We start from the raw sequence: 72,089 nt of genomic DNA, 5'->3' as shown, positions 1-72,089 counted from the left end.
CTACTGCGATTGTGCCCCAGTTCGGCCGGGTGAGCACCTCAATAGAGAAAGCCGAAAACTGACTGTCATGATATAGCGAGAGACTGGTCAACCACTCGATGACTTTCAGAATCTTTAGGATTCCCCCGCATTAACGAAGGGCCACTTCCCGGTCAGGCACACTCGCGCCCCGAATTCGGGAGAGCGTGGTGCCCCTAGGGGCTATTCAGTAGTCCCACTGTCAAACTCCTATGGCTAAGTGAAAGTGATAAAGCATTATAGTCCGGTTGCCTAGTTCGCCGCGCCACCACCTCCTTTGTAGGACCAAGACGTTGGATTAAGTGTGAAAAGGCGCCTTTTTGCGAACACCCCCGCATTCTATGCGTGGGGGCTGAAGCCAACGACTGCCATCTTTCAGGTTATATACAAATATATACATTAAACGGCCGCACAGGAGGCATCATGATTCTTGCAAGCACAAGTATAAAAAAGCTTTTTTCATAAAAACACAATTCATCTTACAAATAGTATAAGCTATTCGAACACAACATCCTTCGAGCACTGCGACTCTATTATACGAGCGCCAGGAAGAACTTCCTCAAGATAGTGCTTGGCAGGTACTCGGCTTTCGTCTGAATCCTGGGACGCAACAATACTGGCCTTCATATCTGCCCAGTATGTTTTGACACGGGCAAGAGCCATCTATGCGCCCTCTATGCACGCCGACCTCTTCATTGCATTAGCATGTGGCACCGAACCAAGGAACTGCTGCACCAAGCCAAAATAACTCTTCGGCTCCGGCTTCTCCGGCCACAGACGACTCGCAACATACTTCATGGTGAGTCCGGATAATCTGTTCAGCTCCGCCCAGGCGGCCAAACGGTCGGATACTGACAGTGGGCGTTCTGGATTGTGGTACTGCGACCAAAAAAGCTCCTCCAATTCATGGTCACCTCGGCTGCGGAAGTGTTCGGTCGCGTCCGCCGCACTTGCGGCCAAATCCAGATAAGCGTTTTCCAAACTCCACTGCCGGTCTAATGGAGCATACTTGGGGTCTCCGAACTTCATCCGCAGCATATAAGGCTTTCCAGCCATGATATCTCCGGCCTGACGCAGCTCCTCCTTCATCGCTCTCATGGCAGAGCGAGTATCCTTGGCTTCGGCAGTGATATTTTCAAGATCCTTCTGAGCCGCCCTATCTTCTTGTTCAAGAAATCTAAAGCGGTCGGTAGCATCCTTCAATTTTATGGCCATCTCGGCCAATTCCTTCTTGCTCTGGCAGTGAGCAGCCTGTTCGGCTTTTAGCTCTTCAGGCGCTTTAACGGCAGCCGCATCACTCTTCTTTGCTTGCTCCTTTGCTCGGGCAAGTTCCGCTCGAAGGTTCTCCACGGCAGCAGCACCATCTACATACAACATATATAAGGCCCAAGCATCAAGCTCCTATTAATGGGTGTCTTTTGAACATACCTTGAGCCTCGTCTAGCCGCTTATGTACAAGCGCGATGTCGGCATCTGCTACGTCAAGTTGCCGCTTTAGTTCGGCAGATTCATCAGTCCGGATAGCCACCGAACGCCTCGCCACCTTCATGGAATAGGTGGCACATTATACCTGGGGTTATGATCCTCTGTGCGCCGTCACTCGTGACGACACACAGAGTCTCAGGGGCTACTATTCATACAGGGCACATTTAATATGCAGCTCTACCAAAAGGTACACCTTTTTACATACCTCAAAGCCTGTTAGTAAACTCCTGGCAGCCTCGTACAATCCGCTTTCCGCGGATGAAATCCTTCCAATCACTGTATCCATCAACATACGGTGTTCTTCTGAGATGGACGCCCTACTAAGCAGATCCTTCAGCCCCTCCGCCGGTGCGCAAGAGGGTGTCGGACTAGTCTGACGACCTTTCCCAGGGTCCGGACTTGAAAAAACCCTCCGGGACGATACCTCGGGGTCGCCAGCCTCATGAGACGGTGGAACGAGAGGAGGCGTTTCGCTCTCTATCATCTCTGGACGAAGATCCCTGAAGATGAGCTCTGCTGAGAAGGGTTGAGATCTGAACTGCAAGATAATGTTTCAGTTATTTTCCTCAGGAATAAAACATGAATGTGATTCATTATGGAACCTCTCCCTTCACTTACGCCTCGGGGGAGAGCGGGTCCCCTTTAGGGGGCGATTCAGCTGGGGCGTTCTCCGGTGCCGAACTCTTTGACAAAGATTTCTTTCCCTGTTTTGAGGTTATCACCTCCGGGTCTTCAGAGGCAGTCCTTTTCTTTCTCTGGTCGGGAGAATTTTCGATTCTTCCCTTCCTAATGGCCTCCTTCGTGGAGGCGGTAGCTCTTTGGTTCCCCCCTTCGCCTTCCGCCAATGGCGGGGCCTCCAGCATCCTGGTTAGCATGGGATTCGGTACGGTCTCGGGCAGGGGGGCTGGACACCTGATAAGCTTTGCCTTCGCTATCCACTCCTGTTCAAAGGGCAACTCTGCTAAAGGGTAGATTTGATAAAAATATGAATGGTGTGTTCAAATACGGGGCTACTTACTTTAGCATCCGGGTGGTTGCAGCTTAGACCTGCGTCCTCGGACAAATCCGGACACCTTGCTTGTGATCCGAAGAACAATTTGTACGTCTCCATGGGTGTCATTCCCATGAAATGTTGTAGGACTCGTGGTCCCTCCGGATTGAACTCCCACAGGCGGAGAGGTCGACGTTTGCAGGGCAGTGTGCGGTGAATCACCATGACTTGTGCCACTACAGTCAGATTGATATCTCTTTCTAGAAGATCTCGAATACGACCCTGCAGTAGGGGCACGTCTTTTGGCGGCCCCCAGATAAGTCCTTCATTAACCCATGACGCCAGTCGTGGTGGGGGACCCGAGCGAAAAGTAGGCGGTGCCACCCATGTGGTGCCCCTAGGGGCTGTGATGTAAAACCAGTCCCGTTGCCATAAGCCGAGCTCCTCTTGAAAAGAGCCTTCAGGCCATGGAGCGTCGTCCATCTTGCTTATTATAGCCCCTCCACACTCAGTGTGCTGCCCCTCGATCATTTTCGGTTCCACTTTGAAAGTTTTTAGCCACAATCCAAAGTGAGGGGTGATATGGAGGAAGGTCTCGCACACGACAATGAATGATGAGATCTGGAGGATGGACTCCGGAGCTAGGTCGTGGAACTCCAGCCCGTAGTAAAACATAAGCCCCCTCACAAAGGGTTCGATCGGGAAGCCTAGTCCCCGAAGGAAGTGAGATGCGAACACCATGCTTTCACCAGGCTGGGGAGCGGGAACAGCTTGCCCTTGAGTAGGCAGTCTATGCAAGATTTCACCGGTTAGATACCTGGCATCTCTTAGCTTTCGCACATCTTCTTCCGTAATGGAGGAAGGCATCCACCGGCCTTGAGGGTCGGAGCCGGACATCTTCGAAGGTCCGAAGCGCCTAAAACTAGAGCTTTGGGTGTTGGAACTCGAAGCAAGGGGCGGATTTGATTGGTTTAAGAACAAGGGAGCCGGGCCTTGGTTCCTTTATAAAGGAGGTGAATACCAAGAGCCCTCCCCGTAACCGTTTGAGACTCGCTTTTAATTAGGGAGTCATACCTAAGTCACGGTTGGGTTACCCACACCCGTATTGATGAGAATCCTGGAATAAGGGGACACGATCTCTGCTTTGACAAGACGTGCCAAGAAAACCGCCTCACTAAACGCGCCAAGGTGGAACGGTAAAGTGAATAAAAGCCTGGCCGTGGCATGATGTCACGTTGCGGAATACGTCAGCAGATTCGATTGATGCAAATATTATTCTCTCTACGGTGGAACGAGGAACTTATTTTGCAGAGTCGGACACTACCCTGGTGTTCAACATCTTCTACGGAATATTCGGAGGGGGAACCCGCCTTCCAATGCCGAAGACAACTTGCGCGCCGGACTTGTCGTCATTGAAGCCTGGTTCAGGGGCTACTGAGGGAGTCCTGGATTAGGGGGTGTCCGGATGGCCGGACTAAGACCTTTGGCCGGACTCCCGGACTATGAAGATACAAGATTGAAGACTCCGTCCCGTGTCCGGATGGGACTTTCCTTGGCGTGGAAGGCAAGCTTGGCGATACGATATGAAGATCTCCTTCCATTGTAAACGACTCTGTGTAACCCTAGCCCTCTCCGGTGTCTATATTAACCGGAGAGTTTTAGTCCATAGGATGAACAACAATCATACCATAGGCTAGCTTCTAGGGTTTAGCCACTCCGATCTCGTGGTAGATCTACTCTTGTACTACCCATATCATCAATATTAATGAAGCAGGAGTAGGGTTTTACCTCCATCGAGAGGGCCCGAACCTGGATAAAAACATCGTGTCCCTTGTCTCCTGTTACCATCCGCCTAGACGCACAGTTCGGGACCCCCTACCCGAGATCCGCCGGTTTTGACACCGACAGTGGGTTTCTTCTTCCGGTTCCTTGTTTTGTTTGGTTTTTCTGGTTTTCTTTTCTTTCTTTTTTTAGTTTACGACTGCGCTTTATTTTGTTTTTAACTTTTCTTTTGTTTTCCTTATCTTCATTTTCATTTTTCTCAATTTATTTTATATTCCTTCTTTTTTCCCTTATACTTTTATAAATATATTATGTGTACATTAATGTTTTCCAAAAACATGCTGAACATTTTTTCAAATACGTGGCGAGCATTTTTTTCAGAACACATGATGAACTTTTATTTATTTTTATGTATAAAACATAATTTTGTGTGCATTTCCCCTCAAAACACATGTTAAATTTGTTTGAAAATATATGATGAACATTTTCCCTGCACACGGTGATTTTTTTAAAATGGTGACCATTCTTTTAAACACAGAGTGGTTTTTTAAAACAAGGTGAGGTTTTTTTCAAATACATTATTTAAAGAACATTTCATGCATTTTTTTGTAATTGTTTCATGATTTGTTTTGACTATGGCATTCCGCTCTTTCTAAACTTCCCACGTAACAAGCATCATCAAGGAGGAGATAGCCTTCCTATGTTGGCCCCTCATGGTAGCCATATCAATCCACCAGTCCTTCATCGAGCCAACAGGCGCCAATCCAAAGTCATGATGTGTTGGAGCCCAAGCCAAGTAGTGACTTCTGACCAAATCTGTCAAGTGTATCTGCAATGACAAGTGAGGTGCACCGCGGACTCAAGTACTTGCTTACATAGGGGACACAACACGTAGCTTGGCCATTCCACCGCGAAGCAACCTATCGGTCCTCCATACCATATCCTAGATGACAAGCCCGACGAGGAACTTGCACCTGGGGGGGAGCCTAGACCCTCCACACTGTGGGAACCATGGTCGTGGAGGTCAGACCAATAAATTGTGCCTTGTACAGCGAAGACGTCGAGTACTCCCCATTGGCAGTGAATTTCCATGTAATGGTGTCCTGAATTCATGGTTGAGCTTAATATGAGTAAGATTTTCCCAAAGGGTGACTGAGGGAGTCCTGGATTAAGGGGTCCTCGGATGGCCGGACTATGTAGCGTGGGTCGGACTGTTGGGCCGTGAAGATATAAGACAGAAGACTCTCTCCCGTGTCCGGATGGGACTCTCCTTGGCATGGAAGGCAAGCTTGGCGCCCGGATATGAAGATTCCTTTCTCTGTAACCGACTTTGTACAACCCTAGTCCCCTCCGGTGTCTATATAAACCAGAGGGCTTAGTCCGTAGAGGCAATCATAATCATCGTACAGGCTAGACTTCTAGGGTTTTAGCCATCCCGATCTCGTGGTAGATCAACTCTTGTAATACTCATATTCATCAAGATCAATCAAGCAGGAAGTAGGGTATTACCTCCATAGAGAGGGCCCGAACCTGGGTAAACATCATGTCCCCTGCCTCATGTTACCATCAACCTTAGACGCACAGTTCGGGACCCCCTACCCGAGATCCGCTGGTTTGACACCGACATTGGTGCTTTCATTGAGAGTTCCGCTGTGTCGTCACCAAAAGGTTTGATGGCTCTGTCAATCATCTACAAAAATGCAGTCCAGGGGGAGGTTTTCCTCCCCAGACAGATCTTTGTATTCGGCGGCTTCGCATTGCGGGCCAACTCGCTTGGCCATCTAGAGCAGATCGACAGCTACGCCCCTGGCCATCAGGTCAGGTTTGGAAGCTTGAATTACATTGCCGATATCCGCGGAGACTTGATCTTCGACGGATTCGAGCCCATGGCAGCCGCTCCCTGCCACCACGATGAACATGACCTAAATCTATCATCGGACCGTGCCCAGGAGATAGCGCCCGTAACTGCTCTGGCCTGGATCCGGAGCAGATTGTGTCGTCCGAGGACGGGAAGCTCAACCCCGCCGCGGAAGCCGCAGACTCAGCGGTGTTAGAGCCGCACACAGATCCAACCTCGAGCGGGGCCTGTGTCACCGGAACCTCGGATTCGTCTCCGGCAATAGGTTCCAAACCGCGTGCATCCGCGCCCATCGAACCTGGTCAGGCGTCGATCGTTGAATTCAGCTCCGCGGACATCTTCCGGCACTCACCTTTAAGCGATGTGCTAAACTCATTAAAACCCCTCTCCTTATCAGGGGACTCTCAGCCGAACTATATCCGGTTTGGATTGGAAGCTGATGACGGAGAATTCCACTTCCCACCCACCACCCACTTCATAGACACTCTCAAAGACTTAACCGACATGCTCGGTTATGACTCCGAAGACATCGACGGTATGGCGACGATGCCGGAGAGGAGCAGGCACAAAAACCACCGCTTACAGGGCGCTGGACAGCCACATCCTCGTATGACGTATACATGGTGGATACACCCAAAGAGAACAACGGTGACAATGAAAAGGATCCAGTCGAGGATAAGCCTCCTGAGATACAGCCAAAGCGCCGACGTCAGCAGCGCTGCTCTAAACCATGCCATGGAAAAAACAGCAATACCGGCATAGGAGAAAATAATACTCCGGACGATGCCGAAGACAAAGAAGACCCCATTGAGCCAACTTCCGAACAGGATGAACGGGAGGATGGGCAAGTCAGCCTAATGAACAGGCCGTTAACGAAGACTGGGAGGACAGTAATTATCTTCCACGCTCCGAGGATGAGGCGAGCCTCGGCGACGAAGAATTTATCGTGCTTGAGGAGCCTGTCGATCAGGAGCGCTTTAAGCACCGGCTAATAGCCACTGAAGGAGCCTGAAAAAGAAGCAGCAGCAGCTTCAAGCTGATCAAGATCTACTCAATGACAGATGGACTAATGTCCTGGCAGCCGAGGAATACGGCCTCGAGCGCCCAACCAAAAGTTACCCAAAACGCAAATTGTTACCCCAATTCGATGATGAGGTGCTGGAGCCCGTCCTACCAGCGCATAATGCGGCTGACCGACCACCACGTGGCCGGGACAAAGCGGCAACTCAAGCCGAACACCAGCCCGCACTACCTCACCGTAAAAACAGAGACACAACAGCTCGAGGATACACATATGACCTGCTGCATGACCTGGAAAACAGAGCAGGTCAGACCAGATCGATCTATGGATCGCGGGGGCATGCCTCGATGCGCGAGATGGCCATCCGGCCGAACGTGACAAACATAACCACGCTCGGGCCGAAAACCGCAGATGAACTCCATTCGAGCTACGTCGCGACTTGGCCCGATATAGAGGCACCGCACACCCCCTCTGCTCCACTGATGAAGTAATGGAACATGAATTCCCGGAAGGGTTTAAACCCATGAACATTGAATCATATGATGGGACAACAGACCCTGTGGTATGGATTGAGGATTTTCTCCTCCATATTCATATGGTCCGCGGTGATGATCTTCACGCCATCAAATACATCCCGCTAAAACTCAAGGGACCTGCTCGGCACTGGTTGAACAGTTTGCCCAAAAACTCAATTGGCAGCTGGGAAGACTTGGAAGACGCCTTCCTCAACAACTTCCAGGGTACATATGTCCGACCTCTGGATGCCGACAACTTAAGTCACATAGTTGAACATCCCGGAGAGTCAGCCAGGAAATTCTGGACTAGGTTCTTAACTAAAAAGAATCACATCGTCGATTGTCTGGAAGTCGAAGCCCTAGCGGCCTTTAAACATAGGATCCGTGATGAATGGCTCGCCCGACACCTTGGCCAAGAAAAGCCGAAGTCTATGGCAACCCTCACGACGCTTATGACCCGCTTCTGCGCGGGCGAGGATAGCTGGCTAGCCCGTAGCAATAACAATACAAGCGAACCTGGCACTTCTGAAGCCATAAATAGCAACGGCAAGCCCCGACACAACAAACACAAGCGTCGAAGCAACAGTGACAACACCGAGGACACAACGGTCAACACCAGATTCAGTGGCTCTAAGTCCGGTCAGCAGAAAAAGCCATATAAAAGAAACAATCCGGGCTCGTCCAGCTTGGACCTCATACTCGATCGTCCATGTCAAATCCACGGCACTCCTGATAAACCAGCCAATCATACCAACAAAGACTGTTTGGTTTTTAAATAGGCCGGCAAGTTAAATGCTGAGAACAAGGAGAAGGGGTCGCAAAGCGAGGACGATGACGAGGAGCCCCGGCCACCGAACACAGGGGGACAGAAGAAGTTTCCCCCTCAACTTAAAACGATGAACATGATATATGCTACCCATATCCCCAAGAGGGAGCGCAAGCGCGCGCTCAGGAACGTCTACGTGATGGAGCCAGTCGCCCCAAAGTTCAACCCATGGTCGTCCTGCCCGATCACCTTCGATCGCAGGGACCATCCGACCAGTATCTGTCATGGCGGTTCAGCCGCACTGGTCCTCGACCCAATCATTGATGGATTCCATCTTACGTGAGTCCTAATGGACGGTGGCAGCAGCCTGAACCTGCTCTATCAGGATACAGTGCGCAAAATGGGTATTGATCCCTCAAGAATCAAGCTCACGAAAACCACCTTTAAAGGAGTCATACCATGTGTAGAGGCCCGCTGTACGGGCAATCGCACTAGAGGTGGTCTTCGGATTCCCGGACAACTTCCGAAGCGAAGAGTTGATCTTCGATATCGTCCCCTTCCGCAGTGGCTATCACGCACTGCTCGGATGAACCGCATTCGCTCGATTCAATGTGGTGCCACACTACACTTATCTCAAGCTCAAGATGCCCGGACCACGCGGTGTCATAACAGTCAATGGAAACACAGAACGCTCCCTCCGTACCGAGGAGCACACAGATGCCCTCGCAGCAGAAGCATAGAGCGGCCTTTTCAGGCAGAACCTTAATACGGCAGCCAAGCTCCCGGACACTGTCAAACGAGTCTGAACTACTCTACAGCAGGACAGTCCAGCTTGTCAAGAACTTGACTAGAAATTCGGCCTCCGTCTCAATCCCGACCAAACGGCGGCATTCGTACCGCGCGTACATAACTACGCACTCAAAATACCATGGGCATAGACGGAGGCACAACTAGATCGTGCTCCATAATACGGCTCAACCTTCCCTAGACCCACATGCTTTCACTTTTTCTTTTTCTTTTCAGGTTTCTTTTTTTCCCAGGCCTTTCCTGGTGGCCTGATTGTCGGACCTATCGAAGGACGGATACACCAAGACGGCAAGAAGCATTGACGTATAAGGGAATTTCCAGGTTGTCTCTTTAAACGATCGTTATGCCTGTTTAAAGGACCCGCACGCAGCTCTCCCTTGGTTGTGGCATGTTAAATAGCCATGTTGCTTATCGCACTACTTGTACAAATATGCTTTGACGTATTAATCAAACTATAATGGAAAATAGTTTGCGGCCCAACTTCTGCGGCATTAGCCTATTACTTCATTTTTTTGATATTCTTATCAATTGCACCCGTACACTCTAGTACGCCTTAATTCGCCAGGGGCTTCATTATGCCCCATAATACACCAACAAAGTCCGAACACTTTTTTATAGTATAGTTCGGCACCCCGAACTTTAGCACTATATGCATCGGCTCCGAATCATGTCTTTGGTCAATAGTTGGGTTGCCCGGCTCCTGTGCCTACTACCTTAAGTTCCGCTATATCGGCTAGGGTAGTAAAGGAAGAACTAATGCGATTGTCTCCTTGTTTATCCGGATGAGCACCTCAGTAGAGAAAGTCGAAAACTGATTGCCATGATGCGGCGTGAGCCGGTCAGCTGTTCAAGAGGTTATAAATCTTTTGCGATTTTTCCCGCATTATGCGATGAATCGTTTTTTATCCGATCAGGTGTTTACAACACCCCAAGTTTGGACTTACGAATACTAGGGGCTGGGCCTAAATTTCTATTGTCAAACTCCTATGGCTAAGTGAGGGTGATAAAGTCACATAGTCTAATTGCCTAGCTCGTTGCCCTAAACACCTCCTTTAAGGACCAAACCTTTGGATCAAGAGTGTTTAGATTCCATCCCGAACACCCCCGTACTAACTACGTGGGGGCTGAAGCCGACGACTGGCCAACTCTCAGATTCAATGAAAACAGCCGCACAGGAGGTAAAATTTTAAATAAAAAACAAGCATTATATTACATCGCGACCTTGTTTCATAGTATAGGACAGGATAACATGATTGTATTTATTCAAAGATAATATACTTAGCACATTGCTCCGCCATAATGCGGGATCCCTCCAGGACATCGTCAAAATACCGCTCGAGCGTGCGGTGCTCCTTGCCAGCGAGCGGTCCTTCGGTCACGAGCTTGACGGCATCCATCTTCGCCCACTGAACTTTGACACGGGCGAAGGCCATCCGTGCACCTTCGATGCAGACCGGCCGCTTGAGGACGTCAAGCCGGGGGCAGGCATTGACCAGCCGCTTCACAAGCCTGAAGTAGCTGCTGGGTATGGCTTCGGCAGGCCACAGTCGGACTATCAAATCCTTCATGGCCAGTTCAGCCACCCTATGTAGTTCGACTAGCTGTTTTAGCTGATCGCTAAAGGGCACCGGATGTTCTGGCGCAAGGTATTGTGACCAGAACAGCTCTCCATCGAGCTCCCCTCTTCGGCTCGGAAGAACTCCGCAGCGTCGACAACACTGCGCGGCAGATTCGCAAACTCCCCTGGAGAACTCCAAATCCGGGTTAGTAAGAGATACCTCTTCTTCAAATATTTGCTTTGCGTAATGAAGGCCTTACCTGCTGTAATTTTCTTGACCTCTTGGATTTTCTGGAGGGCGCCCTGGGCTTCCACCCGGGCATCTTGCGCGCTCTGGCGAGCCTTGGCGAGTTCGGTCTCTCGATCCGCAATATCATGCTCAAAGGACTCGCATTTCTTAACAGCATCCTGGAGCTCTTGATGGACCTCATTAACCCTAGCCTCGTGTTTTTCACAGGCGGCTTGCTCCTTTGATGCTTTCTTTTTGGCCTCGACCAGCTCCTTTTTGAGAGCCTCCACCTCGATCGCCGCTCCTACAAATAAAATGGCACTACGGTCATTACAAATCATCTATCCTTTATGATATACATAAGGTCATTTCATACCTTGTTTATCCTCTAACTGCTTTTTCACGCGGTCGAGCTCTTCCCCGGCCCGCTCCAGACTCTGCTTCAGTCCGGAAACCTCAGCAGTATGAGAGGTCGCATCCAGTAACGACGCTTGCTTGTTCACATTAAATCATCTGGTTAGTCTCCTATGAAACTTGTTTGATCCTCTTTCCGACTTTTCTTTTCAAACACCGGACAATGTCTCAGGGGCTACTGTCTATACTGTGTCATTCTTTTTACATAATTGCGTTGCTTACCTCAAAGCTTGTTAGCAGGCTTGTGCAGGCTTCGGTAAGTCCGCTCTTCACGGACTGAATCCTCTCAACCACCGTACCCATAAGGGTACGGTGTTCCTCAACAATGGAAGCACTTCGCAGTGCTTCCATTAGAGTGTCTGATGCCTCTGGCTGGACAGAGGACACCGGCGGAATTGGCACACCTCCTCCTTTTGAAGGAGGCTGCTTGCCAGGTTCTGGAGCCGCATAGGTCTCCGGGACCGTATTCGGCTAGGGGCCGAACTGAATATGGCCCCCATCGCCAGTCTCCATGGGGATTTGCTCCCCCATGTGTCCGGTGGCTGAGGTTTCAACCTCCGGCGCCGCCCTGACGGCCTCCTGAGTCTCTCCCTGGCCTAGGATCCTTCGGGACAACACCTAGGTGTCATCCATGGCCTTGGGAGAGGAGGCCACCGGAAGGGACCCGCTGTCCATCGCCTTCGGGTCCAGTGAATTCCCCGAAGATGAGGATCGCTCGAGGTCGGACCGAGCCGGACTGCAAATGCATGATTCAACATGTTAAGACTATGAAGTAGAGAGGTCGGATATATGAATGAGTCCTGGTTTTTGAGTACTCACGATTCGGCCAGGGGCTTGTCTCGGGGGCGTCGCTCTGGGCTGTTGTTGACGTCCCACGCAAAGTTATCCACGAGGGAACCCTTCCCCCTCTTGGACACCTCTGCCTCCAGATTTGTGGAGGCCGCCCTCTTCTTCCTTCCCCCCTCAGGCAGAGAGTTGCTTTCCTCCTCCTCTTCGTCCCCAGCGGGGGAGGAGTGAGTCTCGGTGTCTTCGGACGTCATGTCCGAAGTACCCTTGCGACGGAGACCGCTTCTGGTCTCCTTGGCCTTCCCCTTGGCCTTCTTCTCCGGCGCCTGGTAGGGTGCCAAAACCAGCATCTTCGTCAGAAGCGGGATGGCCGGTTCCTCGGGCAGCGGAGCCGGACACTTGATCCGCTCTGCTTTCTTTGTCCAGCCCTGCAAAAATAAATAGAAGGCTCATGCATCTTCCCTGAATAAGTAAGTAAAGGATTCACCTTGAAATGCGAAAAACTAATTACCGGACTGGCGGGATGGGTCAGGTTGTACCCACGGTCTTCGGTTCCTTCGGCCACGTCTCATTGGCCTTGAAGAGCACCTTCAAAGTGCCTTCATGCATGACGCCAAAGAAATATTGCAGGGTCTGGTGCTCGGCCGGATCGAACTCCCACAAATTACAGGTCTGGCTTTGGCATGGAAGGATTCGGCGAACTAGCATCACCTGGATCACGTTGACAAGCTTGATGGTCTTGTCCACCATGCTCTGGATGCGCGTCTGCAGTGTTGTCAGCTCGTCCAACGCAGCCCAATTCAGGCCCTTCTCCATCCAGGAGGTGATCCGCATTGGGGCTCCGGACTTGAATTCGGGAGCCGCGGCCCAGGTGGCGTCGCAGGGTTCTGTGATATAGAACCACGATTGCTGCCACCCTTTGATGGACTCCGTGAAGGAGCCTTCGGGCCATGTGATGTTGGGCATCTTGCTCACCATGGCGCCTCCGCACTCTGCGTGTTGGCCACCCACCACCTTCGGCTTCACATTGAAGATCTTTAACCACGATCCGGAGTGGGGTGGGATGCGGAGGAAAGCCTAGCACACGACAATGAATGTTGAGATATTGAGGAAAGAATTTGGGGCTACAGCATGGAAATCTAGCCCGTAGTAGAACATGAGTCCGCGGACGAATGGGTGGAGAGGAAATCCCAGCCCGCGGACGAAGTGGGGGATGAACACCACCCTCTCATGGGGCTCCGGAGTGGGGATGATCTGCCCCCAGGCCGGGAGCCGGTGGGCGATTTCTTTGGCCAGATACCCCGCCTTCCGGAGCTTCGTAATGTCCTTCTCCTTGACGGAGGAGACCATCCACTTGCCCTGCGCTCCGAATCCGGACATGGTTGGAGTGCTTTCTTGGGGCGAAAAAGATGAGAACTTGGGCGCTGGAGCTCGAGAATGGGGGAGGCAGAGAGAGAAGGCGTGGGTGAAAGGGGTGAATCGTTATCTCTTTATAAAGGCAGTGAATATCAAGCGCCTCCCCACTCGCCCTAAAAACCCGCATATTCCCAAGGGCCGTGCAGACGATACGGTGGGATTACCCATGCCCGTATTGATGAGAATCCCGTAATAAGGGGACACAATCTCTGCTTTGACAAGACGTGCCAATGAAACTGCATCTCGAAATATGGAGCGGCAGGCTAAAAAACGGTTCAAAATAATGGCCGGGCGGCAACGTGATGTCACGCTACAAAAAGTTGTCAGCGGATTGACCTCGTGAAATATTATACTCTCTACAGTTGTGTGTGGAATTTGTTTTGCAGATCCAGACACGATTCTTGTGTTCAAAGACTATTTTGGAGTATTCGGAGAATGAACCCGCCTTGCAATGCCGAAGACAATTCACGCGCCGGACACCTTGTCATTGAAGCCTGGTTCAGGGGCTACTGAGGGAGTCCTAGATTAAGGGGTCCTCGGATGGCCGGACTGTTGGGCCGTGAAGATACAAGACAGAAGACTCTCTCCCGTGTCCGGATGGGACTCTCCTTGGCGTGGAAGGCAAGCTTGGCGCCCGGATATGAAGATTCCTTTCTCTGTAACCGATTTTGTACAACCCTAGTCCCCTCCGGTGTCTATATAAACCGGAGGGCTTAGCCCGTAGAGGCAATCATAATCATCGTACAGGCTAGACTTCTAGGGTTTTAGCCATCACGATCTCGTGGTATATCAACTCTTGTAATACTCATATTCATCAAGATCAATTAAGCAGGAAGTAGGGTATTACCTCCATAGAGAGGGCCCGAACCTGGGTAAACATCGTGTCCCCCGCTTCCTGTTACCATCAACCTTAGACACACAGTTCGGGACCCCCTACCCGAGATCCGCCGGTTTTGACACCGACAGTGACAAACTCCATTGGCAAGCCACGATGGGTGTTGATATGGTGGAGCCACAAGTTATCCAACATAGTCCATGCTAACCGAGCAGTTCTTCTTGCGGGATCTTGGGGGAGAGGTCTCTCGGCCTAATGCCCTGTAGCCAAGGAAAAAACCAAAAATTAGCATGTGTTCCCATCTCCCACAAAAACTTTGGTAGCCGCCATGAAAATGTCACAATCATTGTCATTACAAGGTGATCCAAGACCAAATCCAAGTCTTAGGGGGGTTGGCTCATTCATACTAGAGCCAACTTATAGGAAGCGCAAAGGCAAAGTTCTCTGGATTAAGAATACCCAGGTTGTCGCAAGATTATGGCTTACAAACCAGCTCCCAATTGATTTTGCACTTGCCTCCAGACACCTTTTCACAACCCGCCCAAAGATAGGTGTGTCTCAAAGAATTTACCTTCATTTTAACTTCAACAAGCACATCGAGCGGCTTAAATGATAAATTGCAATGGTTGTCAACACCGCCTTGACAAGGACAATCCGGCCGGGGTGGCCGCATGCTTGCCACACCAAGGTGCAAGCTTACCTGCAGCCTTGTCCTCGAGGTGCTGGAAATGAATGTGCTTCAACCTTTTAATCGACAGAGAGAGACCAAGGTAGCGCATCGAAAAGGAGGAGCGGACTACCGGGAAGGCCTGAAGAATGTCCTCGAGGTCAATGTTTGCGCATCGGATAGGTGCAACAAGGCTTTTGGTGTAGTTTATGACCCAATGACATCACCAAAGTCATCCAAAGTTGAAGCCAAGAACTGAATATCCTCTTTAATTGGTGCAACAAAAATGGCTAGCTACATTGTCCGCATATAGTGACGCCCTAGTAGGAGGGGACCTCCCATTTAGAAGGTGGAGCGGACCCTGGGAAGTATCATTTTCAAGGATGCGGTGTAGTGGCAAGCACAAAGCTTCAAAAGTCTTTTGGCCCTCAGTAATTCTAAATCGCATGACATTTCGTCTATCTGTTCATTGTGCAGCGACACACATGACAACACATCCCGTCTCATCATGGTAATGGCACCTAGCACATGACCCAACTCATGGAAACAAATGAACCAACATGTATTCCCAACCCATAGGGTCTGGTGCTCGCATTTGCCTGGATTTATTCCAGGCCTTTCGGATGTGCATTCAGTGAGAGAGACATTCTCGTTGATTACGAAGGCATATGTGCCAAGGTCATCAGTCTCAAGATGATATGCTGACTCAGTCTCTCAGAGGTGTTCATAGTGGTAGGGTGTGCATGTGTGCATTTATATGGGTAAGAGTACACGTCCATATACACCTTGCTAAATTATACACCTCCCAATTTTTCAGTGGAACGTGTAAATTAGGACATGTATAGTTTGAATGATCGTCCATGATGATGAACAGTGACGGCGACCTGGGGGCGAGCTCCTCCGATCCTTCCTTCGGGCGGGCGCGGGACGAAGCAGCGGTCTCCTTTTCGCGAGCTCACGGCGTGGCTTGCTCGTGTTTAGTTCCATGCCTCGTATCGTCGTGGCTTGGGCGTGGATGTTTACACGCCCTTTTACATGAGTCGCTGGGAGCAGTTTTTCAGCTCACATCGTGTATATATTTGTTATACACGTCCATATAGATGATCCACTAGAGATGCTCTAAGAGCATCTCCAGTCGCGCCCCCAACAGGCCCTCCCCAGGCGTTTTTTCCGCGCCGGCGCCGAAAAAACGGCCCAGTCGCCCCCCAAAAGCCCGTTTTTCGTCGGCTCAGACCGAAATTGGTGCCAGCGGACCCAGGCAGAACCCGGCGCCCTGGGGGGCGCCTGGGGCGTCGGCACAAGCGAAAAGGGGCGTGTGGGTCCACCCTGTCGACGAGTCGAGCGCCTCTTCCCGCCGTTTCTTCCTGCTTTTCTCCCACTTCCCTCCCATTTGCCCCTTTCCTCCCGCCATTCTCCCTCCCGCTCGCCTCCCAGCCGGCCGTCATGCCGCGGAAGAAGTACGCTGTCCCCCGCGCCGCGGCAACCGCTACCGCCTCCTTCGCCCAGCCGAAGCAGAGGAATCCGAGGGCGCCGCCGTCCAAGCCGCCGGGCATGTCAAACACCGATTGAAGGGTGGAAGTACAGCGACAGGAGGCCGTCACCGCCGACCGGCGGAACAGGGCCCTCGCCAAGAAGACCCGTGACAACGCGGCACGTGCGGCTGCGGGCGCCGCTGCCGCTGACCAGGCCGAGGCCGAGACGACTCGCGCGGGGATGATGAATCCCCCCGGCAACCACGTGCAATACGCGCCCTGGGGGTCGCCGGGCTATGCCGACAGGGACACACACGGTGGGTTCAACCCCAACGTCGCCTTCCCCATGGCCACCCGGCCCAGCGCATGCCCTCGCTCGCCTTCGTCGGCGTGTAGTACCCTCCATACAACTACTCACCGCCCGCGTACGCGTCCTCCCCGACGCCCCCTCTTCGCTGTTGCGCGCTGCCATTCTCTCACCTCGGCGGCACCGACGAGACCGAGGTCGACATGGACGAGATCATCGCGGAAGGTTCGGCCACGGCCACCGCGTCCCCCGGGTTCACCGCGGACGAGACGGTGGATCTCAGCGGCGGCATGGAGGGCGAGCTCGGCTGCGTCTACGGCGACGAGGAACAGTAGGAGCAGGACGAGGAGGACGAGGAGGAGGAGGAGGAGCCGGCAAGGGGCCGCAAGAAGAAGAAGGCGCCGGCCAGGCCAGAGCCGCGCATCAAGTGGGCGTCCAAAGAGGAGGAATGCCTCGCCGAAGCATGGAAATTCATCTGCCTCGACCCGACCACCGGCGCGAACCAGAGACTCGAGACGTACTGGGCGCGCATCAAGGCCGAGTTCGACGAGCGCAAGCTCGTCGATCCCTACTTCAAAGGCGTCTACATGCAGCGCGGGGCGAAGGCGATGGCGATGTAACGCCCCGGATTCGATGCGCCAGGTGTCTGCCAGTTATTCGCCATCGTTGCCATGTCATTTGCTTGCGTGTTGCATATTGTCATGTCATCATGTGCATTGCATTGCATACGTGTTCGTCTCATGCATCCGAGCATTTTCCCCGTTGTCCGTTTTGCAATCCGGCACTCCTATGCCCTCCGGTGTTCCCCGTTTCGTCTCCTGTTGTGAGTGGGTGTTGAACTTTCTCGGAATGGCCCGAGGCTTGCCAAACGGCCTTGGTATAGCACCGGTAGACCGTCTGTCAAGTTTCGTGCCATTTGGAGTTCGTTTGATACTCCAACGATTAACCGCGTAGCCCAAAACCCCCCTTTCTCTTTGCAGCTCAACCCCCTTCCAAAGTGGCCCAAAACCCATCTAACTTCCCTCCATGCTCTCGGTCGTTCGATCACGATCGTGTGGGCAAAAACCGCTCCTCATTTGGACTCTCCTAACTCCCAGAAACTATATATATGCCCCTCCCCCGAAATTCGCGGATGTATCCCCCGAAACCCTAGCTTCTTCCTCCTCCCACCGACGGACACGTCCACCCGCCGCCCGGACATGTCCGCCACCGCCCCCGCGCCCAATCCCGACGTGCCACGTGGCAGCCGCCGCCTCCCGCTGCCGCGGGCCCGCCGAGCCCATCTGAGGCCCGCGCAGGCCCTCGCGCCGCCGCCGCCCGGCCCGGTTCCCGCGCCTCCGCCCGCCGCCACCGGAGAAGCCCCGCCCCACCGCCGTTGTCCTCCGCCGTCCGGCCACGCCCGGCACTGCTCCGGCCGCCCCCGCCGGCGCCGCCCCGGCCGCGCCCCGCGCCTCGGGCTCTGCCGCCGCCTCGCTCGGGCGTCCCGCTCCCCGCGGTGCCCCCGCGCCTCCCTGCCGGCGCCTCCGCCTCCGGCCACCTAGCTCCGCCGGCGCCCCGCGTGTCCTTCGCCGACCTCGTCGACTCCGGCCAGATCCGGTTGAGGAGCGACCGGATCCAGCCCCCCCGCGCTCCGGCGACTCCTCCCCATGCCTCCCCGGCCAACTCCGGCCCCGTCTCCGGCGAGCATCTCCGGCCATCCTCGATCTCCGTGCCCGTTGACTTTCCCACGAGGTTGATTTTTCTGCCAAGTCCCGAATATTTTTGCATAATCATGCCTTGTTCATCGCATCGTATCTCTCGATCCGTAGCTCCGTTTCGTGCGTGTAATATGTCAAATTGTTCGCCTCGACGAGTACTTAATTTCATTCCATTGCATCATGTTCATTTGAGTTCATCTTGATGCCTTAATCTTCGTTGCAATAGTGCTTCATGATGTTGACTGCTGTCTGTTAACAGAACATGCTCATTTGTCATTTTTGTCATGATTGATGTGTGCATCCTATGAGGTTGATGTCTACATGTGTTTTGATCTATGTCATGCCATCTTTACATAGGTGCTTACCATGTATTTTTGTGATCAATGTGGTGACTAGCACAATCATGCAAACTAGGCATCGTGATGTTGCTGATTTTAGTCCCTGTTCTGTTGTTATTTTGATGCCATGTAAACATGATGCTACAGAGAGATCCATGCATATTTTGAGATACTTCAGTAAGGGTGTTTTGAACATATGGTTATTTTCTATCCATTCATGCCTCTGGTTGAAATTATGGAGTAGTCTAGCATGTCATTTTCGTGCTCTACTTTTGCTTCAAAATGTTTCCTGGCGGATTGTTTACGTGTTATTCAATTTTGCCAAGGTTGTTGTAGTTGATCCTTGCATGCTATGAACTTGTTCTTGCCTTGCTATGTTTCATAAACATGTCTTCTTGCTGATGCTATGCTTATATTGTCATGCAATGACTTATGGTGAGTGAATCGAGCTTGTTAAGTAGTGTACTTGCTGTTGCTGTTTTGCTAGGCTGAATCTGTTATTTCGTGATGCTATGTAAACATGCTGCTACAAATCATTCTATGCATAATCTGGAGATGATCACTAAATATGTTTTGTTCTACATGTCTTGCTCTATCAATCCATGCCCCTGGTTGCATTTATAGCTTGCTGTAGATTGTTCATATCTTGCTTCAAAGTTGCTTGATAATGTTGCTGTCAGCCTGTTAACATTAAGTTCAGTTGTTGCCATGATTGTTGTTAGTGATCCATGCACCCTATAGACTTGCTCTTGCCACTCTTAGCTTCACAAACATGCCTTCTTACTGTTGGTTGCCTTGCCATGCTATATATTGCTCTGTAGTGAGTGGTACAAGCTCATCTACATGCCTTCATAATTCTGTTTCTGCCATGTTTGAATCTGTATTATAACTTGCTATGTTTACGTGGGTGCCATCATATTTTCTGATCCTTTTTGGCTTATGGTCAGTAAAGGACTTTTGATCTATGCAATTAGTAGGTTCATGCCATGCCTTCGTTTGCCATGATAAGTTCCTGTAACATGTTGTTTGATAGCTCTAAACATTGCAACCTGGTGTTATTTTCTGCAAAGTCTGAAACTGATATTATTTGCAATCTTGCCATGTGTGTTTGAGCATGTTCTAGTGATTTCTGGAGATAGCTCAGTGTTCATGTTTTGGTATGCTTTACCTATACATCATGTCCATGTCTTTTGTTTTCATGTTGAGATGATGTAGCATGTTGTTTTGATGCTTACAATATGCCTAGTTGCTGTTTTGGACAGCTTGTCCTTTAAACTTGTTCCATGTGTGTGTGTTGAACCGTTGCTCCGTTTTGAGTGTGCTCTATATGAAACTTGCTTGATTTTGCATGTAGCTTCATATTATCATGTTGCATCCATGTTTTGAGGTGTTTGCTTGATGTTTGTGTGCATTTAGCATCAATGCCATGTTTAACTTGTTTTGCTCATATCTTCTAGGCCGTAGCTCCGAACTAAATGAACTTTATATGTAACTTGACTAGAATCTCGTGTAGATCATCTTGGTTCATCTTAACTTGCTGTTTAACAACTTGAACATAAGGTTTATTCAGATCTGGACCAATTTCGAAACTTGCATATGAGGACTTACCGGATTTGTTATATGTTGTTCCCAGCCTCATTTAAACTTGCTTTGATGTGTTGCTCTTGTTTGCATCATCTCTTTTCATGAGTAGCTTCATGTAGCTTTGTCATGCATCATACTTGGTTGTGCATCATGTCATGTTTATGTGTGGTGTGTTTACTATGTTGTGTGCTTCTTCTTGTTAGTTCCTGTTTCGTTGCGATCATGAGGATTCGTTCGTCTACGCTTGGTTCGTCTTCGTGGCTTCATCTTCTTCATGGACTCGTTCTTCTTCTTTGCAGGATTTCAGGCAAGATGACCGCTACCCTGGATCTCACTACTATCATTGCTATGCTAGTTGCTTCGTTCTATCGCTTTGCTACGCTACCTATCACCTGTTTATCAAGCCTCTCATATTGCCATGAACCTCTAACCTTTGACACCTTTCCTATGCAAACCGTTGTTTGGCTATGTTACCGCTTTTGCTCAGGCCTCTTATAGCATTGCTAGTTGCAGGTGAAGTTGAAGATTGCTCCATGGTGGACAGGATTTTGGTTGGGATATCACAATATCTCTTATTTAATTAATGCATCTATATACTTGGTAAAGGGTGGAAGACTCGGCCTTATGCCTGGTGTTTTGTTCCACTCTTGCCGCCCTAGTTTCCGTCATACCGATGTTATGTTCCCGGATTTTGCGTTCCTTACGCGGTTGGGTGATTTATGGGACCCCCTTGACAGTTCGCTTTGAATAAAACTCCTCCGGCAAGGCCCAACCTTGGTTTTACCATTTGCCTCACCACTACCTACTTTTCCCTTGGGAGTCGCTCTCTCGAGGGTCATCTTTTTTATAGCCCCCCCCCCCGGGCCAGTGCTTGTCTAAGTGTTGGTCCGAACTAGAGCCCTTTGCAGCGCCCCCTCAGGGAAACTTGAGGTCTGGTTTTAGTTGTACGGATTGCTCATCCGGTGTTGCCCTGAGAACGAGATATGTGCAGCTCCTATCTGGATTGTCGGTGCATCGGGCGGCTTTGCTGGTCTTGTTTTACCATTGTCGAAATGTCTTGTAAACCGGGATTCTGAGTCGATCGGGTCTTCCTGGGAGAAGGTATATCCTTCGTTGATCGCGAGAGCTTATCATGGGCTAAGTTGGGACACCCCTGCAGGGTATAATCTTTCGAAAGTCGTGCCTGCGGTTATAGGCAGATGGCAATTTGTTAATGTCCGGTTGTAGATAACTTGACACCAGATCCGAATTAAAACGCATCAACCGCGTGTGTAGCCGTAATGGTCTCTTTCCGGCGAAGTCCGGGAAGTGAACACGGTTTTGGGTTATGTTTGACGTAAGTAGGAGTTCAGGATCACTTCTTGATCATTGCTAGCTTCACGATCGTTCCGCTTGCTCTCTTCTCGCTCTTATTTGCGTATGTTAGCCACCATATATGCTTAGCCGCTGCTGCAGCCTCACCACTTTACTCCTTCCTTTCCCATTAAGCTTTGCTAGTCTTGATACCCATGGTAATGGGATTGCTGAGTCCTCGTGGCTCACATATTACTACAACAACAGTTGCAGGTACAGGTTATGCGATGATCATGACGCGAGAGCGATATTTGCTTGTTTTGAAGTTCTTCTTCTGCTTCTTCTTCGATCAGGGGATAGGTTCTAGGTCGGCAGCCTGGGCTAGCAGGGTGGATGTCGTTTGAGTTTCTGTTTGTGTTTCATCCGTAGTCGGATGACGCTCTGATGTATTGTGATGTTGTATTCGTGTGGCATGGTTTGCCTCTTGTATGTATCCCCATCTATTATGTAATGTTGATGTAATGATATCCACCTTGCAAAAGCGTTTCAATATGCGGGTCTATCCTTGGTGGGACCTTCGAGTTCCTTTTGGATAGGGTCGCATATTGGGCGTGACAGGCGAACCATTGGGGGCGTATCCAGGGGGCGTGCAACAAATGGCACGGGATCGTCGAGGAGGTCGTCGATCGGCCGGAGAGCGGCGCCAGCATGGAGGATTAGGTATGCCACACCGTTCTCCCGCCTCTTTTCGCCGTTCACAAGCCGACTGTTTGTTCGTCCCCGCGCAGTTGATGCGCATGTTCGGCCTGTACCGGCAGGGCAACAGCGACGTCGAGTTCAAGTACCTCCACGTCTACAAGCGCATCGACAAGTGTGACAAATGGGCGGAAGTCCGGCGCACCATCGAGAAGGCCAAGGAGACCTACAAGCCTGACACGCCGACTCCGGGCGCGTCATATGGGCGGCCGGACGGCAACAAAGGTGCCAAGAAGGGGAAACACGCCGACGCGGCCACAGCTCGCGTGCAGGAGTCCATCCAGCACTGCCTCGCCGACGCACAGGTCCGGGCCGCCCTTCGTGAAGAGAAGACCGAGGCGCGTTGGTCGGCGTTGATGTCGACCAGCGCCGTCAAGCTCGACCTGCTCCGGACCAACGTCCCCGCGAAGAAGAGGAACACCGACCTGGCTTTCCTGCCCGGCGGGGCGGACATGCTCCAGAGCACCGACGAGGCGGAAGGCGTGGTACAGGACGCATGTTGGCCTCATCCTGGATCAGCTTCCCTCGGCGACACCGCCCACGCCCACGACGCCCACACACACGCCGACGCCGCCGCCAAGCCCGGCCGCTGATGATGCCGAGACTGCCCGCAGCACCGAAGCCACGCCGCCAAGCACAAAGGCCCCGTCAAGCCCGCGCACGCCGACTCCGGCGACGCCGGAGGCCGACCTCGCCGCCTGATGCGCGCGTCCGTCCTTTTCCTGATGCCGAGACTGCCCGCTTTTTTGTACGCCGAACATAACTCATCCAGACGCCGATCTAGTCCGCTTGATCGCCGGATTATGGCGTCTATTTTGAGCGCGGAAACGACTATGTTTGAATTTTGCCATGGCTTGGGGAGCGGCTAGGGGCGTGACTAGGAGCTAGGCCGGCCCCAGGGCCGAACTAGCGCCGGCTCGCCCCCAGGGCGCGGTTTTTCTGCGCCCTAGGGGGCCGAACGGCTGGAGATGCTCTAAGTGTATACTTGTATGTGTGAGCATATGTACCGTGTTAAAAGAAACTCATGGAAACGATTAGATCACTAACAACTTCTGGTGATTGGAGAGTAGGCTGCTACGGCGGCGCGACTGGATGGAAACGGAGTATATAGCCTCTGCCTGTCATGCTCACCCCTTCCACTGCCTAGCATGCTCGCTTGGCTCAGTTGATGCGAACGGAAAAGCACAAACGGCCTACCATTTTGTTCGTCGACGGTGGTCGGAGCCCAGTGCCACTGGTCTTACAGCCGGAGTTGCCGCTACTTCTACAAAAGTTCGGATTTTCTATTTCTCAGTCAACGAAGTTTGCACATCAAACTAGAGTTTCATTTCCAAAATATACAACTACTTTGCCAAATACCGACGAACTCCATGATATGTCTGCCGGAAACAGAATCAACAGCAGGCGCGACTGACAAAGGGATGTAGTTATTTCTATTGCATGCTATGAGACGGTCACGTCAAAAAAAAAACTCAGCCGTGCGAACAAAGCCGGAGCAGCGCTGTTACAGATAGATAGCGAGGTGAAGGATATCAATTACGGCATATGGAAAAGTAAAAGGAGACGTGTACAAATCGTAGGAGGCCCAAAACCACCTCACAATAGATTTGTATATATAAGCATTAAAAGAGACATGTTGTTAGCTACACTCAGGTAAACCTCAACAGCGAAATCCAGACGGCTCTGATGAGCATGGGAGCATGCTTGATTTTGAATATCTGGATTAGACCTTCGCTAAATGCCCCAGGGAGACCTCCTGATCAAACCCAAGGTAGCAATCTGACACAACAATCAGCTTTGCCTCCTGAAAAGAGTATCCTCTCGTCAAAACATTTAAAAGTGCATGTAATTATCTAAGCACAACGCCAACACGAAATCATGAGTCTTCATTGGAAAAAAAAACATGTCCTGCATTTGCCTAGATCCCAAGTTTATACAGCAATCTGACAGAATCCACCAAGAACTATGGATGGGCATATTAGGTCTGCATATTGTTCAGATTCAACATTTATACAACAAACTGAAGCCCTGAATAACAACAGATGCATAGCGAATGGCCAAACATGGCAAGGGTAAAAGGTATATGGTAGAGCTAATATATTGGCAACTTGGTGTCGGCTCTAGCATAGTAAGGCTCATCATTTAGATTGCTGCTCAATTATTATTATTTATTAAGTAAAAAAATTAGACAATTCTTCGGCACAATCGTCAAGTCACTCAAGCAGAGCAATATATTCGCACTGAGCTTTGCTTAGCCTGGCAATTCACATGTGGAGGAATTATTACCTGGATATTTAACATCGGTGGCAATTCCATGCGAGTGTTAAGCACACGATCTGCAAAACTAATTCTTTTCAGACCATATAGCTCCGAGCTTGTAGTATTCCCCAGGACCAGCCACCAGGCTTCTTGTTTCGCCTACAGAAAACAGCATGGAAAGTTAAATGCAAAGGCATTTATTGAACTTCAGGAACGAACATTGATAAAAAGTCCAAAAGGCAATAATATTGAAGCTAAAGAGGATTTACGAGTACCACATTGGAGCTAATATAGTAACAGTCAGTTACAAGTATAAAAGGCAATTATTAGCACAAGATATCATGAGTATACAAACAGTTTCTTAGAACACCGGAAAGCTCTGTAAAAACGTCAAACTGGCAGCTACCCAAATAGTCGATTTCTGCTATTTGCTTTGCCGAATCTATCACCCGTTTTCTCATTGCACAGGGTAATAATTCTAGGGAGACTTCATTATTATCGACACATGGCAAGTTTGATATGCCAGTAGCAAATCAGAGTTGTGAGATAATGTATTCTTATTTCATTATTTGCCACCTAGCACATTGGTTTCTGGCTGAGAAATGCGGCTTTCCCTGAGATAGCTTAAATTACTTGTTGGTACACTGAAACTTTCAATTAAACCTATCAAGTTATTGTATAATATTTCAAATATTTAAAAATTACTGAAAAAGTTACATGTGGATTTGTTTATCCAATCTTTTAAATCAAACACCAACTTGGAGGCTATATTTATCATGTTGGATTACTCATTACTACTCCCTCCGTCCCATAATATAAGAACGGAGGGAATAGTATAATACTACCTCCATCCTGGTTTATTGGTCCCCGTTGTATTATGTGCCAAATTTTGACCATAAATTTAACTAACAAAATATTTATGCATGCCACCAAAAATTATATCACTGAAACCTATGTTCAAATACGAATCCAACGATATATTTTTTGTTGACATGCACTAACATTTTTTCAATTAAATCTTTGGTCAAAATTTAGCACAAATTACAAAGGGGACCAATAAACCCGGACGGAGGTAGTACCGCTGAAGCATACATTACAGTTCTCGAAAGTACCACTATGTCAAAGGGTTTTGTAAAATTACTCCATCCACCTGTAAGCATATGTCGCCATGGGATGCATGCAGTAAAATATTGTCGACTATATTAACTCCCTCTGTCCCATAATATAAGATGTTTTTTGACAGTGTAGTGTCAAAAAACGTCTTATGTTATGGGACAGAGGGAGTAGATAATACCATAGATATGACTTGCAGGTCGTGAAACTTTCGCTGGTATATTATTAGAAAGCACTATAACAGAATCTTGCATTTGAGGCCATAAATGGACAAAAGTTTAACTTATGTAATAGCAGCCTGATCCAATGATAAAATGACGTATGTTTGACAATGAGATGCAAGCAGTACTTATAAAACATAGCAATTTTACATAGTCACTAACCTTAGGGAATTTAGAGGAAAATACTCTTGGCGAACGACGTGTATTTTTAATTTGCATTCTAATGTTCAGCATTTGAGGTTTTGACTGCTCCTTATCTTCATTCTGTAGCTTAACTTTAACATCAAGGCGAGGGAAATGTTGCAGATCCTGCATGATACAAACATAATATTCACAATATGATTTTTATTTCCATCTGGCGGTACGAGGAATCGAGGATATTACCAAATGACCTTTATTGCATGGATGACATGAACTATCCAGTGATACAAGTTGTAAAGGTGCCTCTCAGAAAATACAAGCCGTAAAAGAGAACTGGATAAAAGAAAAGTGTGGACTTGCACCACACTACGTGAAAACCCAAGGTTTCAAAAACATTTTTGTTCCAAACAGAATATGCTTATCACTACTATGAGGCTAGAGACTCTTGGGCACAATACAAAAGCATAAGTGGCTGAGCCTAACACAAATAATATTTCTCGGTAATTTTTCAATAGCAGATTTGGTAGCACTTCTGTTCCATGCTAAAGATGGGAATACAGATATGTAACTGCCAATCATATATTTCAGCAGATATCTAAGATCGATAGGGAAACAAATGTTCTTCCATAGGAGTGTTCTTCCAAAGGCAGTGCAATGGAAGTCCAAAGTAGTACCTGATACAAGTCTGCAGCAGAAAACGGTTGAAGCAACTTGTGTAATTCTTCACGAGAATGATCTAGCAAGCTCAGAACTGTTGAAACTCCCCTGCCTTTAAGATGATCTAGAAGGTTATCATTCATGGATGGTAACATCAAGAGTGATGAATCTCTCTCAAACCAGAGACCCTGATAAAACAAAATTGAAGTTCAGTTCATAAAGAAAAACCCTATTTGGAATTCTGACACTGGTACAGTGTTATCCTTCTGTACAGAACCTAGCTGCCAGCCTACCACAGATCATCAAAATGAAAGAAAATCTGAATCAACAGCATTCACCTGTATGATCATTTGTAAGAGATGCATACATGTCAATGCACTTGAAAGCCATCCACTGTTGGCACATACATCAATCATAGCCTGTATAATACGTATGCTCTGATCAAGAATTGACTTCAAGTCAGTGATATAGTCACTAATTGGTAATTCTGCTCTGGAGAAGTGTGCCTGCAAGGCAAACATGGAAAGAAGAAGGTACTTAGCACCTCACTGTACATTGTAAAGTATGTATTAGCCTTAACATCAGTTGAACTCCCCTTACCTGGAAGAGTAAATTAGCCTTAACATGTGGGTCATCAAGGTGGTGCTGGTCAACTGAATAAGGGACCTTTTCACAGAGTGTTCGATTCAAGGTATCCTGAATAGGAGAAAAACATAAGTGCAATCAGAGAGATAACATTGTGACAAAATCAAGTTCAGGGTATTATACTAAGATCATAATGTTTTGATGGACTGGATGTATGGTATTTTTCCACCTCCAAACAAATACTCCCTCCGTTCCTAAATATAAGTCTTTGTAGAGATTTCACTATGAACCACATGCGGATGTATATAGATGCATTTTAGAGTGTAGTTCATTCATTTTACTCCGTATGTGGTCCAAAATGAAATGTCTCCAAAGACTTATATTTAGGAACGGAGGGAGTAGATAATTGCCTTGAATAAAAAGAAAACCAGTTTGCTCTATCCTTCTAATGTGGCAAAATTTGGACAAGACATTTCAGATTCGCCGTTGCTCACACTCTAAATTTGTTGCTTTCCTGAAATGCATTCGCCAGAACGCGCTGCACAAATTACTATGATATTGTTTGTCTTAGGAGGGATCACGTGAAAGTTCTGTTTTCCATTGTGCATGCGTACTTGTGAACATATTACCTATGGACTGACCGACTGATGCATGCTGCAGTACACAGTTGTGCTTTTTATGCCTTGTCTATTCTACAAAAAAGATCTTCTGTGAATTGCTAACAATTTAGGTATATCTAGTGCTACGATGCACAATTTGTGTTCTGTTTTCTGGCCTTTTTACTAGGCTGTGGCAGAATATTTGCATCATAAGAAATTCCTTTTTTGGACAATTGGAAGCAATGGTAAAGTTGATGCAACCGAATCAGTTGGGGCTACTGTAACATGGTGTGATTGCCTGGTACACACAAGGGCAAAAGAGACATTTCAGCCACCTCCACCCTATTGCATATGCTACACCAGCCCCATGGATCCTCTTCAAAATGCAAAGCCAAAGTGTGCACATGGGTGTGATGCATCATTCCATTGAGTATCTACATATATGGTACATAGGTGCAGATACACGCCTCTAGTCACCCAGTCTATCTCTCTTGTTTGTTTGCTTCCCAGAAGCAAAGCCAAAAATTAGGGTGACAAAGAACAAATGCCATGGATTTGAGTGTCCTTAGCAATTTTTCCTTCAAAAGTTTCATGTCAGGACTGACAGGCTTTGTCGAAGGAACTTAATCCATGTTCAATCATTCTGTAGAAAAAATGGAGGAATGCTTGGTTTTTGGAAAAGAAGGGTTCATAGGTAAACTCACCTCATTATGACGTACAGGAAGCTCGTCGAATTCTGCAGCAGCTGACAGTATGTGCACAAAGGCCTGCAGAAAATAGTCTGAGCTATTAATCCTCTAGCTATTCCAAATCAACTGGTGCTACAAGAGTCAAATAAAGAACTGCCGAATAAGTAAGGCATCAATTTTACTTACTTCCAATGATGTATTGGGACCAATATTTGACCCAAACATTGAGACAGTAAGGTAACTAAGGTAATATTGTGAAGCTATTTTCCCCAAAATTAAAGACTGCACAGAATGGTCATCCACTTTTATGCATCCACTGTCTTCAAGATCTTCAAGTGTAGTTTCCACTAACCTATTTATACAAAGCAGGATAGACAGACTGTCATGTGATGTTAAAGCTAGTGGCAGGTCTAAGCTAAATGAGGTCCTTGTTTATCACCTCGAGAGATAAGCATTCAAGGTATATGTTTCAGTATCTTCCAATCCGTAGTAAGATGGATTAACAACCTGCCGAACAGACATTGCAATAGATGCATATAGCCACATCAGAAATTCATAACGATATAATGAAGGACTTCTATCAATAGCTTGAGGGTAACAGGTTTAAACCAACGGGAAAACACAACAGCTGTATATATCCAACGTATGTACGTACGTCAATTGTAAAGTATTTAGTATCCATGTTAATTATGGTTTTGACCACAGAGAAAATTACAGCCTGAAACAGTGAACTTGAAAAATTGTCCAATTAAGTACTCCCTCCGTCCAAAAATACGTGTCATCAAAATGAATAAAAAAATGTATCTGGAACTAAAATACGTCTAGATACATCTCCTTTTATCCATTTTGATGACAAGTATTTCCGGACGGAGGGAGTATAAGTTAAAAGAACATAGTTAGGAAAGAGAACAAGATAAATACCAGTCTGCGATATAGGTAAGTCCAAGTAAGATAGATAATTGCCTCCTCTTTATTACCAATTGTGCTCGAAACAATCTCTGCATTTATGTGATCGTGCAAGTGCTCCCTCAGATTACTTTCAACAGGGAACGGTTCATACAAGAACTGAAACAATTACAATAGTGAGTATTAAACTCAAGATGAATAAGCATCGGACTGTTCATTAGGTAGACAAAGTAACATGCTACCTTCTTATAAAAGCTCTTTTTTGGTTCATGAACAAGAATAACAGCTTTGCCATGTTGGTCATATTGTGGCCGGCCAGCACGACCCATCATTTGCAGAATATCTGTGATAACATAATCAACATATCTTTTTGTTTTCCCGTCATAGTATTCAGTACCCTACAAAAGAATGGAGTGAGTGCTCAGATAAATGTCGTCAAAGATGAAGAAAATGTGAAGCATCATGTCACCTTGATTATGACCAGGTGAGCTGGAAGATTGACACCCCAAGCCAGTGTGCTAGTGCATACTAGTACCTGCCAAAACAATAAATTATGTTTACATTTTGCTCAACTATGTGACCAAGTTCATATAAAATAGACCCTGCCAAATAACCATACTGAAGTGAACAAAGAACCTGTTAGCAAGAAATTCAGTTATCAAACAAGGCACACCTGAATCTTGTTGTTTGAAAAGAGTTCCTCAACCAAGGATCTATCTCTATCATTTAGACCTGCATGATGAAGACCTATTCCAAACTGAAGTGTATGTCTCAAATTGCTATCAGTGACTTGTGAAAGAATCATGTCTAGAGAGTTATCTGCCATGCTGAGGAACTGCGTTGGTTTCTCATCAGATGCTGCAAGCTGCAATATAGAGTACAACACATATAAGATAGTAGCCAGCTATATACTTTCTTAGTGACAGAAAAACAGAGCAGCATTCTACCTGAATGAGATCAAGAGCTGTAAGTCTCGTCTGTCGACGTGATGACACAAAAATGAGAACTGGTTTATCAGGTGAATGAGTACATATGGCTGCATATGCTGGTTTGTTCATGCTATTCATTCTCGGGCAGTAGAACTTCCCAGGATATCCCTGTTTGTGGAAAAAAGGCAATACAAATTTATGATGTAAACTGTGAAGCCTCTTTTAAGCTGTGATATATCAAAACATGTAACGATCAAATAAATAATTGACTATCCACAGATGGGGAACCGGAAATATTTTTCTCTCCTCGAGGTAACACAAAACTAACGATTACCTTGCCTAAATATCTGCTCGCGGGTTAAAAGAAGTTTCATCCAAGAATGCACAAGAACTAATTAATGAATATGTTTCTTAAAATACAACTTTAAAAAACAATGGTTGTGTGTATCTTTTTGCCTAAAGCCAGCATCATGAGGAAAGTGACTCTACTGGAGAATATGGGCAGTTGTTATTGAACCAAACAAGGAACTTACAGAACAACTGAAATCCTCCTTACCTGAATATGCACTTCAAGAGGTACAGGCCTCACGCTGGGCTTGAAATTAAACAGACCATCATCTCTGACGCCCAACCAATCGGCCAAGTCCCTGAAGTAGATGCAAGTGGTCAGCCCACACAGAAAAGTGATCCGGTGATCGTATAAATATACACATTAAGAAAATAAATACAGATACATGACAAAAGCCTATCCTGGGCCCACATGCTCGAAGGTGAAGAAAAGAATATACGTGCATAACATGCTCGAAGGTGGAAAAATAACATAGATGTACATACCATAGAAGTAGGTGTACTAGCAAAATCTATGCAACCATAAGATTTTTTGTGTTTTCTAACTGTATTAGTCATTCATCGTGTACAGCTCGTAAATGGACATGCTTTTGTACGATTTTTTTGCTAATACACTTGTTTTTTGCACGATACATATCAGTAAAAAGATGAGAAACAACACTTTCAAGTTGTTGAGAGCACCAAATCCGTGTCCTACATGATAACACCTATGATTCTCAAATACACTGAGAGTAGTCCTAGCATTCATGTCATAGGATTTATTCTTAAAATATGTGTACACTTAATTGAATCCATTGATCAGGACCCCCCCCCCCCCCCCCCCCAACCAGGGGAGCCACTGGTCAAATACGATTTAACACTGGTGCATGTATGATGGCATGGCATTGTTGCTGCAGTTCATACGTGGGAAGAACTCATAAAGCACATAGATAGCTTTATAAAATTACAGTGTAGATAAGGATATTCTGATGTACTAGCGGATAGAGAGAAATGCAAGCCAAAGTATCCCTTTGAAACATACCGAGCATTGGCTAATGCTGTTGATAAACCAACAAACCGAATTGAACGTTCTGTTTGTGATGATATGTATCGCATTCTTGATACGATGACCTGAAATAAGAAGTTTCACCATTGTAAACAATTGTAAGGACACCTTCAAAGAAGGATAAACACAGCAGAACATATGGTATTGAGGTGAATCAATGTAAAAGACGATAAGTTGTACAATGTTGAGATATAGTAGTACAAAGTAAATGAAGTTACTTGAGAGGCCATATAATATGTTAACGATCAACAAGAGTCTGAGTTCATAGGCAGCCTACAGTGTAATTTAGTAGAAGCATTTATCAAGTTGTGCGTATGGAAGGGTTACCTCAAGAATAGGCCCACGGTCAGCTCCAAGAAGATGTATCTCGTCTAATATCATGAGTCCAACCTATCATCAGCAAGCTAACAAGTCAGTGCAACTTAAAATAAAATTATATACTCCGTATAATTTACAGAAACAGAGCAAAACAGAAAATAGCCAACGCAGAAATAAAAAAATTAGACCTTCATAACATAACTTCTACTGTGCCAACTGCGACTAATCCCATCCCACTTTTCGGGGGTCGAAATTATGATATCAGCTGATAATAGGGCCACCATGTCTGGTGTAAAATCACCAGTCATTTCAACCTGCCAAAAGCATCACTTCAATTACATTAAGCACGATGATGTATTGGTGGCAGAAAAGAAGATGGAATGCTACAAACCATCTTCTTCCCAAGCTGAGTAACAAGCCGATGTCTCCAATCATTCATTCTTTCTCGCACTATAGCCTTTAGAGGAGCAATGTAAACTACCTGAAAAGGTGTCAAACATATCAATGCCAAAAAATATCTCGGCTTTATACAGGAATTCAATCAACAAACCTTCATGTCCGGCTGGGTATTGAAAAGATGAAGCATTGCTAGTTCTGCAGAAATTGTCTTGCCACTCCCAGTTGGTGCTCCCAAGAGCACATTGGTTTCAGTGTGATAAAGAACATGGAAAGCCTGGAAAACAAAATCATCAGGCAGAAAGTATATGCATTAAAGGAAAAGGTACATTAAGCTGGAATCAGCCGGCACAAACAGTGTATGCACCAGGCATCATACAGCAAAAGGAATACTCCCTCCGTTTCTAAATATGAGTCTTTAGAGATTTCAATAGAAACTACATACGGATGTATATAGACATATTTTAGAGTGTAGATTCACTCATTTTGCTCCGTATGTAGTCTATATTGGAATCTCTAAAAAGACTTATATTTAGGAACGGAGGAAGAATTTGATAACTTCCACTAATAGGAAACAGATTGGTAAATTGCTGTAGGAATACTGAACTGAAGTATCGAAAACATTTAACTAGAAAGTTATGTGGTGTAAATACACTAGCATTAGCATGCTGAAACATAGCATGAAACAACCAAGACAAAAGATAAATGGAATCCAAAGTGCACCTGTGTTTGTATGGGATTGAAATGGGTAAATCTATACAAATCTTCGTATGCTTTGTTGCCAAGAGCGCTCAGTGGAAGAGGCTTCAAGTCCAAAAGTTCAGTGTGTGTTATTTGTGTCTGCAGGAAACACATGCAGAATTCAAGATTTGACAGTGGAATGTAAACACTGTGGAACTGACATAAGATATTGCTAAATTCACCTGAGGCAAGGTAAGATTATGAAATGAGACGGTAAAGATTGACTCCGAATGCAGCCAGGAGTCTGATACAGCTCGGATATAGTACTGCGGCGGATGAGGCTCAAAGATCGGTATATTAAAAGACATCTTTGTAGGTGTACCTCTTGCCATCTTCTTTGTCAGTGTGAAGAGCTCCGAATGATAAATAGTATCATTTTCAGAATCCTGAAAACAAATGTGCATGTTTGACCAAGTTTTTAGAAAAGAATACCAATATCTACATTACCAAATTTGTATCAATAGATCCATCACGTAAAGTATTTTCATAATTTATTTATTTTATAAGTAGATGTCGATATTTTACTCTATAATCTTGGTCAAACATACACAAGTTTGACTTGCACGAAAATCGATACACCTTATATTCTGGAACAAAGGGAGTATAAGCTAATTCTTTGGCCCTTATCAGTTGCTGGTACACAATGTCACATATCTATACATGCATCCAATAGTAACTAACTTAACACTGAATGGGACAAATTTAGATTGGCAACCATAAATGGAAGTTACAGAATTTGATCCACTGTACAGTTCTTAATACAACTGCATGCACAATGAGCTCATGTCTTAAGTCCAAAAATGATGACGATGTATATAGATGTATGTCCATCTCTGCAGTTACTAGTCTCTAAGCACAGTCATATCAGTGGCATCTTCAAATAATCACACCAAACTGTAAGCACACTAACCATAGTCCAGTACTATACATTAGATAAGTTTTTTCAACTCTGCTACAATTCTAAAACGATTTAGTGTCAGGTGCAAAAACATAATATGTGTAGATTAACACACCTCCACAATAATCAACCATCGTTGTGACATGCCATGGTGACGATCCTTCCACACAAATTCAGGAGTTATAAGCAGGTCCACCTATAAATTATCATAGTAATCGCGTAAGTGGTAAATAATGAACTAATTTAAGAAAAAACATCAGAATAATTGAGTTGACACCAGCTCTTACTTTCAGAACAGTCCTGGTGATTGGACTAACGGAAGCAGATAAGTTGACATGTGGGAAGTATCCAACATACTGCTTAACCAACTTCAGTAGAAAAAAAAAGTGTTAACTTCATCAGGTATAGTCACTAGCTCAAACTAATAGAATCAACCATATATGCATGACTTGTAAGTCTACACATACCCTTCCCTGATGAGAAAAACGAATGAGGGCTCCAATGTCATTTTCCTCCATTTCATAAAGACGGTCCAGGTCCACATTTCTTTCCTCAAGTTTCCACAATATCTAGTTCAGAGAGCATTAATTATATTTGGGAAACGAGAGAAAGACGATATGGTAAAAAAAAGTGATGACCAATAGCAACCTCAGGAGAAATGTCCCTATCGAACTGCCTAAGTGGATGGAGATGTGGCCATATTTTGCGATCTACGGCCTTGCAATATTCCAATAATAAGGATGTCATCTCAGACCACCCCCTTCGCAGACAAATCTCAAACAACGCCCTCATAATGCGACCCAAGCTTTGACTAATGTATTGGGCATCAGAGTGTAAGGAGGAGCTGTCAACTGAGGCACGGGAAATAAAAACCTGAAAATAGATCAAATTCCTCAACTTAGGAATGTTCCTGGACTCAAACTAAATGAAAAAAGTGACAGTTCTTCAACAGTAACCTGTATGAGAATTGAAATTTTCCCATGCTTGTCAGTCGGCCCACCCTTAACTTCCAATGGGCATGCTTTCCTGGCAAGTGTTTCTAATTCATCTTGTTCTTCTTCTCTAACTACGATATTTTCAAATTCAGAGGAATGGGCCACCATGTTAATCACCTGAGGTAGGTATCAAGAAACGTCAATAAAACTTCACGAGCATCACAAGCTGTAACAAAGAAACCACAAAAGGAGATAAACCAACTGCCTACCTCACTTTCACTCATGTGACGACGAAGCATCTCGTTGTATGTCTCAACACTGGAGTACTGAAGGTAAAAGTGACTTGCAATTCGACCGAGCTCTGTGCAGTAGAAGTTGCCACTCTTTTCATCATAGCGCATCATCTTAGCCTTGTCTAGCGAACGTGCAGCATCAATAATAAATGACCGTTGCTTGGCACCCATGGAAGGATCTCCGATCACCTTAATGGTTAGACAAGTTAAAATGTTGTCACAATCAAAGAAGTGTTGGGTACCAATATGTTCAGTGAAACACCTCAAAGAGTAATAAATTATCTAGTTTCTGACATGATACAAAATGGTTGTTCTTAAGAATACAGGGACCATGACTTATTTCTGAAAGAATTAATGCGTTAAAAAGAACTATGACAGTGTAACAGATGTTAAAAGAATATATGTACAAGGACTGCTTTTCAGTTATTTTACTCAGATGATATCAAAAACCACACTAGAAAATTTGCCATCCACTGAAAAGAGTGATATTGATTTTATACATAAAAAAAAGTGTGAACAGTGGGAGAAATATCACCTCTTCCCAAGTTATCCCATACACCAGAGGATTAGTCTTCATCCTTCTAAATAAGTATGTATAGCCAAGCCAGGCACAGGCCTCCCTGACATTTGTTACAGTTCCCAAGGCAACCTCAGCATTCAAATTATCTTTCAATGATCCAAGGAACTGCAAAATAATTGTGGTCACGAAAAATTAAGCGTGGACTGGAAAGAACTTACAGCAATCAACCAACTTGCCAAGGCTACATTTCAAAAAGAAAAAACTTGCCAAGACTACAAGCAAATAAGAAACTAACTTTGCAAATTAGCAATGTTTAAGGTATTAGTAACTACTCCCTCCGTTCCTAAATATTTGTCTTTCTAGATATTTCAACAAGTGACTACATACGGAGCAAAATGAGTGAATCTACACTCTAAAATATGTCTACATACATCCGTATGTTGTAGTCCATTTGAAATGACTAGAAAGACAAATATTTAGGAACGGAGGGAGTATTAACTAGTCCTAAGAAACTACCGTGGTAAGGAAATTAATTAGTATTAGATCATCCACAGTGGTCCGTGTACTTATCTAATGCCATGACAAACCAAGATTTTGTTGAGGTGGGGATGAGGAGATGCAACTTGGAAGAGATGCAAGGTAGCACAAAAAACAAGGTATAAAACAAAATGTGCAGTGAAAAGCTCACCATAGACTTAGAGAGATAGAGAGGGAAGAAAAATTCTATGAAAAAGAATAGCAGATGTAGGGGAGGGTCCTCTGTGTATTTTCAAGGGCAAAATCGATCGAATATACAGGACAAATACTAGTCAACAAAGTGTGACACTATTCCAGCAAGTACTCCTCTTCATGTCCCACCTATTTGATTGAGTTTGACCATGATATTTGCAGAGCTCTAGAATATATCCCCCACTACACTGTCATTTTTCAAGAAAATTAGAACTTCTAAGGTTTATTTTTCGGAATTTCCACCAAACCGCACAGTTTCACCGGATACACCGCCTCTACAACTCAATCTTCTAACCTATAACTGGACACAGAAGAATATTTGATTGATATCGTTCACAGCTTGTTCTAATATCCTCCATTGTAAAAGGTCACATGTTTGCTGACCTGGCTTTCTATTGGAAGCTGACTAGTCAATAATCTCAAGTAATAGGCCAATTTGTCATGCGTCGTAATAATAATTCCTTCACCACTTTTATCAAACTGTGGCCTCCCAGCACGTCCAAAGATCTAATAAGGAAATGAAAGAGCATTAGAATATAATATTTGAGTAATAGAAATGAAGGAATGCAAAATCACGACAAGTTCAGGGAGGTACCTGCATCACATCGAGCATCCCCAGATCTCGCCATCCGCCAGCTTTAGCATCATATAATTGTGTGCCCTGTTTGTTGGTAATATATTACTTTATGCAGCAGGCCAGCAGTGCAGTACATTGTGGGAAAAAAGATTGTAGACAACTGGAAACATATGTTGGCATCCTTGGATCAGCCAAAAAATGTATTCAAGATAGCACAATCATAAGAAGGGTATTGATCTGCATCCATCTAAACCAACTGAACTAAGTTTTTTTACTATCACCTTTTGCAGAGATAATTTAAGTATGACCTTTCCAAGGAACACTGTTATCTACTCCCTCCGTTCCTAAATATAAGTCTTTGTAGAGATTCCACTACAAAACTACATACGGATGTATATGGACACATTTTAGAGTGTAGATTCACCTATTTTGATCCGTATGTAGTTCATAGTGTAATCTCTAGAAAGACTTGTATTTAGGAACGGAGGTAGTATTTAATAGTATCTATATATACTGAGTTTACTACCTCTAAACAAGTCACTAAACTGTTGAGTTTTTTTAGTATGACCTTTCCAAATAACACTTTTATCTATTAACAGTATCTATAATTAGTTACTTTACCACCCCTAAAGAAGTTACTAGACGGAATTAAATAAAATATAACTAGTGATACATATGCTGACAGTAATTTATTTTACCAATATTTAGTTAAGAAATAAGTCATGTAGATTCCAAGGAAAATGTTTCTATGGAATAAAAAAAAAACAAATAGACACTAACCTTTATAACAACTGTATGAGCTGGTAAGTTTACTCCCCAAGCCAATGTTGCTGTACAAACAAGGACCTAATCGAAATAAGTTAGCACATGACTGAAACTAATGAAGGTTGCACAGAAACTTACTTTCAAGAGACCATCAACTTACTTTCAAGAGACCATCAGCAAACAAGCGCTCCATCAAATTTCGGTCAGAACGCATCATTCCAGCATTATGTATGCCAAATCCAGAATCAAAAAATTCTATAACTTCACGACTTTTGGCTTTACTGACATCTCTCTGCAAACACAACACTAGGTAAATAAAAATTACTAGATTTAAGGCTAATAATAAAACCAGAATGGTAAAGTATACCTTGATCAATCCGTATTGGGGATGGTCTGCATTTGAAAATAACTCCACTTCCCCTGCTTTTGCAGCTAGGTCAATCTGCAAGGCATGATATAAGAATGTGCAACTGAAATCAACTAAAAAATGAATACAGATATCAAGAAAAAAGAAACAAGAGGACCTGAAGAGTGTCTTATAAATAGAAAACATAAATAACACTATGGAAGCATAATTTTATTACATTCAAAGAACTTATGGAGTAAGGCTTGCTGGAAGTTAGCATTGCACGGGACGATATATAGCTTGGCATATTGGTAAATCACGAGTACAACAGATAATTTCAGATAAACAAAAGCTTAATGATGCGCAGACATTGAAGATATAGAAGTATGGCAATGCCAGGATACTTGATAAACAGTACTCCCTCCGTAAAGAAATATAAGAGCATTTAGATCACTACTTTAGTGATCTAAACTCTCTTATGTTTGTTTACAGAGGGAGTAACATTTACCACACGCAAAAATCCTCTTATTAGAAAACTATTACTTACTAGGGTTCTAGCGGTTTTCCCTGTATCCTTGCGGGTATGAACAAAAACCAATGCTTGATGACCTTGTTTAATGGACTCCACAACCTAACAAGTTGATATAGTGTTAAAAAGATCTGTATGAATGACAGAATCCAGATGGAACTACGATACAAAAGAAAAGAGACCTTGTCATAGCAAATACTATTGAATAGATCATTTTTCTTGGCGTAATCCCTTTCAGTGATTCCAATGTACTGTTGAGCAAGAGGAACTGGACGGTAACTCGAGTCAAAGTAGAAAAGGCCAGTATCTGCATTAACCCGCAAAAATTCTGCAACCTGAAAATGAGAAACCCCATGGTTTAATTAATTGCATGTACTCAGGTAGAGGACATGATATTGAAGGTAACAAACCTCTTTGTAAGTAGGCAGTGTAGCAGATAGGCCAACAATGCGAATCATTGATTGCATGGACTCAACCTGTCAAATTCAGATCACTCATAAATATGGATCAGACATAACAAGAAACAATATCTAGAGAAGAACAGGCATATGATATGGTCCTATGAGAATGTAGTCAATTTAAGTCTGTCCATTTATTATTTTTTATAGTTTTTACAAAGATTTATAGTTTACTTTTTGAAATCGTTAAATATAAGCACCCCTTTGATCATAACAAGCGAATAGATGGGCTCCTATTTTTCTCTCCAAAACTGACCTGGCGAAGAGTTCGAGCAACTAGTGTCTCAATTACTGACCCTCTATCATCATTTAGCAGGTGCACTTCATCAATGATTATCAGCTTGACCAGCATTGACAGTGCCATATCACTGCTTTTGCGTGTAATGACATCCCACTTCTCAGGAGTAGTCACTATCATCTGGGTAATGCACAAATAAATACAGTTCACAAGGTTAAAAAAAGTACAGCTCGGAAACACAAGTTTAAATAATGAAACAAATAAAGATAATACCTGTGTTTCCTCAATCTCACTTCTGGTCAACTGCATGTCGCCTGTAAGTTCTTTAACAACCAGGTTCAATGGAGATAGTCGACGACCAAATGTTGCCGTTACCTCTGCAGCCAAGGCCTACATAACACAATTTTGATAAATATAGTGATCATAAGAACCATAGTTACCTGATCCACAATTCAAATTTGTGGTTCGCAATTTTCTACCTAATACGAATCGGCTTCGCTTAGAGGGTGCACATCTCCGATTCGCGAATCAAACATGGGGTTCGCTAATCAGTAAAACTTGATAAGCAATGTGTAGGGATCAATGGATTTTGTACACATAGCAACACAGAGGGGGGCCTGGGCAGTTGCCAGCCCAGCCCAACAAAAAAATTGTCTTCTGTACATTCTCAGTGGCTGTTAACCCAAAGCCACCCGCTGCCACTGCTCTGTTATGCCTCTCACCCTGCACTCCAGAAGTCACAGCCCTCCTCCAAACTTGAATTTGCAGCCACTACTCTGCTGTACTTCTACTGATTAATTTCCTCCAGAACTGCAGTTGCAGCCACAACTCTACTTCTCCCGATTCATTCCTCAACCATCTTGTCCATGGCGGCGCGAGGGCAGCTGTAGTCAAAGGTGCATGGTACAGCAAGCACATTGGAAGGGTTGAGCAGCCACCGTAATAGCATGGTCGGCTAGTGGCGGAGGCAGCATGGGTTGAGCAGACACAGTGTGGTTCCATCTTTTCAAAGAATTGGATGGCGAACCATCTTCTATCTGGAGCGGTTCGGACCCTGATCTAGATCAGGGTTCCATGCCTTGTCTAACGAATCCAGTGACTATGATAAGAGCATCCAACAAGAACAGAGTATGTAGGAAGAAGAATACCTTCATTGGTGCAACATACACTATCTTGAACTCGTTTTTATGCAAAATGCCTTCCCTGAAGTGCTGTTTAACCTGTAGATTAATCAATAAGCAGAACCCGTCAACAAGATTCGGGAAAAAATCGCTGATAAGGTTCAGAAAGTCAAGACTTCATAACAACTATGCAGGTTTTACCAAGGTATATACCTCATGAAGAACTGCAATCATTGCAATATTTGTTTTGCCAGCACCCGTCGGAGCACAAACCTGAACATTTATGCAAGTTAGCTATGACAACAGTGGTACACATAAACTTAATGGCACAAGCTCTCTTCTTGAGCATGGAAAGTGCAACTGCACATATAGTGGATTTAATTACGCACTAGAATGTTCTCATTGGTGTTGTATGTGGCTTGAAAAATACGGCTCTGAACACGGTTGAGTGACTTGTATCCCTGGAAAGCAGCTTGGGCGATATCATCCAACTCTCTTATTTCAATCTGGAAAGAACAAAGAAAGTTGTGTTGTAATCAACAAAAAACAGTAACGTGCGCAGTCAGCAATTTATTCAAATCTGCTGATGCTCAAGGCTAATTAACTCGGTGCAGGCTAAGCCATTTCGCTACGGAATTAAATATAGATAAAAAAAGAAGGAAGATTGCATGCATGCATTCAAATATGAGTATTTCAATCAACTGGATTAATGCAGTAAACTACCACAAGGAAAATGTGAGCAAATTGATTCTTGTTGGTACTTGGCATTCACCATTTCATGAGATCATAAAATCACCTCAAACTAAATGTAATGTAGGAGTTACCCTCTTTCACTAAATCTTTTCAAAAAAATATGGAAGGATCCACGAAGCAATACAAAAGTATGTACATGACATAAAGAGGCTATAGGAATACCAGTTTCTCATTGGGTCCCAATGGTGCTGTAGGAGTTGGTGGAATTTTCACTTCTTCATACCCCTTCATATGTTTCCGTGTTGTTCCTTGAGGAAGAGAAGTTACTTGGAAACTACTCTCCCCTTCTCCAGTCCCAATCATGTCATCAAATGGCTGCTTTCTTTCACTTGCTAGAAGAAGGGATGAGAAATCGTCAGCACCAAAATCATTCATTCCATTTTCTGCACCACGTTTGGCACGCCTTCCCTCTTTCCTCTTAATCTTATCAAGCTGACGCTCATACTCTGTTTGTATTGTTACCTGCAGGCATAGTGGATGTGAGAAGTCATTTAACACTGGATTACCCACTTCATCAGAAAACTCATAGAAGTAGTCTTACTTGTGTGCCATATGTTGGCATCTTCGGCTGATTATTTGAAGACAACTTTTCTGATTTCAGTATCGTCAATCCATGCTGAATTGCATCCCCTAGCTCTTTTCTATGCTGCAGACCATGATGACATAACCAATCAGTTCCATTGCATTAGACAGGCAAAACAAGTGAAGTTGCTCGTTAACACAAACAAATGAAAGCCTCCTGTTATTGACCAACGCAACGATAAACTAGGAGCTTTGCTATCATGGCCAGAAATCTTGAACTTCTAACTCGACAAATGAAAGCAGGCAGGCCAACAGGAATATTTGTAGCAACATCTGTCAGTCCACAATCACTACCAGTGTCACATTTTCAAATGGTAAATCTAACATCAGGTGCTGGTTACACAAAATCTGAGATGAATGTATAACTGACATCCAATACCTTAAGGTCCAAATTTTGAGCAGGACAAGTCTACATGTGCATAGCTACTCACTGGGGCTCTCATTCTCACTTTTCACCTCAAGCACCATATGGCAGATGGTCTCTCATAGCCTCATATGCTCATGTACATATATATACTGCTACAACAGTTTATCATCATAACTGCATAGCGTATCAGGGCAACATAGCCTTCGGGGTCTTGCAAAGATCTGTTTAAGGTTCAGATTTTAACAAGTTAATGCAAGGACTGGCAGTAACAGCAGTCATTACGTTGTAAAACTGATTGACCTATCTCATAGTTCAGTTGGGAGACTCAAATTTAAGAACTCTTCTGGGTTAACTATAGCTGCTCGATTCTTGCCACAGTGAAAGCACAAATTACGTGTCAAACTGATTAAAGAGATAAACAAGGGATAGACTGTAGAAATCTTTCTCTTATGAATGAGAGTTATCAAGATGAACAGAACAAGGCCACATAATGCACTGGGTCATAAAAAAGAGTAACCAACAATCATAGTAACTTAATTAATGTCTACTGAACTTCTGGTTTCCTCCACTGGCCAGTTTGCTGCCTGAATTTTAGCCGGATATTAGCCTTTGGACATGTAGCCCAGCCAGGGTTCTGAATGTTATAAAGTGATTTGCTAGTAACTGAATCCTCGGGCATGTTTTGCTTATATCACATTAATAAGTTGCAAGGATGCAAGACTACGAGGTATAATGTCCTGTTGAATATCAGTAGAAGTCGTAGTAGTTGCAGGAATCCAGCTAATTATTATTTTAATTATTTGATCCAGGTATCATGTATGAAGAACCATGCAAAATAAACTGCACGCAGATAATGACAGGGTATTGGTCTCTTACTGAAAGAAGATCCTGAACTATTTCAAAGGCACCATCCCCAACCATGTCCAGCAGTTCACCAGCTATCTGCAATGTTGGAATGTTGTAATATTAAATGATTGAGTCAATAAACAAAGGGAATACCGGAAGCAAATTATAGCAGCACCTCGTCGCCTGCTTTATTGGAACGTAGCACTCTGCACAAAGCCATTGCAAGTTCATCTCCCGAGAGCATCGAGCCACCACTTCTAGTTATCAGATCACACTGATCTTTTAGCCACCTCAAATCCACAGGACCCGCAAAAGCAGTTGAATTACAAGATGTAGTGCTGGCATCATGCTGCTCCTCTTGAAATGAACTCGATACACCACTTCCCAATGGTAGGTCATCATCAAGCGTAACATCAATAATGAAACGAGAAGGTGCTTTGAAGTCAAAGCTTGCCCCAAATTCACTTGTATCATCTCCATCTACGACCTTCGTGTCTTCCTGTACAAATTCCTGAATGCTCCCCCGTTGAAGGGAATGGAGCTTCTGAGCTAACTGAGCTAACTTTTTCAGAACTGAGTCTTGCACGCTGTAGCCCACAAGTCGTTCCAATTCATTCCTACGGAGATAGATAAAATCATGAGTAGAGGATTCCGGCAAAAAAGGATCTACGGCATTTGCAACATGCTATGTCATATGTTCTTCCTAAATTTAACCATGTTTAAAATATGGAAACATGGTGGGCAGCATTCAGAGCAAAGCAGCTAATGTGAGGGCTCTCCACTTAAAAAGCCAATAGCATATACCTTCTCTGGAGGGGCTTCTGGGTGGTGTCGGACTCCGTGCCAAACAACCTATAGACAGCCTGAGCAACCTGCTGGAGTTCCTCAGACACCACCTCCCCGTTCAACAACTCCACCACGGCGCCGATAAACTGCTTGTACGCCTGGCGCACATCGCTGGGAGCTGCAACAATGGGTGGCAACTTCAGAAAGTAAAACGCAGAGAGACACGCACACACCCACGCAAATCCGTCGCGTCGGCTCTAGCAGCCGAGCGCAGGCGGGGAGGGTTTTGGGGTAGTTACCGTCGTCCCAGTTGGGCACGAACCTCCGGGCGAGCGCCCACTCGTCATGCGGCCTGCGAAGACAGCACGAAAGCGTAAGGGATACCACGGATTCGGGCCGGGTGACTGAAATTGGGGTTGGGAAGGGGATAAGCGCGGTGATACCTTGGGAGGGCGCGGGCTTGGAGGGCGGCCTTGCGGAGGAGGTAGGCCTGGTCGGCGTCGAAGTGGGGGCGGAGGGAGCCCGTCAGGCGAGGGAGCGGCGCCAGCATCTCGGAGTCGGATCGCCTCGGCGAGTCGGCGGCGAGGGGTTTCGGGCGGAGGAAGGCGGCGGGAGCAGTGGAGAGGCGATGGATGCGAGTTTGGGAGTGATTGACTTGGGTTGGACTCTGGATCCCGTCCTGGTGGTGACGGAGGGAGACGCCCCGCGCCGAACTTGCGCCGCACGGAAGCGCCTGCGCCGGTGGACGGTGGTGGACTGGTGCTGCTTCGTTTCCGTGCGGCTCGCCCTCCCCTCGCTTCTACTCCTACCTCCCTACCCTCGCCCTCTCTATTGGCTAGACACAAGCCCAGCTTCTTCTTTTTTTTTTCTGAGAATGGCTAGACATAAGCCCAGCTTTTTTTCTTTTGTTTTTGAGCCGAAGACACAAGCCCAGCTGACCACCAAACAGAACAAAGCAGGGCTGAAGCCGGGGATGGAAGCCCAAAATCAGTGCCGGATGGATGACAGGCAGCAAATACCGCGGAGCTATATATCTGGCAGCAACTAATTAACGAGCGCTTCTTCGGGAGCCTCGCAACTATCAGCGCCATTTGGCGCGCTCTCAGCCGTTCGCCACGTGTCGCGCTCTGGGCGCTTCCTCCGAATTTTGTTTTTTTTATTTTTTCGCACGTGATTTCGGCTTTTTAAACGGTTTTTTTCCGGGTTTTTTTGACGTTTTGGTTTTCTACCGGTCTTCCCTAACTTTTTGACCAAAAAATATTTTTTTTGCGCAAAAAACTCATTTTTTTCGCGAGAGTCACGGTTTTGTTTTCGCGAGAGGCAAGGGCGTGCCTCTTTTAGAAAGAGAAAAAAACGCATTTTTTTTTCACAAGAGGCACGGTTTTGCTTCCGCGAGAGGCACGGTTGTGCTTTCGCGAGGGCATGCCTCTTTCGGAAAGGAAAAAAAACGTGTTTTCTGTTTTTTTTCTTTCGCGAGAGGCACGACTTTGCTTCCGCGAGAGGCACGGTTGTGCTTTCGCGAGAGGCACGGGCATGCCTCTTTCAGAAAGGAAAAAGAACGTGTTTTTTGTTTTTTTTTCTTTCGCGAGAGGCACAGTTTTGCTTCCGCGAGAGGCACAATTGTGATTTCGTCAGAGGCACGGGCGTGCCTCTATCGGAAAAGGAAAAAAAACCGTGTTCCTGGTTCGGTTTTTTCATCGATTTTTCCGTCTGTTTTTTCGTGAAAAAAAGTCCATCAAAACCTATCAACATGGGATCTAGTTTTGAAGATCTTGACACGAGGAATCCAATGGCGAAAGCGGTTTGAGATTTGGACGCACGGTTTAAGAGATAAAACATTTTGAATAAATGGATCTACGAAAAAAGAAAAAACTCCCAGGTTGCGACAAGTGGCGCACATGCAGCCACCACTTGTCGCAACCTGGGGAAGTTGGAGTGATCTCCGCAAGAAGTACTCCTTAATTAGTGATTTCGGCTATATCTCGCTTATTATGAGATGTAGCTCCGGCTCGCCTCTAGCGCAGATAGCACCAGCCCAATACTGTAGCTACCTCTGCGTGAGTTTTTTTCCTGTGTTTTTTTGGGTTTTACTGTTTGCACCAGTTTTCTTTGATTTTATTTTTTTTACTATTTTCTTTTGTCTTCGAGTTTTTTTTCCTTCTTTCTTTGGCTTTCTTATTTTATCAACACGTGTCTAGTTTTTTCATATGTGTCGTAAATTTTTAGTATCATCAGAAATATATTTTTATAATTCCTTAACATTTTATAAATACATAATTTGTATTTTCTAAAAATATGTATTGATCTCATTTTTTCATACATTTTATATTATATATATATATATAGAGAGAGAGAGAGAGAGATATTCTATTAGGCACCCAGGGTGAGGAATTACTTATTCCTCACCCTGGCCAATCGACCGAGCCAGCATATTCGGCCCCAATCGCACCCATCCCTCGACCAGCCATCTCCCTGAGGTAACTTTACCAACCGGCCTGCTGTCAAAAAAAAAGGTTACCAATCGGTCTTGTAATATTTTTTTTACAAAGCCACTACTTCCACGATGTAAAATTACCTTGGAATCGAGGTAATCTTGCTAACCGTAAGAGCATGGCTAATAGAAGAGCCCACTGCCGGCTCTATATCAATGCCACATCATCAAGAGCCTTCATGCAAGAATGCTTATATAATAGGCAGGCTGTAGATTAGTGACTACAGCACTCAATGCTTACATATGGAGTGGAGCATAGAAACGTAAATAATTGATAGGTGCGAAGAAGGCACCCGCTTTTAGCTAGCAGGCCGGCTGCATGCTGGCTTTAGTTTCTCGTAGCTTGCGCTATAGCCGGGCGATACGCGAAGCGCCGGCTGCGCTCTCTTTCGCCGGCTGCGCTCTCTCTCTTCGTTTCTCACTCTTCCAACTAAAATATTGCTGACATGGACCATGTTATAGCCAGCTGACTAGGACCTATTATACTTGCTCTAAGAGCTGTACTAGCCAGCCCACGTTCCCGTAATTTTCTAATCTGGTGCCAACGTAACCTGCAAACTGCTCGAGGATCCTCGATGGCAAACAGCAGGAGGTCAAAGGCGGCGTCGTGATTGGGGGATTTGGTCGGCGGCAAGTCACCCACGGTAGCGACACCTCGTGTGCAGCAACATCTGGACTCAACGGTGTGGTGGTTTGCTGGCTAGCATGCCGGTGTGCTGCTCCACGCCGTGGTGATCACAATGTTGTCTCGACGTCTGCTGGTCACCGGGCAGGTGGGGCGGGTTCCCTAGGTATTGGGCGGGTGCTGTGGATGGTGCTCACGGCAGAGCCAGCCATTGTGATTACCGCGCCGCGGTGCTGCAGTGTGTGATTGCCGCCGGGTTGATCTGGCCAACATTCATTATTGTTGGGTAAGTGAGTTCATGGGAGGAGACAGGCAACATCGTTGCTACTGCTTCAGTTTCTTTTTTGGTTTTTTAATTTCTCCCCTCCTTCATGCGCTGAATTTTTGAACAGCCTCCAGTTTGGTCTCAGGTTATCTGTAATTATGATTGAGTGAGTTTACATTCTTGCGTGTGGACTGGAGAATTGATTTTTATTACAAACATTTTGTAATTTTTTGCAATCTGCCAGGTTGTGGTCAATATTCAACACACCTAGCACCCGTTGCTTGCTTGTTCATGCGGTCTACGTCTCCACCCACCACGACTGATCACAACCAGGCCTTTGCCGCTGGGGTTCTTCAGTATGGCCCCCTCTCCGTAAATTTGGAAGAGTATGTGTACATTTATTCTCCAAACATAATTAGATTTAGTAAGGAATTTAAGTTAACTGAATTTCATCTTACAAAACGTTATGAGAGCAAGCCTGTCTATTGACCACACGATATGCCCTCCTGATAACATTAATGTAATTGAGTTATTTACTCAAATTTTTAAGCTTCCCGTCTTCGTATAATCTTCTGAATTTATGTACATGAAATAAGAAGTTTTATGCTTAACTTTGTTCTTGCATAATCTGCTCATTTTGACTATTTACTTAATTCTAATATTTTTTTCCCATATCTGTTTTACTACATCATTAATATTAGAAAGTACAGCGCTAAGTCTTCAGCATATACACCAGAATTGGCATATAACTCTAATATATCATGTAGATACGAACTTATCCTATGCACTATCAAATACGGTACATATGATTTATCATGTTTCTCCTATCTCAAAAATAATATTCCGACCTAGCTTATTAACCATATACCAGCCCCCGCACTTTTTTCTTAACTGCAACGTAAAACCTACGATTATCTTCACTGCATCTAATTTACCTTTCATTTTCTCTCTGCAGAGCGATGCAGTTTACAGACACTACTCCCCGTATGTTCCATGTCCCTACAGAAAATGTTAGAGCGGTAGGTGAGCATCAAGGTCCTTATGTTGCTGCTGACGCAACTACCTCTGTTGTTCATCAAGCTGCCGCTTCTTCCACTCCCCCTCCTCGCGAAAAACATCCAAGGCCATCAAAACCTCCCAGCGTTCGAAACGAGAATCTTGCTACAAAGAGGAAGGTTAGGGCATCTAGTACGAGCGATGATGATTTTGTGTGCCCCCCAGCCACTCGTGTGAGCAAGGCCTCTAAACCTCCTAATGGGAAGTTCAAAAAGGTAAAATGTTGTCAGGTCCCTATTGTTTCAACCATGTTCATTTCTGGGTTATGCCGTTTAAAACTTTTCACGATTTTGTCATGTCCTACTATTTCTAGAACCTTATTTTGTTGTTATTGTCTTCTCTCATCAGGATAATATTAATCGTTCTAAAAAGATATGCCCGAACTATAAGTGTGTTCCCAATCAAGTTTTACTTGCCAGTAAAAGTTTGTATGTACCTGCCAAAGCTAAGCTCAAATAATATGACTTTGGAGTTTTCTTGGACTTGAAACTAAAGAGTATTGAGAACACAAGGTTACTCATGTTCCTCATGGATAGACTGGACCCCGATACGCTCACCTTGCACTTTTCTGATAATAAGCAATTGAAAATCACTACACACTCCATCCAATGTGTTCTTGGGTTGCCAAATAGGGGCACAAACGTAGTTGTACCCGATAAGCAAATCCAAAAAGCAGCATTATGCAAACTGAAGCAGAAGCTTTGCATCGATCAAGGTGTAGATGTCAAGGTGCAAGATTTGATTGCCCAAATTGCCAAAGATAAAGAGGGTGATGATTTCGCAATCAGGTGCTTCCTAATGATTCTCTTGAACAAGATGCTTTTGCCGGGCAATACTGATTACATCACAGGAAAGGAGTCCACAATAACCGAGGACATCACAATTTTGCGCTCCATAAATTGGCCAAAATTAATTTTTGATGACATTTCCCATGCCTCTAAATCGTGGCACTCAAAGAAGACCGGTGCCACTAGCCCCTCTATTCATGGTTGTGTGTTGTTCCTAATTGTGAGTATCAAAGCATTTTTCTTCATACTAAACCATCAATCCAGTTTACTCCATGGATACCCCTTACTATTGGAGTTATGACTGTCTTAATGTATGTTATTTTTTAGGTCTATTATTTGGATGATTTATTGGGAGAGCCTTGTACCGATCCCAATGTTACACCACGTGTAACTCATATTACGAGGAAACAAATTTTGAGTCTAATTGAGCAAGATAAGATAGTGATTGACGGCCTTGAATCATTTGGTGCTTTGCCGGTCAGTAGCTCAACTTTTTTGTGTTCTGCAATGCTTTTCTTTCATCATATCTTCTAACGTATGTTAATCATTTTCTTTTCTTGTTTTACTAGTTGAGGAGTCAGCAGGGCACTTGCTACATGGAGGGTGCATCCCCATCAACTGATGTCCCTCCAGCACATAGTTCAGCTGATATCCATGCTTTCCTACTTCAAACTCGTACCATTCACCCGTTGGTGTCATCTGCAATTTCATCTCACTTCTCCAGAAACGAGTCAAGTTCTCTCCTAGTTTGCATGGAATCACCTATCCATTCACCAAAATGGTATGAACAATGGATGTTTGACTAATACTATAACACTAAAGAGTAAACTTGATGGCTTACCATTCTACACTTGAATCGTCTTGATATTGTGAGCGGAAGTTGAGAGAAACCAAGACCACGAGCACATATTTCTGTAGAGTACTTACATACTTGGAACACTCTCTCCTGCTGAAGGTCAGCCATTGTGAATGATTCAGATATGCTACCATTGAACTATTATATATAGCCAAAACCATCAGACAAAAGTATGACCCCAACGTGAGTTTGGGTACATGCAAAACCACCCAAAACGTCGTTGGCCTTTCAATTTTTGCTACAAGACCTCGCTAGACTGAATCTCTATGAAATATTCATACATCTTGCCACACATACCTAGAATATAGGAACACACTAGTCAGCTATAAGCACCCGGTACTCATTAGGTAAAATTACGGCATCTGATATCTGCACCATGCCTTCACGCACAGTGTAGGTGGCACACATGCACACTAGTCAGCTAAGCACCCGGTACTCATTCCGTAAAATTACGGCATCTGATATCTGCACCATGCCTTGATGCACAGTGTAGGTGGCACACATGCACGAGGTAAATTTCTTGCATGCATGAGGTAATTAATACTTACGGCTCTCTCATTTCCTTCACGGCACAAAGATGTTTTCCCTTTGGCTGTAATATTACTCCACATCTTTTCCTTTCTTACTTCCTACAACCTGGCGTGGGAGATGGGGTGGGGTGACGAATAGCGCGACCCTATATATATATATGACTCCTCTTTTATACTCCTAGGCGTATGTACTCCCACCCTACTAAATGGCCCAGTCAATGGATTAATTAATCTAAATATTAGTAAGTAGCGTTGCATGCGCAAACAACCTTCAAGATTGTAGGTAACCGGTGCATGTTATCCAATGGAAAGTACTTTTTTTTCATGAGGGAAAGTCTGGTTTGAACGCAAGTAGTATGTACCCTTTTAATCTTATTATATACCATTTATATCTCTTCGGATTGGGAATGGAGCGTGTAAAATATAGAACTTTTTCATCTACATCATGCTAGCAGTATATACCTCGTATGTGTTCTAATATATTTCAAATGGGTGGTGGACGATATATACCCAACGACATGGAAGACATATGCTACATTTTTTTTTGTGAAGTGGTATGTACTGCCTTTCTAAGTAGTAGTATATGCTAAACTTTTTGAAGGAGTATATACTACAAAATTCAAGGAGTACGTACTACCATTTTTTTCAAAGAGTATGTACTGCCATTTTTTTAAAAGGAGTATGTACTGCCATTTTTTTGAAGGAGTATATTCCAACAAAATACTCAAGGAGTATATACTGCCATTTGTTTAAGAAGTATATACTGCATTTTTTGGAAGAGTGTGCTGCAGTTTCTTTCTGAAGAAATGTATACTGAAATAAGTATATATACTGTATCAAAAGGAGTATACATATATGTATTCATCAATTGTCAGAACAATTATTATACTCATCTAAAAAAAGTAAGTTCATAAAAAATCAATTCATATGCATCAGGAGTACATATACATCATCATTTTTTTTGCAGAGAACATATACTCCCTCCGTCCGGAAATACTTGTCATTGAAATGGATGTATCTAGATGTACTTTAGTTCTAGATACATCCATTTTCATCCATTTTGATGACAAGTAATTCCGGACGGAGGGAGTACATCATCGTCGATAAGAAACATGACTTGATTATATGGGTGCAAAAGAAGCTGCCAACTGTTTCTCGTGTGTACGTACTAGCAAATTAATGTCACGCACAAACGATGGATCAAACAGGCACCATCGGTAGCTAGGAGATTCACGGTGATTCATGCGTTCTTCAATCTGACATCATATTTCCGCGGCGTGTGCTAGACTTCGAGAGAGCAAACCCCAGGGGGGGCTGCGACACTGCAGCTGCAGGTGAGATCGGGCGAATTGGATCACTCGTCGCGCATGCATGAAACTCCACCATGCATGGCCAGGGTCGGCGTCGGCAGTGTAATGCATCCAGAGACATACACCATCTATGTACAAATTAGATCGGATGGCATTAATTCAATGAAGTGCACGTAAATACAATCGGATGGCATCCCTAATTATTTACCAGAATTTGAAATTAAATTCATACTAACCGTGAACAGAAGAAAATCCCAAATCTGGATTTGGACTATTTGAATGTGGCATATGGGCATAGAAGAAGGCATCCTCATGTTCGATTGACCCTATACAAATTAGACGAGAAGAAGTTGCCAACCTGTACGAGGAGATACAACACTGTAGTGTAGTGCCACATACCAGATCTGTGGTGGTTCCCGGCGTAACCTGAAAGAAGGAAGAAGAAGAAGAAGATCAGCCGGAGTGAATGAAGCTCTACGAGAATTGTTGCCGTCAGGAATTTATGTACGTATATGGTAGTGAGACAAATCGATCAGGTACCTGGCGTGTGATTGGTGGGCTTCAAAAGCATCTACTTGCAGTTGAAGAACTTGGAGCAGGATTCAACATCAACAGAAAAAGAACAAGGCTCCGCTGAAGTGAGTGCACCTTCGATCTTATTTCATCCATGGCCGCCGTGCCGAAAAAAAACCTGGTCAGTCACTTCAGCGCCATTGGCCGTTGGAAGATGGACGTCTCGACCGAGCTGCTCTTGGCCGCCGCCGCCCATCCATGTCAGGCCGCGTCCCCGCCGATCTGTGTGATCCACGGCCGCAGCTGGACGCCAATGAAACATGAGGAGAGATGGATAAGCAGTCAAATGGATAAGGTGGTTCGATGGTGTTAGAAGGGAGAGAGAGGATTGGTGGAATAGTTGTTGTATTGCTTGAGCCTCGTGGGCATATATATAAGAGTACAATGATCTACTTGGAGTACAAGACAAGACAGAACAAATCCTAATCTATCTCGTCTTTCCTAATAAACATTATACTCAACATCCCCTGCAGTCACAACGGTAGCGACGCAGACAGTGAGACTTGAGAAGAATCCGAAGGCAAGCCGACGGACACCCCCCCACAGTCGTAACAGTCGACGCACCGCGGAGTCGTGGCTAGAGTGGCAACCGACGAGGTTGCTCAAGCAAGGCGATAGCCCTTTGTGTCGTTTGTCGATGTAGCCGAGAGCGTGGGTGGTGGATCCGTGGTCGAGGTAGCCGTGCGAAGAATGTCGTGGTCGATGTCGAGTCAGGGTGGTCAGTGTCGAGGAAGTCGCCGTGGAGCCGCGGGCGCAAAGAGGCGTCGAGTTAGTCATGGGCGCAGTGGTGTCGAAGTAGTGGTGCGCCAGGAAGGAGATGATGTTGACGACGCGTCGCGCTGGGGTTGCCAACCCCAGGAACACATCGTAGACGAAGGCACGCGTTGGTGTTGCCAACACCGGGCATGCGTAGACGGACGAAGACGAAGTTGACGAAGCGCCGCACCAGGCTTGCCAGGCCCGGGGACACGTCGTGGACGAAGGCACGCGGCGGTGTTGCCAGCACCGGGCATGCGTAGACTGGGACCTGCACGAGCTGTACGCCATGTCGAAAAAGTTTGAGAGGCCAACAGAGAAGGACTCGATGACAGTTGCGGCGCCAATCGGCTCGGGGCCAATGTCTCCCGCGGTTGTCGGAGTAGATGAAGCGGTCGGGGTAGATGACGACGACGCTGGCGACGGGCTGGTGCTGGACGAAGATGAAGGGGGTGGACGGGCGGCTGCGGCGGCTACAGAGTTAGCGGCGGCGGCGACCAAAGAAGAGCGGCGGTGGCGGCCTGACGGCGGCGGTGCCGGCTAGGTTAAAAGTGCGGCGGCGATGCTCGAAGTAGGCGAAGAACCCTGTCAGTGTGACAAAGACCGGCGCGGACGGCGGCGTTCCCGCACCAAAGAAGGTGGTGCGGCGCGTGCCACAGGAAGTCGATGCGCGGGGACGACGGTGGACCGCAGGCCGCGGCGCTACGACCCGAAGGGGCGACGCAGCGGCGGCGGGCAGGTCAGGGCGACAACGGAAGACCTCAGGACGATCACAGGGACCGCGGGCCGCGGTGCTACAGCCCAAAGGGACGGCGCAGCGGCGGAGCACGGGGTGGTGCAACCGCGTGCCTCGAGACGGCGGCGTGGACCGCGTGCCACGCTCGCTACGGCCCGACAGGGCGACGCAGCGGCGGCGCGAGGGTTGGTGCAGCCACGGGGACGGCCTGGAGCGGACGGCCTTGGGGCAGCGATAGACCGCGGGCCGCGGCACTACGGCTCGAAGGGGCGACGCAGCGGTGACGCGTGTCGGTGCAGCCGGGAGAAGAACCACGGGGCGGCGGCGCTGCGGCCCGACGGGGCGACGCAGCGGCAGCCCGTTGCTCGATCGGCGAAGGGGCGCGCTGAACTCGGAGACGATCTTCACGGGACCTGCGGAGGCGCGCGTAACTGACGGGCCAGGTCGGTCGCGCGGCGTAGATGAGGCGGATCGCGGCGGTGAGCGGGTGATCAAGCCGATCGCGCGCGAGGTCGGGACGCCGCTCGGTCGAGGCATGATGGCGGCGGAGTCCAAGATGAAGCCGGCGGCGGCTGGCGGCAGGGCGGCTATGATTGGACGCCGCATGGCGCGAGGCCGCCGGGTCGGGGTGATGCAGGAGTCCCGGTCGGAGCAGGGCGGTGACGGCCAGCGTAGGTCGACGAGCGGGCCGGCACGCGAACGGCGGCGGTGAAGGGTCGCTGCATGACGCGAGGCCGCCGGGTCGGGGCGACCGGCGGGCAGACGCGCGGACGACGCGCGAGGCCGCCGGGTCGGTGAAGACGCCGGTGGAGTCAACGCCGAAGTCGGAGTAGAGGCGCACGGGGTCGACGGCGACGGTGGGCGACGCAAACCAGATCACAAAGAACGGAAAACCAAAAAGCAGACGCCGATCAAAGCGACCGGCGAGAGAGAGAAAACCCAGATCAAAGGATCGGGAAAAAAGACTCTCTAGGGCAGCCGGCCAACACGGCCGGCGGACGAACTCTAGGTACGGGCGGCGCGGCCCCCAGCGGTGGTCATGGAGGCCGACCGCCCCGGGGGCGGCGCGCAGGTGCGGAAGCGGCGGCGGTTAGGATTTAGGATCGACTTGCGATAGATACCATGTTAGAAGGGAGAGAGAGGATTGGTGGAATAGTTGTTGTATTGCTTGAGCCTCGTGGGCATATATATAGGAGTACAATGATCTACCTAGAGTACAAGACAAGCCAGAACAAATCCTAGTCTATCTCGTCTTTCCTAATAAACATTATACTCAACAGATGGCAATTATAAAAAGAAACAGAAAAATCGGAGTAATGACCACGGTTTCGGTTAGGATTTTGCATGTATTTTTCTCTTCCAAAATAAAGCGAATTAGGTAGCGCGAGGGAATGAGCGAGCGAGCGAAGAAGGAGTATGTACTGCGTACTAACCTATTTTCATATATATATATATATATATATATATATATATATATATATATATATATGGATTGTGATAACTGGCAACTGTGTGACAGATTGCAAAAGTACCATACCACCCCCTCCCTTCGATCCCACCTCCTTTCTCGAAAGGACCCTCCTGGGCATCCCGCCTCTTCTCTCGAAGGAACCCCTCCCTTCGATCCCACCCCTCCCGATTTTCTGCGAACGAACCCCTGCCTTCCACCCTGCACCTCTGGAACGAACCCCCTCCCGATTTTCTGGGCCGCCGGCAGTTAAAAAATAGACAAAAATGGGACATCAGAGGATCAAACCCAGACCCTCCCATACTAAATGGGATGAAATTTCCAGCTGAGCTAGCAAACTTTAGTGAGTAGACACAATGTACATGCTACTTGTATCTTCCTGAGACAAGATTGAACAAAAATAAAAGACTGTGATCATTGAAAATCCAATCTGGTAGCCTTACCAGAAAATTACCGTGGTGTCTGTACTTATGTTATCAGGTATGGATTTCGTATGTTATCAATTATCGGATATGTGGTTTGTATATTACTGTATTATTTTCACATAAGTTGCCGGCGTATGTTTTTGAACAATTTTCCTCTTTTTGGTAAAAAAATTACCGCAATGTTTGGATGTAAGTTATTGGGGATGTTGTTCGTATGTTAGCGTTCTATTTTCACATAAATTATCGAGGTATGTTTTCGACAACTTCTTTTCCTCGTTGGTCAAAATTAACGCAGTGTCTGTATGCAAGTTATCAGGTATGCGATTCGTGTATTACGGTGTTGTTTTCACATAAATTATCAGGGTTATATTTTTCAACAAATTTCCCTTAGTCAAAGTTACCGCGTTGTTTGTACGTAAATAATCGGGTATGTAGTTTGTATATTATCGTGCTATATTCACGTAAGTTTTCGGGGGTGTTTTTCCCTGGTAAAACTTATCATGGTGTTGCACGTAATTTATGAGGCGTGTGGTGCATAAAATATCATATCATACACATAATAGTTACCGGATATGTTTTAGTAAAAAAAATTCTAAGTCCAAAAGGTAATCAGGCATGGACTATGTAAGTTACCATGGTGTTTACACAGATATTATCAAGACATGAAAATCTGAACTTTTTTCAAAGTTATCAACCTTTTGTTGGGGTCGAAAGTTATCGTCCGATACTAACAAAAGTCACCAATATTTTTCATATGTTGTTAGCAACAAAAATGTATAGCTAAAATGCTCTCATTTCATCAGTAGTTACCAAACGAGCAACAATTGTAACATCATATACAGCTAAACAAAACTCTCATTTCTTATGCCTTCAAAAACAAAACCAATCGGTTTCTTTGTAGCAGCGATGCAAAATTCAGCAGAACAAGGCCAACAAAGATCATCCTTTCTATAGAATAGAGGAACATAAGGTACTACTGTACTTTTTTAGTAGAAGAAAAACGATATGCTATTTTCTACGTATATTATTGGGTATGCGGGTCATACATTACCGTGCTATTTTCACATAAGTTATCGGGGTATGTTTTTCAACAACTATTTTCCCCTTGGTCAAAGTTACTGCGCTGCTTTTACGTAAGTTATCGGGTATGCAGTTCATACATTACCGTGCTATTTTCACGTAAGTTGCCGCGGTATAGTTTTCAACAACCTTTTCCCCTCTTTGGTCAAAGTTACTGCACAAGTTATTGGGTATGTGGTTCGTATATTACCGCTATTTTCAAATAAATTTAGGGGGGGGGTATGTTTCAACATTTTTCTACTCGGGTTCAAATTTCCATGATGTTATCACCTAAGTTATCAGGTCTGCGGTGTGTATATTATCATGCTATTTACACTTGATTTACCAGGTGTATCTTTTCGATAATTTTCTTTCCCATGGTCAAAGTTAACATGATGTTCATACGTAGGTTATCACGTCTATGGTGCCTATATTATCATGCTATTTACACAAAAATTATCGGAGTATATTTTCAACAATCCTCTCATGGTCATAGTTACTACGGTGTTTATACGTAAATTATCAGGTATATGGTGCATATATACCATACTACTTACAAAGAATTTACGATGGGTATGTTTTCAGTAACTTTTTCTTCGGGTCTAAAAATATCCCGGTGTTTGCACCTACATTACAGGTCTGCAATGCACATATTACCGTGTTATTTACACAAAAGTTACCCTGGTTATTTTTTCAACAAATAGAAATAGAATATGGATATGGTTAATATGGGCAACATATGTTCATGACACGTCAAGCAGAAATGAAATAAAATGTAATTTTGCTTGTTTAGAATGTCATGCTAAGATGCTAACCCAGGTCAAGTACTCTCACAACAAACATTCTGATGTGAGCATGTTACTTTATAGAAGGCTAATGGAGTTTCTGCATATGTACTAGATGAAAAATCTCACCAGGCAGCATTATATGGTTCCTTGAACTAGCAGCAGGATGGTCTAAGAAGGTCACATCCAGAACAGAGCTTGGACTTTGAGTTTCTTGTTCACAACATAAATATAACCCACCATATAAACTATGAGCTAATCATGTGCGCGTCGAAGACAATCAAAACTGTCGAGTATCGTATGAATGGCTCATGGCTGAACTGAATCATGTCCAGATGTGGAGAAGAAATCATACTCAATCAGACAAAACTATAAAATTTTGGAAAAAGAACAACAACAAATAATCTTGATTATGTTCTGTTCTGTCAAGGCAGATTAGCAATACATCATAATAATGTGGTTATTCCACTGATATATATGCACAGATATATGTGCTACATCTGTGCATATATATCAATCATTTTTGCACGCGGGGATCCAGCACACTCAGGCGGCTTATTCTCTACTAGCTACTCTGCTAGTACATCAGAATTCAGAAAAGCACCCACCTAGAATTAGTTACTCTGCTAGTACAACAAAATTCAGAAAACTCACCTACCTAGAATTCAGATCTTACCTAGAATTTATACCTTACGGTTGATGTAATGGAGGGTTGCAGCCATCACCTGGACCTATCAGTCCACGAAAGAGCTGTCTAGCTTCCGCACCTGCACCTTCAGACGAATGCTGCTATTGTATAGGGCGAGCAGGACAAGGACGAGCTCGGACATGTTTACAAGGAGGAGTTTCCTCGCTCACCTCAAAAGGAACAAGCAAAACAGGGACGAGCATAGATGGGAACCAGAACAACGACGATCTCGGAGGTCAGCTCAGACAGGGAAAGCGGCCAAGCCGGCGGTGTACGAGCGGAGCGGCTGTGAGGTCGAGGATGAGCGGCGGAGTTGAGATCGAAGTCGAACGACTGGGCGTTGATGGAGAAGTCTACGGGGACGACCGACCCGGCCGGCGGTGAGATTGAGGACGAGCTATAGGATCGAGGTGGAGGAATACAGAGTATTGGCGACGGCGGCGAACAGGAGTTCCATCTTATCACGGAATGGTGAGAGAGGAAAGGAACCGCTTGACTTTGGTCGAACGAATCGGTACGCGTTCACTTCGCGGTGGCATGCATGCGTAAATATGTCTCTACTCCATCTTCTCCGTTTCCAGCAACCCAGTGGCGAGATCGCGACCGTACGATCAAAAAACTGATGGCATCCAGCTCGTGCGTCGGATTCGAAATGGACGGCATCCAGGTGGTGTGGCGTTTTTGCAATCCGTCACAGGGTTGCCAAATACATATTTCGTATATATATATATATATATATATTCAAATGAATGATTAACATTTTTAAAATTGCATTAACAAAGAAATCATATTGCGCTAACAATTTTCGAATATGTGGTGAATATTTTTAAAATTTTGATTATTTTATAATATATGTATTTATGATATTTTTCAAAAATATAAACAAAATGAAGAAACAAACAAAAAAGGGATATACGTGTCAGGACCCCGACTCAATGCCACATCGATCTAGCATGTAACACCTCATATCACTTTGCGGCCTCACGCACGGTATTCCCACGGGTGTCGCCTTACCTTTGCCCGGGACCGTTTGCGCCTTTTGGCACACGTATATGACAGTGTCGCTAGCATCCATATGATAAGGAGTCCGGGCTGACATGGCTAGTCGTAAACCCAAAGTGGCACAAACTTACAGGGACAGGCATCCATGACCCAGCATCGAACGTGTCGGTCATCAGCAAGTGGGTCCGGGCTGTAGCACTGGGCTAGCAGGACTCCGGTAAACCGGGCTGTAGCGGGCTAACAGGACTCCGGTACTCAAAGCGTGACATTTCCCCGAAGGGACAGACACAGGAACAAAGAAGGACACATGCCGGCCAGCCTAAGTGTTCCGGAGCAGTAGCAAGCTACCATGGCTCGGTGGAAACACTAGGAGACATTTCCCGGTAAGAGAGGCTACTAAAGATAAACAACTAGATGGTCAGATCCCACGCATACCAAGCATTTCAATAGCATACACACAATATGCTCGATATGTGCAAATACAACATGGCATCACAACAAGACTCTACGACTCAAGTAATTTATTCAATAGGCTCCGAGGAGAGAGATATTACAAACATGGGTCTCATGACCCAACAATCAGAGCATACAAGTCAAAGCACAAGCGGAAGCTATCATGTCTGAGTACAGACATCTATAAATGAAAAAGGCTGAGAAGCCTGACTATCTATCAGATCCTGCCGAGGGCACAAGATCGTAGCTGAGGTATCAAGCTAAACGTCGAAGTCCACGTGGAACTACTAGCGAGACCGAAGTCTCTCTGCAAAAACATAAAATAGGCAAACGTGAGTACAAATGTACCCAGCAAGACTCACATCAGAACTATCTACATATGCATCATTATCAACAAAGGGGATGGAGGGGTTTAACTGCAGCAAGCCAGCTTTGACTCGGTGGCTATCCTAAACTACGACTGCAAGCGACTCTTTTGAGGTGGCGCACACGAGTCCACATATTCACCAACCAATACACCACTATGGAACCGCTCCCGTCTCCCTACGAGAACGCCATCCATAGCACTCACGCTTATCTTGCGTATTTTAGAGTATCCACTTTCACTTGTCTATGAACTGATATAAGCAACCCAGAAGTCCTTTTCCGCGGACACGGCTATTCGAATAGATGATGTTAACCCTGCAGGGGTGTACTTCTTCATACATGTTTCCACCACTTAGCGTCTGCACACGACATGTGCTCGGCAGACTTCAAGCGAAAGCCGACGTGGGTGTAGACCACGACCTACCTAAACACTCAAGTCTCTAGTCCAGGTTTATCGCCTATTCAGGTTCCATCCGCAGGGAGTCCGGCCGAGGTTTCCCATACGGCCCCGAACGATGTGAACAGGGTTCCCGAGATACCTAACGGGTATTCGGTACACCCGGCCACGTACCTACCGCATCACAGCCCACCCCTACGGTCAGCGCTGTCCACGGCCTCCAGTAGGCTACAAATACCAGAAACTACTTGCAACTCCTGGACAGAGAGCTAGGGTGAATAAGAAGTCGAGCGGGGTCATATTTCAGGGCCCAATGTATGGTAGTAGCTGAATCATGGATCACAAACACAGAACTCAGTTCCTGAGGACGGCTTCAATGAGACAACCCACCATGTACTCCTACATGGCCTCTCACCGACACCTTTTACCAAATCGTGTTCACACACTTAGCTCACCCACAGTAGGACATGTTCACACGCCTCTGATTCATCCCCGATGAATCAGACCTGACTCAACTCTAAGCAGTAGCAGGCATGACAAACAAGCATGAATGAGTAGGCACAACAGGGCTCAAACAACTCCTACTCATGCTAGTGGGTTTCATCTAATTACTGTGGAATGACAGGTCATGCAGAGGATAAAAGGGTTCAGCTACCGCAGCAAGTAACAGATGAATCGATGTTGTCCTAATGCAGTAAAAGAGAGCAGGAGCGAGAGAGTAGGATTGTATCGGAATGAACAAGGGGGTTTTGCTTGCCTGGCACTTCTGAAGATAACATTGGGTCTTCATCAGTGTCAACGATCACATCATCGGTATCACGTCTATCGAGAGGGAACAAATACCGGCAACACAGAAAGGAACACAATCAATGCAATGCACAATATGATGCATGATCATGACATGGCAAAATGAATGTGTTTTGGGCTAATGCAACTAGCAACAGATTAAATGAAGTTGGTTTGAATACAAGATTCAAATTCAAACTCCATATGTGATTATTCAAATGCCATTTAATTGATTTGTGCTAAACAACAGCTATAAGTTGTTCTAACATGCATGAAAATGGTACAGATGGATTCCTTGAATTTTTCTGATAATTTTTCATATATAATTTATTAAATTTGGAGTTACGGTTAATTTTCTATGAATTTTGGAAGTTTTAGTCATTTTCTAAAATTTATAAATCATTTAGGATTTATTTAAATTCCAGAACAAATACTGCGTCAGCATGACGTAATAGTGACGTCAGCAGGGTCAACCGAGCGCCCCAGGTCAAACCTGACGTGTGGGGTCCACACGTCAGTGACACAGGGACTAATCCCGCGTTGACCCGGGCTGGTTAGCTTTGACTAAGCCCTGGGGCCCACTTGTCAGCGTCAGTAGGTGGGGGGGTTAGTGACTAATTAACTAAGCCACGTCGACTTCGCCGGAGTTCGGCCGGCGACGACCAAAACTGCGGCGGGAGCTCGCCGGAGTGGCGCTGCGAGGGGTTTTGGGCCAAGCCAAGGGCACCCGAGGGTAGCCCGTGCCCGTGCGCATCTAGGGGGGCCATCGGGAGGTGCGGGGGTGGCCGGAGCTCGCCGGAGTGGGGGCCGCAGCGGCTGCCGGAGCTCGGGTTTGGGCGGAGCGAGGTTACGGGGCGCTAGGGGGCTGGCTGAGGGGCTATGCGGACTCCTGGGGCAGCTAGGAGCACGCTAGGCTCGTCGGACTGGCCGCAGCAGCACGTCAGTGCCATGCCCGGCGTCCATGGCGGACGGCGGCGCTCGGGAATGTGGCCGGGGTGCTACGGCACGGAAACGAACAAAATGGAGGAGGGGAAACGGAGTGGAGCTCACAGGGATCGCGCAGGGAGGGTCAGCGAGCTCGGGGGCGCGCCGGAGTGGCCGAATTCAACGGAGAAGATCCTCGGCGGCCGGCGAGGGGGAAAACGTCGGGGGCGGCGTTCCGGGGCTCTTCTGGTCGCGTGAGACGACGAGGAGGACGAGGGAGGACTTGCGGAGCTCTGGGAGGCGTCGGGGAGGCGAGAGGAGCATGGTGGCTGCGGCAATCGGCATCGGTGGCGGCGGTGGTTCTCGGGTGAGAGGGAGAGAGAGCAGGGGAAGAAGGGGAGGGCGAGGGAGAGTGAGAGCGGTGCGGGGCAGCTGCGTGGCTTCGTCCGGGGCATCGAGGGAGTCCGGGGGAAGCAGGAGGTGGCCAGCAGGGGGGGAGGTGGCGCGCGCGCGTGCCGGCGAGCGTCGGGCACACGCCCTCGTCCTCCTGTCCAGGGAGGAAGACGACAGGGAGGCTGTGGTGGTGGGCTGGGCCAGCGGGAGGAGCTGGGCCGGGCAGGTAAGCAGGTAAGTGGCCCAGGTGGCCGTCTCCCTTTTTATTTTTGCTCTGTTTTATTTCTTTAATCATTGTTTTCTATTTGTTTCAATCTGTTTTGATTTAGTTCAAACACTAAATCATTTTTATTTCTTCCAATAATTTTTGCAGGGACTGAAAGTAATATTCTAGAGCCCCTCACAAAATATCAGAATTATTGAAGCATTAAAAATATATATAACATATATTTGCTCCAACTCAAATACAATATATATTAGTTCAAAGATCCAAAATGACATGGAAAAATGTGCATCATCTCTGGTTACTGTTTCCAGCATTTTTCCAAAGATGAAGAACATTTTTGAAAGCCACTTGGATTGACTGAAAATATTTTAGGTGAACCTGGTGAATTCTTAAAATGCTAGGGTTTGGACAATCCCCATTTCAACTTTCTGTAAAAGTAAACATGATGCATCACCAAAGGCTAGTACTAGTGCAATGCCAGAAGCTAGGGATGTGACAACTCACCCCCACTAAACAAGAATCTCGTCTCGAGATTCAAGCGTAGGGTAAGGTGAAGGGTAACGCGGACTAGTATAATCTTCACGATCCAGGGTGCACTTCATAGAAACGTTGATTCGAACACCATCTTTGTCTTGTCGTCTTGCTCTGAGAAATCCTGCCAACATGACCTGGAGGGAAAGAGACTCTAGAAGGGTCGATCTTCTCGAAGATCGAACAACTCACGGAATGAGACATAGCAACATCTCTTGAGCTGGAAGACGAAGTACAGATTTGAAGAAATGGAGTGGAACAGATGACGAGAGTTCACTAGGTAGACAACGATCCCACACCTAAGAAGGTGGTAATCGATTGTCAACGTAGCGAGGAGTTGAGTTGCCATGAAACCACAACGATACACCTTAGGGAAGGTGACTCGTAGAGATATCCCCTTAAGTGGCAAAAAGAATTACTTTTGATTCAAAGATCATTGAAACTCTTTAAACCAGCCTAAGGCAATTCTCGAGCGATCGTTTGGAGGGGGTCAGTAGAATGGCATACTCGGACTTGGATGATGTGGATTATCTTGTTGAAGACAACGCAATGGATGAATTTACTTATCACCGGAAATGGAAGGGACATTGGTGGTGCAAGCTGGGAACAAAATGCAAATGCTGGGAACGATTCTGGTAACTGGGGAAGAACCCAACAATAGAGAGTGAATTCACTGTTGGAGTGGTTATAGCATAACCGAGGAAATCTGGGGCAATCCCAGCTAGTGCCGATGATAAGACGTAGCGCTTGTGCGTGCTCTCAAGAACTTGAGCATTTCCACAATCATCAAGGTTTTATCAACAACCGCATCAAGGGTGCTGACAACACAACATACTACCATGATGAATAGCGATGGACGATGCAGATGCGAAGGAGGATAACACTTTCTCAGATTTCACCTTAGCGAGGCCAAGCAAATAAAATCTGGATGATCGACCGAGAGACATTTAGCACTCCGCTTCTAATGTTCTCCTTGATGTGCTAGTATAACCCATTCATAGATATGGTTTGATATCTAAAACATCAAGTAAAAGGTCGGACTTCGGGAACATAAAAATCCATAGGGGCAACTAGGGAGTAAATCCTATGAAATCCCTAGGGGGGGTGGCCAACTTCCTCAAACAAGATACTATAATAATAGGTCTACCGGATGGGTGTGTTGGCCACGACATCCACCTTACCGGTTATCGAGAGACCAATATTATAGTTCTTAGGGAAATATTCCAACCATCATATCTGCCTGAGATTCAGCTCTGGTTGGTGTTAGGATATTCCAGGCTCATCGAGTCTTAGGAAGAAAAATGAAAGTTTGCAACACAAATCGACGAGATGACGTTGCGGGATTCTCGGGAGATGAACTACGATAGCAAGCTCCAAAACATGAGCTGGTTCTGCTACAAACATGTGAACACGTTGTCCCAGACAAGCATGACCACGTGGTAGTCTTATAATAAAACACTACCGAGTTCAGGAGGGGGAACCATCAACGAGGGTATCGAAGTCTTGTGCATTACCATGGATTAACACTTAACTCCTTTTCTCGAACAAATCAGTCAGTGGCTTGGTGTGCTAGGGATACATATAGATTGAAGGTTGCAAGTCTTCAAACCACAGCATTCTTCGCACGTGTGCATGACTGATTTGGAATGATTCCAAGGAAAGCAACATTGACTTTCTCGAATCCACGGCGGCAACTTGCATCAGATGCACATGAATTAAAGGAAGTCACTACCTTCATCCAAACATATGCTTCATGAGCTAGCATGAACAAATGCTTTCAAAAGTTTCCAACACTAGCTTAATGTTCAGCAAAATTATGGAGAAGACAAGGATGTTGTCAATGGGCACAACAACAATTCATCTGGGTTTCCTTTTAAAAGGAATTCTATAGTTAAGTGAACAAGTGATAGCATTGGTCAGACCTAAAAGATATAATGGTGTATGCTCGAGGGATCAACCACGAATAAGACAACATTACGAGCATCGTTGGTACTGATTTGATTTGACGATAGCCCACACTCAAATCAAAGGATTGATAAGACAATAGGTCCAGCAACTGATCACAAGGACCAATCGATGAAGATATCATCTTTCTTCAACACACACTACACAAGAATATCCCTTTGGACGAACTAAATCGGGCAAGCTTCTATCTTCCAACTCTCCAAGTTGATGCATAGCTTAACCAACTAGCTCAGGGGTATCCAACACGGATTCTTGGAGAAAGGGTGGTTTACAGGATAAACCAACTTGATCACGAGCTTAACATAACAGTCAGGTGACAACCTGGTGATACTTCGAGAAGATATTTGGAAATCACGAACCACCGATATGTTACTAAGCTCGAGAACAATCTTGCTTTTGAGGGCAAGACGATATGATCAAATGAGTGAGAACTTGACAAGATCCTAACTCATCAATCGAAGGGTGCACCGAAATAAGGACTAGGTAGCACGATCAGTCTTAGAAGGATGATTCGAAAACCAACATACTAAGAATGAAATTATTATCCTATAACTACCAAGCAACAGAGTTGCTAGCAGTATTGATTTCACACATCACAATTCATTTGTCGGTATTCCGGTTGCATCAACACGAGGGCCGAGGAATGAACAGTGATGGCAAGAAGTATCACTGTACCAAGAGTTCATGGGATGGTGTGCAATTCCTATAACAATCTCGATATAAAATATGTAATACTCCAAGGTAGAGCAGAACCAAAAGCTGGATTGGCATTTGATCTGCGGAATACAACTACTTTGACCCAATCCTAGATATGGAAGAGGTACTGGAGTTTGTTTCTCCTAGTCATTCCGGAATAGAATGGCTTGACAGACCACAAGAGTCATAGGCATCGATGAACGAACGCACGCATACTCTTGACTATCAATTGATAGACGAGGGTCAGAATGCAACTAAAGAGAACAACTCAAAGGAACATATAACTTTCTGAGTTGTGGATGCATAGATTAGTATGTCGAACCAAGTTCAACATATTTCTTCCGGATAACCCATGCAGAAAGGTAGAACTGGCAGAGTCACGATTTATGAATGGAGAACTCCTCAAGAGTACTCTAATTGTGATTTTTTTTGATCCAATAAACATCTGCCATAAGTAGTTCATGGTATTTGGAAGAAGAAGATACCACGGACTTCAAGGACTATCGCAAAGGTTACTAATATCCTAAAGGCACTAGCAATTACTATCAACATGAAGTAGGTAGAGTGAATCTCGGGTTCAGAACCCAGGAGTAGAATACCTACTACTAAGTAGCATCACGGGATGCTTCCGAGAATAAAGGCCAGAATCATCACACTGGGGATCACAAAACATTGCTAGATTACTAGGTGACTCCCTTAAACACCTAGGGCCATAATAATAATTCCAACATATATGTCGAGGCAATAATTACCTCAACACACCGATTAGTGTGGTTAATCTGGCCCATGGGAACATCGGAAACAGAAGGAAGGGATTTGCAAATGCATCGGACTATTTAGAAACCTGGGATGACTCGGACAGCATAACGGCTATAATTGCTCAAAAAGATTTGAGACAATCACAAAAATGGTGGCATAACCACTCAGAAGCACAATATCAAGGTTCCGAGATCAACAATTAACATACGGAAGTAGTAGGAACTGAACTGAGACTTAAATCCAACAATCTTATAAGTCTACTGATTAGTAACACGTGATCCTAATAGAAAGAAGAGATAGCCTAGTTCTTAATCCCCGCAGGAAAGATAAGATGACTCAGATCAGAAGGGCATCAGGTATAAGGAGTAAAAAGAGCCTTACGTTCCATCCCACAATCAATTCCCTTATATAACTAAAGAATTTCTAGACTCAACTTCGACCAGTTTGGCTTGGTAATCCTACAGGCAGTCAAGCTCTGATACCAACGCTGTCAGGACCCCGACTCAATGCCACATCGATCTAGCATGTAACACCTCATATCACTTTGCGGCCTCACGCACGGTATTCCCACGGGTGTCGCCTTACCTTTGCCCGGGACCGTTTGCGCCTTTTGGCACACGTATATGACAGTGTTGCTAGCATCCATATGATAAGGAGTCCGGGCTGACATGGCTAGTCGTAAACCCAAAGTGGCACAAACTTACAGGGACAGGCATCCATGACCCAGCATCGAACGTGTCGGTCATCAGCAAGTGGGTCCGGGCTGTAGCACTGGGCTAGCAGGACTCCGGTAAACCGGGCTGTAGCGGGCTAACAGGACTCCGGTACTCAAAGCGTGACATTTCCCCGAAGGGACAGACACAGGAACGAAGAAGGACACATGCCGGCCAGCCTAAGTGTTCCGGAGCAGTAGCAAGCTACCATGGCTCGGTGGAAACACTAGGAGACATTTCCCGGTAAGAGAGGCTACTAAAGATAAACAACTAGATGGTCAGATCCCACGCATACCAAGCATTTCAATAGCATACACACAATATGCTCGATATGTGCAAATACAACATGGCATCACAACATGACTCTACGACTCAAGTAATTTATTCAATAGGCTCCGAGGAGCGAGATATTACAAACATGGGTCTCATGACCCAACAATCAGAGCATACAAGTCAAAGCACAAGCGGAAGCTATCATGTCTGAGTACAGACATCTATAAATGAAAAAGGCTGAGAAGCCTGACTATCTATCAGATCCTGCCGAGGGCACAAGATCGTAGCTGAGGTATCAAGCTAAACGTCGAAGTCCACGTGGAACTACTAGCGAGACCGAAGTCTCTCTGCAAAAAACATAAAATAGGCAAACGTGAGTACAAATGTACCCAGCAAGACTCACATCAGAACTATCTACATATGCATCATTATCAACAAAGGGGATGGAGGGGTTTAACTGCAGCAAGCCAGCTTTGACTCGGTGGCTATCCTAAACTACGACTGCAAGCGACTCTTTTGAGGTGGCGCACACGAGTCCACATATTCACCAACCAATACACCACTATGGAACCGCTCCCGTCTCCCTACGAGAACGCCATCCATAGCACTCACGCTTATCTTGCGTATTTTAGAGTATCCACTTTCACTTGTCTATGAACTGATATAAGCAACCCAGAAGTCCTTTTCCGCGGACACGGCTATTCGAATAGATGATGTTAACCCTGCAGGGGTGTACTTCTTCATACATGTTTCCACCACTTAGCGTCTGCACACGACATGTGCTCGGCAGACTTCAAGCGAAAGCCGACGTGGGTGTAGACCACGACCTACCTAAACACTCAAGTCTCTAGTCCAGGTTTATCGCCTATTCAGGTTCCATCCGCAGGGAGTCCGGCCGAGGTTTCCCATACGGCCCCGAACGATGTGAACAGGGTTCCCGAGATACCTAACGGGTATTCGGTACACCCGGCCACGTACCTACCGCATCACAGCCCACCCCTACGGTCAGCGCTGTCCACGGCCTCCAGTAGGCTACAAATACCAGAAACTACTTGCAACTCCTGGACAGAGAGCTAGGGTGAATAAGAAGTCGAGCGGGGTCATATTTCAGGGCCCAATGTATGGTAGTAGCTGAATCATGGATCACAAACACAGAACTCAGTTCCTGAGGACGGCTTCAATGAGACAACCCACCATGTACTCCTACATGGCCTCTCACCGACACCTTTTACCAAATCGTGTTCACACACTTAGCTCACCCACAGTAGGACATGTTCACACGCCTCTGATTCATCCCCGATGAATCAGACCTGACTCAACTCTAAGCAGTAGCAGGCATGACAAACAAGCATGAATGAGTAGGCACAACAGGGCTCAAACAACTCCTACTCATGCTAGTGGGTTTCATCTAATTACTGTGGAATGACAGGTCATGCAGAGGATAAAAGGGTTCAGCTACCGCAGCAAGTAACAGATGAATCGATGTTGTCCTAATGCAGTAAAAGAGAGCAGGAGCGAGAGAGTAGGATTGTATCGGAATGAACAAGGGGGTTTTGCTTGCCTGGCACTTCTGAAGATAACATTGGGTCTTCATCAGTGTCAACGATCACATCATCGGTATCACGTCTATCGAGAGGGAACAAATACCGGCAACACAGAAAGGAACACAATCAATGCAATGCACAATATGATGCATGATCATGACATGGCAAAATGAATGTGTTTTGGGCTAATGCAACTAGCAACAGATTAAATGAAGTTGGTTTGAATACAAGATTCAAATTCAAACTCCATATGTGATTATTCAAATGCCATTTAATTGATTTGTGCTAAACAGCAGCTATAAGTTGTTCTAACATGCATGAAAATGGTACAGATGGATTCCTTGAATTTTTCTGATAATTTTTCATATATAATTTATTAAATTTGGAGTTACGGTTAATTTTCTATGAATTTTGGAAGTTTTAGTCATTTTCTAAAATTTATAAATCATTTAGGATTTATTTAAATTCCAGAACAAATACTGCGTCAGCATGACGTAATAGTGACGTCAGCAGGGTCAACCGAGCGCCCCAGGTCAAACCTGACGTGTGGGGTCCACACGTCAGTGACACAGGGACTAATCCCGCGTTGACCCGGGCTGGTTAGCTTTGACTAAGCCCTGGGGCCCACTTGTCAGCGTCAGTAGGTGGGGGGGTTAGTGACTAATTAACTAAGCCACGTCGACTTCGCCGGAGTTCGGCCGGCGACGACCAAAACTGCGGCGGGAGCTCGCCGGAGTGGCGCTGCGAGGGGTTTTGGGCCAAGCCAAGGGCACCCGAGGGTAGCCCGTGCCCGTGCGCATCTAGGGGGGCCATCGGGAGGTGCGGGGGTGGCCGGAGCTCGCCGGAGTGGGGGCCGCAGCGGCTGCCGGAGCTTGGGTTTGGGCGGAGCGAGGTTACGGGGCGCTAGGGGGCTGGCTGAGGGGCTATGCGGACTCCTGGGGCAGCTAGGAGCACGCTAGGCTCGTCGGACTGGCCGCAGCAGCACGTCAGTGCCATGCCCGGCGTCCATGGCGGACGGCGGCACTCGGGAATGTGGCCGGGGTGCTACGGCACGGAAACGAACAAAATGGAGGAGGGGAAACGGAGTGGAGCTCACAGGGATCGCGCAGGGAGGGTCAGCGAGCTCGGGGGCGCGCCGGAGTGGTCGAATTCGACGGAGAAGATCCTCGGCGGCCGGCGAGGGGGAAAACGTCGGGGGCGGCGTTCCGGGGCTCTTCTGGTCGCGTGAGACGACGAGGAGGACGAGGGAGGACTTGCGGAGCTCTGGGAGGCGTCGGGGAGGCGAGAGGAGCACGGTGGCTGCGGCAATCGGCGTCGGTGGCGGCGGTGGTTCTCGGGTGAGAGGGAGAGAGAGCAGGGGAAGAAGGGGAGGGCGAGGGAGAGTGAGAGCGGTGCGGGGCAGCTGCGTGGCTTCGTCCGGGGCATCGAGGGAGTCCGGGGGAAGCAGGAGGTGGCCAGCAGGGGGGGAGGTGGCGCGCGCGCGTGCCGGCGAGCGTCGGGCACACGCCCTCGTCCTCCTGTCCAGGGAGGAAGACGACAGGGAGGCTGTGGTGGTGGGCTGGGCCAGCGGGAGGAGCTGGGCCGAGCAGGTAAGCAGGTAAGTGGCCCAGGTGGCCGTCTCCCTTTTTATTTTTGCTCTGTTTTATTTCTTTAATCATTGTTTTCTATTTGTTTCAATCTGTTTTGATTTAGTTCAAACACTAAATCATTTTTATTTCTTCCAATAATTTTTGCAGGGACTGAAAGTAATATTCTAGAGCCCCTCACAAAATATCAGAATTATTGAAGCATTAAAAATATATATAACATATATTTGCTCCAACTCAAATACAATATATATTAGTTCAAAGATCCAAAATGACATGGAAAAATGTGCATCATCTCTGGTTACTGTTTCCAGCATTTTTCCAAAGATGAAGAACATTTTTGAAAGCCACTTGGATTGACTGAAAATATTTTAGGTGAACCTGGTGAATTCTTAAAATGCTAGGGTTTGGACAATCCCCATTTCAACTTTCTGTAAAAGTAAACATGATGCATCACCAAAGGCTAGTACTAGTGCAATGCCAGAAGCTAGGGATGTGACAATACGTGTACCTATGTGATTATGGGTTGGCCCATTTAAGACAGCGCAGAGGCGAGAGGAATGCTTTGTCTCACTATAAGCAGGAGAAAGCAGCGCCCAACAAATACGTTTGACTTCACCAAGTCTCCCTTTCTTTGGTCGAAGGTTTTAGGTCAAAGATCATTTCACCTATCTATTGAAAATGCAATCATGCAAAGAGAGGTGCTTCTTCCTCTTCAAGTTGGAAGTTGATAGAGTCCCTCACCTAGAGTCATCTTCGGAGGAAAATCGATAGCCTAA

The 72,089-nt window shown here is 46.0% G+C and overlaps 2 protein-coding genes across 2 annotated transcripts; both read right to left on the bottom strand.

The window, feature by feature from the left end:
* Positions 1–24,006: 24,006 nt before the first annotated feature.
* On the bottom strand, positions 24,007–45,118 carry LOC123092984 (DExH-box ATP-dependent RNA helicase DExH14). Its single transcript, XM_044514857.1, has 49 exons — positions 44,729–45,118; positions 44,585–44,637; positions 44,304–44,463; positions 43,675–44,116; positions 43,530–43,595; positions 42,246–42,350; positions 41,867–42,166; positions 41,341–41,457; positions 41,165–41,224; positions 40,979–41,050; positions 40,104–40,220; positions 39,849–40,010; positions 39,545–39,610; positions 39,317–39,469; positions 39,153–39,236; positions 38,627–38,701; positions 38,420–38,551; positions 38,275–38,340; positions 37,513–37,578; positions 37,302–37,424; positions 36,204–36,353; positions 35,645–35,857; positions 35,397–35,552; positions 35,089–35,313; positions 34,908–35,009; positions 34,728–34,808; positions 34,556–34,636; positions 33,725–33,928; positions 33,525–33,641; positions 32,956–33,078; positions 32,797–32,886; positions 32,594–32,719; positions 32,415–32,477; positions 32,064–32,152; positions 31,251–31,341; positions 30,713–30,862; positions 30,439–30,630; positions 30,235–30,300; positions 30,008–30,163; positions 29,781–29,924; positions 29,299–29,366; positions 29,046–29,211; positions 28,875–28,937; positions 27,587–27,682; positions 27,325–27,492; positions 27,004–27,174; positions 26,351–26,497; positions 24,882–25,013; positions 24,007–24,399 (listed from the first exon to the last, which is right to left on the bottom strand). Exons 1-49 carry the CDS (start codon positions 44,833–44,835, stop codon positions 24,319–24,321), a joined length of 6,237 nt encoding a protein of 2,078 aa, XP_044370792.1. The 5' UTR covers positions 44,836–45,118; the 3' UTR covers positions 24,007–24,318.
* A 6,664-nt stretch (positions 45,119–51,782) lies between these two features.
* LOC123095066 (uncharacterized) lies at positions 51,783–53,105 on the bottom strand. The gene is made up of 4 exons (XM_044516894.1): positions 52,747–53,105; positions 52,606–52,632; positions 52,443–52,532; positions 51,783–52,334 (listed from the first exon to the last, which is right to left on the bottom strand). The coding sequence occupies exons 1-4, from the start codon at positions 52,775–52,777 to the stop codon at positions 52,159–52,161; spliced, it is 324 nt and encodes a 107-aa protein (XP_044372829.1). The 5' UTR covers positions 52,778–53,105; the 3' UTR covers positions 51,783–52,158.
* Between the last annotated feature and the right edge of the window lie 18,984 nt (positions 53,106–72,089).

This window comes from Triticum aestivum, chromosome 4B (assembly GCF_018294505.1).
Source record: "Triticum aestivum cultivar Chinese Spring chromosome 4B, IWGSC CS RefSeq v2.1, whole genome shotgun sequence".
Lineage (NCBI taxonomy): Eukaryota > Viridiplantae > Streptophyta > Magnoliopsida > Poales > Poaceae > Triticum > Triticum aestivum.
This window is presented reverse-complemented; position numbering and strand designations above follow the sequence as displayed.

What these genes read in the sequence shown, in the direction of transcription:
- LOC123092984 (XM_044514857.1), bottom strand. Translation starts at nt 44,835, where the DNA reads ATGCTGGCGCCGCTCCCTCGCCTGACGGGCTCCCTCCGCCCCCACTTC. An exon ending in GTCACATGAGTGAAAGTGAG is followed by an intron (nt 35,553 to 35,644) that starts GTAGGCAGTTGG and finishes TACCTACCTCAG; the next exon opens with GTGATTAACATGGTGGCCCA. An exon ending in CTGCTGCAGACTTGTATCAG is followed by an intron (nt 26,498 to 27,003) that starts GTACTACTTTGG and finishes TGTATCATGCAG; the next exon opens with GATCTGCAACATTTCCCTCG.
- LOC123095066 (XM_044516894.1), bottom strand. Translation starts at nt 52,777, where the DNA reads ATGCTTTTGAAGCCCACCAATCACACGCCAG. An exon ending in CGGGAACCACCACAGATCTG is followed by an intron (nt 52,533 to 52,605) that starts GTATGTGGCACT and finishes TAATTTGTATAG; the next exon opens with GGTCAATCGAACATGAGGAT. An exon ending in GGGATTTTCTTCTGTTCACG is followed by an intron (nt 52,335 to 52,442) that starts GTTAGTATGAAT and finishes ATTTGTACATAG; the next exon opens with ATGGTGTATGTCTCTGGATG.